General features: G+C 43.1%; 4 protein-coding genes across 4 annotated transcripts; 1 reads left to right on the top strand and 3 right to left on the bottom strand.

Moving 5' to 3' along the window:
• Positions 1 to 8,130: 8,130 nt before the first annotated feature.
• On the bottom strand, positions 8,131 to 11,996 carry LOC308282595 (uncharacterized protein; the record flags this gene model as incomplete). The annotated part of the gene is made up of 2 exons (XM_080722982.1): positions 11,802 to 11,996; positions 8,131 to 9,290 (listed from the first exon to the last, which is right to left on the bottom strand). The coding sequence occupies exons 1-2, from the start codon at positions 11,968 to 11,970 to the stop codon at positions 8,131 to 8,133; spliced, it is 1,329 nt and encodes a 442-aa protein (XP_080579108.1). The 5' UTR covers positions 11,971 to 11,996.
• Positions 11,997 to 14,582: 2,586 nt separating this feature from the next.
• Positions 14,583 to 16,991, bottom strand: LOC308282594 (uncharacterized protein; the record flags this gene model as incomplete). The annotated part of the gene is made up of 2 exons (XM_080722981.1): positions 16,803 to 16,991; positions 14,583 to 15,769 (listed from the first exon to the last, which is right to left on the bottom strand). Exons 1-2 carry the CDS (start codon positions 16,969 to 16,971, stop codon positions 14,583 to 14,585), a joined length of 1,356 nt encoding a protein of 451 aa, XP_080579107.1. The 5' UTR covers positions 16,972 to 16,991.
• A 25,075-nt stretch (positions 16,992 to 42,066) lies between these two features.
• Positions 42,067 to 45,747, bottom strand: LOC308282593 (uncharacterized protein; the record flags this gene model as incomplete). The annotated part of the gene is made up of 2 exons (XM_080722980.1): positions 45,553 to 45,747; positions 42,067 to 43,268 (listed from the first exon to the last, which is right to left on the bottom strand). The coding sequence occupies exons 1-2, from the start codon at positions 45,719 to 45,721 to the stop codon at positions 42,067 to 42,069; spliced, it is 1,371 nt and encodes a 456-aa protein (XP_080579106.1). The 5' UTR covers positions 45,722 to 45,747.
• Positions 45,748 to 62,598: 16,851 nt separating this feature from the next.
• Positions 62,599 to 65,695, top strand: LOC308282591 (uncharacterized protein; the record flags this gene model as incomplete). Its single annotated transcript, XM_080722978.1, has 2 exons — positions 62,599 to 62,946; positions 65,246 to 65,695. Exons 1-2 carry the CDS (start codon positions 62,629 to 62,631, stop codon positions 65,693 to 65,695), a joined length of 768 nt encoding a protein of 255 aa, XP_080579104.1. The 5' UTR covers positions 62,599 to 62,628.
• Positions 65,696 to 72,089: the final 6,394 nt, after the last annotated feature.

Here is a 72,089-nt window from a genome sequence, read left to right as displayed (position 1 = left end):
TAGATAATATCCTGTTTATTCTATTTAATGGAGCCACGCACCCTCTCCTATTTTTAGTTACTATTATTTTTATTTATTTCAAATTAATCACTACATTGTTTGTGCAATTACTTTCTCCCCCTCCAAGAGACAAACATGTCATTTGTCATTTACTAAAGCTTAATTATGTTTGAGCCACTGATGCATTCTTCTTATATGCCAATAGCCTATTATAGTAGTCTAATACTCTGGCAAAGAAATTAACAATTAGGCTACTGCTGTTGCCAAAAATCTAGTAACTCACCTTACCTGCAGTTTGTGTACGTATACAAGTTGTCAGATATGAGGTTATTTAGAAGGCGTTCTCTTCTCTTTCTTCACAGTTGGAAGTGCAGAGCTGCAGCAGTGAACACAGTAACAGTCCAACAACACACAGCACTGCAGAGAGAGGTGTCTGCTTGCTGCTGCTGCTGCATGCTTCATTCTGCACCACGGATCTGAGTGGAGAGGAGAGGAGAGACTGCACAGCAACAACGCAACTCTGTTCACATTATATCCTAGTTTCACTACACTTCGATCAGTAGGATTTGTTCCGGAGGAGCCGTGTAGGTGCGTAAAGTATAGCCGGGATACCCTACCCGTCATGGGCATACCGCCGTGCCCGGCCGTCCCGCATATTCTTTCTAGCCTATCCCAGGCTGCCTTCAGTTCAGTTTGAGAGAAGAACAAGAAGCGTTAACGTCGTCAACCCGACAACACAGAAATAATCAGATTATTTGGGGATCCCGCCGCGCTGCTGCCTGCTACACAGACAAAGCGAAACTGTAATCCAGATTAGAGACTTCAGTATTCAAGCGTGTAGTCTACCTGCGTTCTCTCAACATAGAGTGGGAGACAGAGTGAGTTTGGCAGTGGCGTCAGTTCAGCACAAGCTAGGGTATGGCAAAGATGGGAGTCCTCATGGAAAATAGGCATTACATTTTGGATAGCACGCGGTTCTATTGTGAAAATAGCAGATCTACATGCTCACAACGGGAAAGTCCTGTTCTGGCGAAGCCCGAACTGGCGAAGTGGGGATTTGTCTCCTACCGTAGCGATCTGGCGAATCGATTGTCCACGACACTGCAAGCGGCGCGAAGGCCAGCGGACCTTGGTCCTGCTCTTCGCCCCCGAGCGCCGCAGGCGCGAGTGGCCGCGAAGAGCGGGCCAGGGCCGCGCGGCCGGCGGAGCGCCGCGCGAGTTACGAAGCTGTGGTGAATGCAATCGTTATATTTATGCCCAGGCCGTAAGGCCTGGGCAAGCGCACGATAAACGCCCTGTCCAGAAGACGTTCGCCAGATCGCTACGGTATCGGACATTTCCCCACTTCGCCAGTTCGGGCTTCGCCTAAAAGGTACGTGCCCCTCACAACGCCTCGCAGAAAGATGGGAGTCCTCATGGAAAATAGGCATTACGTTTTGGATAGCACGGTTCTATTGTGAAAATAGCAGATCTATATGCTCACAACGCCTCGCGCTGCGAGGCGTTGTGAGCATGTAGATCTGCTATTTTCACAATGACTGAAAAAAATAATAATAGGCTACTTTTGTCAGTTTTTTTACACAGGGTTCTACGGTTTCTTGGGCTGGATATGGCAGCCTGGAACGGTTGTTCAAGTGCAGCTAAACTTAGCATGTTAGTAAACGTGCCACAATTAACAATAATGCATTGCACCTGTGCAGCTGACCTGCGGAACCTGGGAATATAGACTACCATACCATTCTGTCAAGATGGTGGAGAATACAAGTGTGGAGAATAGGCATTGACCTTGATAAAGTGACCATTATGTTAAACTTTGCATTTGTAGTTATTTTACTGTAATTTAACAACATAATAACCAGAGCAGATAGACAAAGAGACATTCATGGATTTATATTTAAAAGTAACTTTTATTTCCCCCCCTGGACCCAGGGTATGGCAGCTGCATACATGATACCCCTGCCATACCCAATTGACGCCCTTGGAGTTTGGTGATCTCTCCTCTCCCCACTCTGTACTGCAGTCCTAATAGCCCAACTACGCAGATTATATAGGAGCAATAAGCACGGGAGATTTTCTTTTGTTTCTATCTATCCATCTTTTTGTCAAAATCACAATTCTGTAATCCACCTGCCATGGGAATATTAGGTCTGCTTGTTAATAGCCTACATTCTACAACTAGTAGATATCTTTTGAATACATGAAAGGTGGACCTAAATCTTTGCTTCTGGGGGTCCCTGGAACAAAATATTTTGCAATGGGAGTCCACATTTGAGATGGGGGTCCGCGGCCAAATACACATGTTGGGGGTCCTTAACCACTGATAGGCACATTCTACAAATGTCTTCTAAATCCTAACAGTTTTCCTGAAAAAAAACTTATGTTGCTATCGTTGTTTCTCAAACTTTCTCATGTCAAGGACCCCCATAATGATATGTATTTGGGCCACGAACCCCCATCGCAAGATATTTTGTTCCAAGGACCCCCAGAAGCAAAGATCAGATTTTTGTCTATTCTGCATCTAGCTTAAGGCCACAGACCCGTTGGGAATCGAGTTTGGGTCGACTTTGTTTTAGGTCGGCTTTTACCCTTTTGAACTACTGGTGGAATGAATAGTATTAAAGTCACGATGTAGCCAAATCTGTTTTTATTACTAAATCATATTCATCAATATTTAAGCTAGTATTTATTATTTTTACTGACTATAACTCCACTGATCCTGCATTTGACAATTGTGCTGACAAAATATAAATTAAATATTTTGACATTGCCCATGGCATAACCAGTCAACCAGAGGGACTTGTTCATTTGCTATTAACCCCAAACCCCCACTCATGGACATCCAGGGCAGACAGACATGCAGAGAAACAGCTCTCTGTGTGCATCGTCCAGACGAATACAGGAAAGGTCGACCAAAAACAAAGTCGACCCAAACTCGTTTCCCCAACGGGTCTGTGGTCTTAAGCTAGATGCAGAATAGACCAAAATCTAATCTTTGCTTCTGGGGGTCCCTGGAACAAAATATTTTGCGATAGGGGTCCATCCGTGGAACAAAATATTTTATGATGGGGGTCCGCGGCCAAAAGCACATTTTGGGGGTCCTTACTGATAGGCACATTCTAAAAATGTCTTCTAAATCATAACAATTTTCTGAAAAAAACTTATGTTGCCATCAGTGTTTCTCAAACTGTGTCATGTGAAGGACCCCCAGAATGATATGTATTTGGCCACGGACCCCCATCGCAAAATATTTTGTGACTAAATGACTCCCAAAAATCTGCTTTAAGTGGGATGTGAGGGGTCTAACTAGGTGTTTTTAATTATTCTGAATCCATTGCAAGCATTTGTTTTGCACTTAAAACATTCATTAGGCCAAAAAGATCCCAACAAAACGATGGTTTAGTGATGAGTCATCACTTTTCACAGTTGTATGGGTTCCATTTCTAGCCCAGGGAATGTTTTTGTGCAAAACAAATGCTTGCAATGAATGGATTCAGAATAATTAAAAACACCTAGTTAGACCCCTCACATCCCACTTAAAGCAGATTTTTTGGGAGTAATTTTTTCCCTTATAGTACAGTGTATAGTAAGTGAATGAGACCCAAAATTACCCTAGCTGTCAAAGATTCTCCTAGGGATGTTGAATTTCAATCTTTGTTAGATATGTTACTAGACACCTTTACAAACACATTGGTGAAGAAATCGTTTGCCATCAAATTTATTTCCAGCTTTGACAGAGATTCTGAAAATACTCCCTGATTAAAAGTACCTTTACTTGAGTACAGTTATGGCTGGTTATCTGTCCTCTACTTGGGTTTAACTTGACTCTTACTCTGCAACTCTTTGGAGAAATATTTGCCCAGGAATCAAGTAATGGGGTTGTGCATCTTGTCCACCACTGCCACTGTGTGACTAAAGAACAAGAACAAGAAGCAATAGAACACTTAAGTTATAAATGTTTGCAACAGGAGACTCAAGTAAGGCAAGTCAAGTTTTTACTGTTTACGTGAAGCACATTTCAACCATGACAATTCAGAGTGCGTCAAGTCCGTCAACACATTAACATAAAGACAAAGTAAAAAAAAAAAAAAACATTTATATTATAAAAGGGACAATTAAATACAACAACAATAATAATAATAATTACTAAATAGTTTAGGGAAGGAATATAAATAAAAATGGGCTAAAATAGAATAAGACAAGAAACGTTACAGTGCAGTGCAGTTCAAGAAATGAATCAAAAACCTCAACACTTTTCAGCTTCGATTTAAAAATAAATCTAATAGCCGCTTCTCCACATTTCATATTTTAAATAGTCTTTTGGCTATGATGATCTGGGCTTGAGAAATCTTTAAAAAGCATAATCACCCCTGTTTACAGACACTTACCCAATATAAATAGTCGAGCAGCACCATCTAGTGTTTATCTGATGCAATGTCAAGCCACTGCAGCATCAACTGAAGAAATACTAATAAAAAGTACCTGTAGCCTTATGGAAAAGTGTTTTTAACCACACTTTGTGAAAATTCATAAAATAAAAGAACAAAATAAATCTTATGCAAATGTAACAATACATCCAAATGTAATAGGCTAATATATAATTCCAAATTAAATAAAAAAAAGGTAGAACAAGCTACCAGAGTTCACCGCTGAGATATCAGGTCACCGATCATGTGAACAGTTTTACATACTTAAGGACTTTTATTAACCACTCTCAGCCTGGCATTCCTATTTTGATCATGTCAGCTATTTTGGGTTGGGATTTCAACATTGAGGATCTGGAATCGAATGGGTTCCATCTCATTTGGTAGCCTACTCATTTGGAACCGGTTTCATCACTGTCACAGCTGGTGTGTGGACTTCACTTCTGCTATACCAGTGGTTCTCAAAGAAAGGATGTGGTTAATAAGAATGTCCTGCTACACTGGTAATGGAAGACAACTCAAAAAGCATCTTGTGTGTTTTAATTCAATCAAAGGCACCTGGCACAGTTTGACGATTTAGTCCAGTCGCTTGTGTAATTTCATTCACATTTTCCTTGAAAAACATGGAATATTTTGTTTTGGGTGCAAAACAAATGCTTGCAATAGATTCAGAAAAATGAAAAAAGCCTATTTAGACCCCTCATATGATACTATTCTTTTCCTTTATAGTATAGTGTATAGTAAGGGAATGAGACCCAAACTTTCAGCAGCTGTCAAAAATTCCCCTAGGGAATTTGCAAATGGAATCATGAATTCTCTGATTCGTTATACTCTGAAGTTTCCAAAACAATATAGTTTTCATAATCCCCCGGAAATGTGGACGAAACTCCTTGTTTGGAGATCCTGAACTGGACTAATTAAAGGTGTGCATTGTCACTGCCCTCACGATTCAAGTTGATTACAATTCACCAGGAAACGATTCCATTCTACTCTTTGCGATGCATCTCATTTCTCTATATTACTGCATATTAACGTCACATTTTTTCATCAGTCAATAAGCAGTAAGATAAAGATATAGTGAACAATATAGTTTACTTAGAAACTGCTGTGCAAATATCACTCTCCTGTCTCCTTCTCGTAAACGTCTTAACTCATTGAGTGCCTATCCCGAATTAGTTCGGGATATATTATCGCATCCCAGAGTGCCTATCCCGAACTAGTTCGGGATATTAAAAAAAATATATATATATATTTTTTTTTTTTGAAAATTTTTTTTTTGAATTTTTTTTTTTGGACCCCATCAAATCTAGTGAACATGATTTCAATCGCGATTTTGCATGTTCCACCCCCATACAACCCCATCTAACATACAGGGCAGCCATGTTTGTTTACATAACATGTAAAACATAATGGCGATTATCTCAAGAATGCCTGAACGGATTTCCAATCGGATTTTTTTGTTTGAAAGCTGTGAACAAACTGCACAAATCCACTCCAATGCAATACAGGATTGCATTGGATTTTTTAGAGCTCATTCTTCTCTGTTTTTTTCCCATGCATGAGGTGTGCAAGGTTTAATCATGGCTAAGTTGACGAAAATAAGGCTTCTAAAATGCTTGGTAGCCAATAGCTAACTTCAAGCTAACTTCATCCTCTTCCTGTACATGCACAAAGGAAAGTGTTCAGGCAAGTCATGGCTGCAGGGCTTCTGCATATACCAGCATATCTCTATGGGATTTTCTATGGCCACTGGGCACCCTCTAGTGGTGAAAGGGTGGCACTAAATGAGTTAACATTAAATTAAATATATAAATGGTACAGGCTATTGTGGATAAGGCATTTTTCAAACCTCAGAAAATGAGGCAATTGAAACTTCACAACTTTATTGTCCACCCGGCTTGGAATGCTATCAACACAAAACTGAAGGGGAATTTTGTCACGTCTTTTCAGACCATTCAATGGTGCAGTAGCGGAGATACTGAGGTACCAGGAGCAGGCCAGGAGGCCTGGCTCCTCACAATCTGTAATGCTGGGACTCTGCTCAACATTTTGATTTTAAATAAAACTTTTGTCAATCCTTCATCATTGTGGAACATCAATTCTTTCCATCATAATTGGCACCCTGAAGTGTGTCCGCACCCAGCTCAGGGACACGGAGGTGGAGGACCTTGTCCGCCAGTGGGCGGCGGACGCACCCTCGCCGACAGGATCCATGACCTCAAGGGAAACATCAGGTGTGCCATCACATCCGCATCCCCGCCCACAACACGAGGTCACCGACTCTTGACCCCATTCCCTGTTCCACCTGGATGTCCACGGGACCCGCCAACCCCGGCAAAGAGGATCAAACACCACTCTATCTTCCCTGTGCCTGGTGGATGTGACGGGCAGTATCACAGGACTCACTCGTCAAAGCCATCACCACCCCGGTGGACAAGGACCGCAAGCGGGTTCCCTCCAAGAGAACCAAGCTGCTGGGATGCCTGGGAGCTCCAGGGTTCCCACACATTTTTACCGATGAATTTCCAAAACTTTTCCAGAATATTTAAGCCAATTTCCAGGACTATGTAACAATAATTCAGCAAATAACGAGTCACTTACTCCTATGTGCAATGCCCAAAGACAGGCAGTGTAGCAAAAATAAAACGTGCACGCTGCGAACGGGCCGTGGCGTGCATGCGGATCGTGCACGATGGACACGCGTGCCCACGTCAAAAGGTTAGAAAATTGTGGCAGGGAAACCTCAAAGTCAATGTGGCAGTAAAATAAAAAACAATGCATGCATAGTTATTTTTTCCAGGACCTTCCAGGACCCTTGATTAATTCCAAAACTTTTCCAGTACTGGAAAAATATTTTTCTAATTTCAAAATATTTCCAGGAATTTCATGACCGTGGGAACCCTGGAGCTCACGTGAAGGTCAAAATGATGATCATGTTTGTTAATGTCTTCCCCGGAGTGGGACCGCTTTGAGGAGACATTGAGCTGGCTGAGGCTAGCCAGCAAGATGGACTGACTTGGGTCTAGCATTTTGTAGTGGGTCTGCTTACCACGTTTTAGTATGCCTCCGTCATGGTCAATAACTATAGAGCATCGCAGCAGAAGTGGTTTCCTAGTGCCACTTAATATTCCCCATTCATTTTCCTCATAGACTTTTGCAAAAATATTTATAACAATTATGTTGAGCCTCGAACCAAGCCATCCAGGATGGCAGTGAATCATGACCATACAACCTTTGTTTCTATGAAAAGAACATTTTGAAAATCGCTAAAAAGGGTAGTTATTAAATGTAGCATATCAAATAATGCAATATTAAAATATGTTTTCACATAGGATCAAAGGTTGTATGGTCATGATTCACTGCCATCCTGGATGGCTTGGTTCGAGGCTTAACATAATTCTTATAAATATTTTTCTAAAAGTCTATGGCGAAAATGAATGGGGAATATTAAGTGGCACCAGGAAACCACTTCCGCTGCGACGCTCTATAGGCGGGGCTACTGAGCCCGGTCGGTAGGTCATTTATCTCCCAATCAACGGTGTGATTAACCCGTCTGGTAGCTCAGTATTACTGCACCAGTCAATGGTCTGAAAAAACCTGACAAATTCCCAATGCCATTCGGTATGTTGATATTATTCAAATGGGGCGGTAGATCAAAATAACAAAATATCAAAACAACAGATCTACAAGCTTGTAGATCGGCTATTTTTTAGTGATGAGAGGTTTGTTCTTCGTGGGTTTTTAAGTGGGCCTTGAGGCTCGGAGCAAACTTATACCGCAGGCCGCAGACCGCGCAACCGTACAGCCGCTCCCCGCCGTGCGTCGTCCTCTTGTGTCTCGTCATCTGTCCGCTCTGTCTAAACTGTTTCCCGCAGACGTCACAGGCGTACGGTTTCTCGTCCGCATGGTAGCGCATGTGTATCTTGAGCTGACCACTGGTGATGAAGAGTTTGCCGCACGCCAAACACTGGTACGGTTTCTCTCCTGTGTGGCTTCTCCTGTGGATGGTCAGATTCTGGCTCTGGCTGAAAGCCTTACCACAGATGTCACACGAATACGGCTTCTCCCCGGAATGCGTCCTCGCGTGCAGCACCAGGTGCTCCTTTCTGAAAAAGGCCTTCCCGCAGACGTTGCACGCGTGCTCCCGCACGCCCGTGTGCGTCCTGGCGTGCACGGTCAGAAAACGGCGCTTCGAGAAAGTCCTTCCGCAAACGTTGCAGAAAAGTGAATTGCCGTGGGCACCGTTTAAGTGACTTAGCAACTCCTGCGTGGACGCGCAGGTTTTCCCACAAAGGCCGCAATCGCTTGGCGCGTTGTCGTGTGTTTTTATGTGCTTCATTAAAGAGCCTAAGTGTTGAAAAGACTTGCCGCAAAAGTGGCAAGAGGTTTTCGATGTGGAATCCTCCTCACGAGGTGGTGATGTTGTTGTGACTCCTACCTGCTCATTACCATCAATTTGACCATTTGACACATTCAGCTCATTGAGTTTCTGATTCTCAGCATACGAGCGCTGTCTTCCATCGCCTATCACCCACTCCTCATCGGAGGTCAGTGATCGGTACGTAAACTCCATCTCCGCTCCGTCTCGGTCGCAGGGCTCGCTCTTCACGACATCAGGAGAGGGACCGACCCCCATCACGATGCTAAACTGGTCCTGCTCTTCTTTTATTTGCGGTATCTCTGGGTTTGGCTGAGTCATCATCGCGCAGCTGGTCCACACGTCATGTTCAGTCTTCTCCGAAGGCCCCGGTCGGTAGTCTTCTGACTCCTCTTTCTCTGGGGTCCCCGGGGGTCCTTGGCTGTTCCCCCTCAGGATGGGGGGGATGTAGGCGTGGTTCAGCATGGTGCCCACGGTGGCCTGCAGACGATCTACAGTTGCAGGAGAAGACAGGGGGGTAAAGTAAAGCGTCATTCCCAGCGTGCATGTACACAATTACGATAAGTATAAAGATATTCCGGCGTTCACATCCATTATGTCTGCGGTATCGTTGTGGTGTGGATGCTACCATACACTTGAGTTTAGAACGATTGTTAAAACCCATTTAGGCCTAGAATTATTGAATGCTTTAACCTGCAGTGCCGCGCTGTGAGCTTGTATATCTGCTACTTTTGAAAAGGTTGTGAAAATGTGTGCAAATCTTTGAATATATGTGTTTTCAAAGCGAACGTTTGTAACTCAAAGTTTGCTTCTGGGTGGTCCCTGGAACTAAATATTTTGAGATGCGGGTCCGTAGCCAAATAAATATAATTTTGGGGGTCCTTCACATGAAAAGGTTTGAGAACCACTGACATAGTAGTCTCTCAAGAACAGACTAACTGAGCTCCAGTTAAGTGAAAAGGACCTTTTCTTTGACGATGGCTGGCCAGATCTGGTCAAAATTCTAATTTTCACGATTTTTCAAAAATAGCAGATCTAAGGCATTCAATAATTCTAGGCCTAAATGACTTTAAAGCCCTTTTAAAATCTTATTCTTTCATCGTCCCCGGTGGGAATGACGCTTTAGTAATCAAAACAGAAACCAGGGGTGCTGTAAATTTGCCAGGACCAGGTGCATGGCTCAAGCAGACTAATATAACAGAAATAATAGATAGCACTCTCTGGAGTCGCTCTGGTACGTTTTAAATAATTAAGCCAGGCATACGGATACACAGACAGACTGACAAGTTTTGTCTATGTGACATTTAGAACCAGCTGGTACACAGGACGGTTGCGTGTCTTCCCAGTTCCCACGAGCGCTTCCAAACTCCAGCACTTAAAGGAGTAGTTCACCCCCAAAATGACTTTTTTTCTATTGATTACTCATGCCATGGAGAGTAGAGTTCAATAATATTTTTAGTTTTTTGTCGCATTCCTAAGACAAAAATGTGATAACAATAAATTTACCCCCATTCATTTCGGATGGTGACCCGTTTCGAAACGGGTCACCATCCGGAATCAATGGGGGTAAATTTACTAAAATCAATTTTTTCTCTTAGGAATGTGACAAAAACCAAAAAATATTATTGAACTCTACTCTCCATGGCATGAGTAATCAATAGAAAAAAAGTCATTTTGGGGGTGAACTACTCCTTTAATAGAACAAATTATCACCTGAACTGAATTTCTTGACAAAGTAGCTCATTTTTCTGAAACAAACACTTTGCAGATAGAAAGAGCATAATTCAAGCTTTCCATAATTCAAGCTTTCCATGGAGCCGCAATATAATAGTGAGTTTGACGTTGTTTAATACAATCGGATAGCAAAAAAAACAGTTTTGATGCATTGAATCCCTATGGGAGGTATTGCAACCCAAGATTCACCAGATTTTAAAAAGAACATTTGTGTTGATCGATGCATTGAATCCCTATGGGAGGTATTGCAACCCTATAGATTCATCAGCTAGTGTTGCAATGTGTGGCTAGCTGTGCCTTTATTAATTAAAAAAGTACGAGAAGTACTTCAGAGTGCTGGCTATTCTTAGGGTAAAGTTAGTTAACCCAGTATTTCTCAACCTTTTTTTGTGTCATGGATAATCTCTCTCTAGATAGATAGACAGATAGTCACACACAGTTGTACCATTTCATCTCTAATACAGCCTTTTAACCCAGGAAAAACAACACCTCTCACGCCATATCATCATGATATAAATATATATTAAAAAAAAAGAATCTTACACAATACCTACATCTATAGTGGTGTATTTTTTATTTTGTTTGCTTGCTTTTCTATGTCTCAATGAATTTAGTACAAAGGACCCAAATTGAAACAATGCATCATGCTTTCTTGGGTTTAAATGCTCTAGAGCAGGGGTCTTCAACGTTTTCAGGCCGGGGACCCCCAAACTGATGGGGAGATGGAGCAGGGACCCCCTACCACCTCGTAGGGTGGGGGGGTCGGGGCTACGACATATTTTTTATTTTAAACATGTACAAGTTACAGCGAGCAGGGTGGGCCGTACCACAACCATTTCTAAACATACTACTTATTAACTGAGAACAAATGTCAATACTATCAACAATATGTCAATTGCATGGTAATCATGTATTCAAGCTATTCAAAATGGATAGAATCATGATTTATTTTTTAAATAAATGTGGAAAAAGGCAAAAAGGCAAAATAAAAAAAACATTTTTTGAAATCTTTTTTTTTTTTTTTTTTTTGCAATAATTTCGCGGACCCCCTGCAGTACCTCCGCGGACCCCCTAGGGGTCGCGGACCCCCTGTTGAAGACCCCTGCTCTAGAGTCTAGACCTTATTGAACCGTATTGAACTTATTTTTTGATGCAAACGTTAACGGTTCGGGTTAATAAAGTATTCAATCAATCAAGCCAAGTTCTCCTTAACAGCCATTGTTTACATTGTCAGCTATCAAGTTAGCATGGTGCTGCTGACTGCTGACCTGTGTTGTTGTCTCTGAGAAGCTCCAGTTGCTGCCGCAGGAGAATGATCTCCTCCCTGGACCTGGACACTTCCACCTGGTACAAGGACAGGCTCTTCTCCACCTCTCCAAAGATGTCCACGGCTGCGGCGGACAGCCGCTCCGACACGAAGGCTCTGAGGTGGAACATGTCGTCCAGATCTCCACAGAAGTGTGTGATGATGTTGTTGTTGTTGCTTTAGCCACCAAGCTACCAGAGATGAGGCGTTCGCGAACGAATCGAGTCTTTTGAACGGCTCCGTGAAATGAACGATGGGATCCGGTTCGCAGTATAGGCCGTTCCTTTTGTAAATGAAGAGTTGAGAAAAGTACAAACATTCTTTACTTATGTAAGTATCAATACAGTCTGCAACGTGTAAATACTCTGCCACAAGTAGAAGTTTGGAATTAAAATGTACTAGAAAGTACAAAAGTATCGGTATCAAAATGCACTTAAAATAGAAGATTGTTATCATGTAGAATGTCCCATTTCACAGTTTTTCCAATGTAGAAAAATAATTTGAAAATAGCAGATCTACAAGCTCGTAGATTGGCTATTTTCAAATGGCTGAAATGTAGCATATAATATATATATATATATGGTTGAAGTGAATTTGTTATTATAATCAAAATCTACAAAGTAACTAAAATGAGCCTGTCTTTTGAACGGCTCTTTGAAAGGAACGGATCTTAGAGATCCAGCTCACTTCAAAGAACCATAAATCCCATCTTTACAAGCGACTCACTTGTTCTGCTTCTCCAAGTTAATGGAGGACTGAGGCTATACGGAAGCACAATACCGCCACCTACCGTAGCATATAGGGGTGACAGTCATGGTGACAGTGGCTATTTTGACCCAATATGTTAAAGTAAACCATTTGGAAAACGGAGTTAAAGTAATGTAAAGTAGGCTATTGTATACATGATTAGAACAATTAACAAGTCTATGCACTGGAACATGAAACCCCAATACAAGCCAACTCTGTGCTTTTAGGCAGGCTAGGCTACCTCAATAAACATGATATTGTTGTCATCAAACATGAAATTAAAATCATGAAAATCTAAAATCCATATCTCAAAATATTACAATATTACACAAGACCACCATTTATAATACTGTAACGTTTAGCAGACTGAGACTGACAATACTCAGACTGACAATACAGAAATGTCAACCTTCAAAAGCCAAGAGTTCCTTGAAGTCCAGTGTGAATTTGCAGTCAGTGATGATTTTGGGCCCTATTGCATCTGCTACTTTTTTTACAATATTCTTTTTTAATGATCTGTATAGCTGTAGTATAGAATAGGGTTTAAGTGGTTGAACTGGTGTTGGTGCTGATTTTTCCCAGGACCTCCCGGAACCCCATCAAAAAACCCCTGGTGTTCCCCAGACCCTACTTTGAGAACCCAGATGGTTCTCATAGCCTGCTTTTATTACCACCAAAGACAGTAGCTATCACATTCTCAAACCTAGGCAGGCAACTATTATGACAGTGAAGATCAATCTTGCCACGGGAGCGTGTCGCTGTTACTACATGTCATCTTTTCGACACCCGACTCTAACCCTCACCCTCCGTGGAGTGAGTCGCTAACTCTCCGGTCAAAATGATGGTCATTCAAAAGAGCGCGATTTGGCCTCTTGCCACATGCAGACAAGAAAATAAATCCAATACAAATTACCCAGTTGCTCTGGGAAGAGCAATACAACACTTCTTACACAGGGGACATAAAAGAGTTCCTTTCCTTTACTTTAGTTGAGTAGAGTACACATTTAGAGTATGTCCTTTAATTGGGTTTAACGTGACAAATATGTCACATTTTGGAGTAATATCAAGTAATGGGGTCGTGTACTTTGTCCACCACTGCCACTTTGTGACTAAAGAATAAGAAAAAGAAGCAATAGAACACAAGTAATAAATATTTCCCACACTTAAGATTCAAGTAAGGCAAGGCAAGTATTTATATAGCACGTTTCTTCAACCATGACAATTCAAAGTGCTTCAACACATTATTATGAACATGAAAACAAAGTAAAAAAAAAACACACATTATATATATTATTTTAAATGTTTTGGGCTTTTCTGCCTTCATTGATAGCACAGTAGGTGGACTGGAAACGGGGAGAGAGACAGGGAGTGACGCGCTGCATCATGGGTGTGAGTTGTGCGACCTCCTGTTGTTTTCTACAGTTGTATCCCCCGTGGTCAGCACCTCCTCATTGCTGGTGTGCTACTATTCCTTTGTTTAATCAGACACATTGAAACATCTGTGTTGGTCCTCAACGTGGCTGTGTAGGACTACAAATGAAAACCAGGAATACAATTACAATACCAGTGGTTCTAAAACCTTTTCATTTCAAGGAATACCATAACTCTGAGAGTGTAGAAATGGAACCAAAGACCTGTAAGGGCCCATTTGGAACCCTTTATAGGAATGGTTAAAGGGAACCGTTAAGGAATCCGACCATTAAGGGGGAATCTCTAAGGAACCGGAATCATTCAAATCCTAAAGATGTGGTTAACTTAACGCAATAATGTCCTGCTACATCGGTAATGGAAGACAACTCAAAAAGCAGCAGTAAATAAATGTAATAAATGGGTTCAGTTCTTGTCCACGGCACCTGGCACAGTTTGATCATCCTGTGAGTGTGTTTCTCTTCTGTGTCCATCTGTCCAACTTCTCATCAACACATCCAACCACTAGAACACCAGCAATGTCTATTTTTTGAGTTGTGAACTTGTAGATTGGCTATTCTTGGTGATCTTATTCTTTGGTGATGTTCTTTTCGTGGGTTTTTAAGTGGGCCTTCAGGCTCTGAGCATACTTAAAATGCACGCCGCAAACGGTGCAACCGTGCAGCAGCTCTCCGCCGTGTGAGATCCTCTTGTGTCTCGTCACCTGTCCGCACAGTCTAAACTGTTTCCCGCAGACGTCACAGGAGTACGGTTTCTCGTCCGCATGGTAGCGCATGTGTACTTTGAGATGACTGCTGGAGCTGAAGAGTTTGCCGCACGCTAAACACTGGTACGGTTTCTCTCCTGTGTGGCATCTCCTGTGGATAGTCAGATTCTGGCTCTGGCTGAAAGCCTTGCCACAGATGTCACACGCATACGGCTTCTCCCCGGAATGCGTCCTTGAGTGCGACACCAGGTGATCCTTCCTGGAAAACGCCTTACCGCATATGTTGCACACGTGCTCTCGCACGCCCATGTGCGTTTTGGCGTGAGCGATCAGATAACGGGAATTTGAGAACGTTCTTCCGCAAACGTCGCATTTATTGCTGTGGGCGTCATATAAGTGACTTAGCAACTCCTCCGTGGACGCGCAGGTTTTCCCACAAAGGCTGCAATTGCTCTCCATGTTCTCATGCGTTTTTATGTGTTTGATTAAAGAGCTCATGTATGGAAAAGATCTGCCGCAGCAAGACATCCTCGACGTGGAATCCTCCTCACAAGGTGATGTTGTTGTCACTCCTGCCTGCTCATTACCATCACTCAGACCTTTAGACACATTCAGCTCATCGAGTTTCTGATTCTCAGAATACAAACGCTGTCTTTCATCGTCCATCACCCAATCCTCATCGCTGCCATCGGAGGTCAGTGATCGGTACGTAAACTCCATCTCGGCTGCATCTCGGTCGCAGGGCTCGCTCTTCATGACATCAGGAGAGGGACAGACTCCCATCACGATGCTAAACTGGTCCTGCTCTTCTTTTATATGCGGTATCTCTGGGTTTGGCTCAGTCACCGTGCAGCTGGTCCTCACATCATGTTCAGTCTTCTCCGAAGGCCCTGGAAGGAACTCACGGCCCACACGGTAGTCTTCTGTCTCCTCTTTCTCATCAACTGGGACCTCCGGGGTCCCCGGGGGTCCTTTCTCGTCATTCTCCTGCAGGATGGGGGGGGTGTAGGTGTGGTCCAGCATGGTGCCCCCGGTGGCCTGCAGATGATCTACAGTTGCAGGAGAAGACAGGGGGGAAGTTAGCAATCAAAGCAGAAACAAAACTAAAAATGCAGTGGTGGAAAAAGTACAACAATGTTTTACTGAAGTAAAAGTGAAAACACTGCCATGTAGAAATACTATGTTAAGAGTAAATGTCAGGAATTCCAAATGTACTTGGGTAAAAGTAGAAAGGTATTGTTGGTATCAAAAGTAGAAAGTAGACAATATGCAGAATGTCCCATTTCACAAGTTATCAAGCAGATCTACAAACTCACAAGTAAGCTTGTAGTTCGTCTATGGCCAAAATGAATGGAAATGATGCTGAAAATGTAACGTAAGCAAATTCCACAAAGTAACTATTGTTTGAAGACATATGATGAAGACATATGATGACAAATAATTTCATAGGCCTACTATTTTCAAATGTTTTTATTGGCCATTGTATGACTTTCTATAGCGCATTTTCCACTGGCCCAACTCCACACCACTCCACACCACACCACACCACCCACTTGTGTCAGGTTTTCCACTACAAGGACCTGGGTAGAGTGGAGTGAAAGTGGTACTAAACAGGGTACTAAAAAGTATCCACTCTAGAGTAGGTCTGAGCTCGGCCAAACAGGGCCAAACACTTCATAATGACTGATCACTCACTGACTTTTGATTTAGACCACCAGGATATAGTTGTAATACATGATAATAGATTATATTGTGTTATAACCACTATTATAATCTATTAAAGTGTATTATAATTATCATAGTAGCCTAATACATATACTATATTGTGTGTTATAATCACAGATTATCCATTAGTGTAGTATAATTTAGGATAGTTGTAATTGTAATACAAATTTATATTGTATTATAATCACCGTTAAAAGGGTCAATTTGTTTCTTACCAATAGGGGTACTTTTGTGTAATGGAAAATGTAGATATTTTTATGTGGTGTAGTGCTAAAGCTGCAGTCGAAAAGGGGCTTTAGCTGAGTCTGAAATCAGGCTATAATAAATCAGCTATCAAGTTAGCATGGTGCTGCTGACCTGTGCTGTTGTCTCTGAGAAGCTCCAGTTGCTGCCGCAGGAGAATGATCTCCTCCCTGGACCTGGACACTTCCACCTGGTACAAGGACAGGCTCTTCTCCACCTCTCCAAAGATGTCCACGGCTGCGGCGGACAGCCGCTCCGACACGAAGGCTCTGAGGTGGAACATGTCGTCCAGATCTCCACAGAAGTGTGTGATGTTGTTGTTGTTGTTGTTGCTTTAGCCACCAAGCTACTCACTTGTTCTGCTTCTCCAAGTTAATGGAGGACTGAGGCTATGCGGAAGCACAATACCGCCACCTACCGTATCACAAGACTAAATGTAGTGGCCACCAAGTAAACATGGCTATTTTGGTACAAAATGAAACATATTTGGAAAACGGTCTTAAGTAATGTACGGTAATGTATATTACATGATTAAAACAGTGAACATTTGACATGTAGTCTAAGTCCATTCTTACCTAACGCTTTTCCACTGTAAATGTCATTTTTCTTTTCTTTTTCTTTGACTTTTTTTCTCATTTTGCTATTGATTTCATCCTTTCTGCATAGTACTGTGTTCTATCCGTCTGTCATTCAATGTTGTATGAGATACATAAAGGTTTCATGTGTAAAAACAAGTTGAATAGCTTACTGGGATCTCTTTTTAGTTGACCTTGTACCAGTGATTTGTACCGTCATGAAACTGTACCTTTCCTATGCAAACTTCTAATAAAGTCTTCAATCAATCAGAGGTCAATGCACTGGGATAGAAAACCCCAATACAAGCAGCTTACATAGAGCTTTTAGACAGGCTACCCCAATAAAATGATATTGTCATCAATGAAATAAAAACAAGATAAGGAGGAAAAAAAGACAAAAATAAAATAATCCTAAAAGGCCGGAGTCGGACTCACACATATGCGTGAAACATCTTCTCCGTATCGTCTGAGAATGAGGGGGGCTCCGTATTTCTTTTGTCGTTGCTGTGTCTCTAGCTCAACCACAGGCTGTCTTTTGGCGGCAACGACAAAAAACCAAACAACCTTGCATTGACAATGCATTGGATCCGCCCCTCCCCCTCAATCTCCCCGCAATCTCAGACTACACGGACACGATAGCTGTCGCAACTGTGTGTGTAGCGCAGAACAGGTCCCATGAGTGGCTCGGTTACACCCTGCCATTCCGAAACACCGCCATTCCGAACATTGACTTCCATTGTTAGGAACCCTAACAACCCTAACCCTAACTAACCCTAACCCTAACCCTAACTCTAACCCTGTTTCGGAATGGAGGTGTTTCGGAATGGCGGTCTGACACCGAGATGTGATGCATATCATGAGCTTTCCTTCTCCATAACCTTGGATCATCTCACCTGAGAAACACGGGACACAGCGTCATCAGAAAGTAAACGCTATTTATCTTTACAGTACAATACAAGGTCTGCTTTGCAGGTAAACACAAGTTGTATTCTATGTTGACGATTGATATTGATAATCCAATACCAGCCAGGTTTAGGCTACAATAAGTAGAAGGAAGGCACTGGAGAAAACTGACATGTTGAGGCGTTTTTATTTACAAGGTGCCAGCAAATAGTGACGTTTTAATGTCAGTACATCTTTTTCAGGTCATTATGAGAAAGTCTTTCAGGTACTTTTTAAATAGTTAAGGCACAGGCATATGTTTCTACATCTGCTGCTTTTTTTTTTCCTTTTTTACTATTGCTGTAGTATCCACACGTTTCCAACATCCCATCGTGCATTGCGCAGAAATTGGATGGAGCTTCCGGCGCCACAGCCGAGTGTGATCTACAAGCTCACAACGGCTGCATCTGCGACGCGAGCTTGTATGTCTGCTGTTAACCGGAAGTGTGGTGCAGTGTGGTGCAAAACATTCTCCAGTAAATTCCCGCGGAAAGAGGTGGATACAGTAGGGTTTAAGTGGTTGAATTGATGTTGATGCTATTCCTTTTGGGGACGTCCTGGAACCCCGTCAAGGACCCGCTGGGGTTCCCCAGGCCCTTAAGAAAGTATCGTTACCCGAGTACAGTACATCGAAACACTAGTGGACATTTTAGAAAAAAATACCTTTACCTGAGTACAGTGCATCTTTCGAGTATATGTCCTTTACTTTGGGTAAAACATTACTTTTAATCAACTTTATGGAGCAATGGGGTTGTGTATGTTGTCCACCACTGCCACTTTGTGACTAAATAACAAGAAAAGAAACAATAGCATAAGTTATAAATGTTCACCACATAAGACTCAACTAAGGCAAGGAAAGTTTTTATGTGAGCTCATTTCAACCATGGCAATTCAAAGTGCCTCAACACATCATTATTAACATGAAAACTAATTGAAAAACACACATTATAACAAGGATAATTAAACACAATACTACTAATAATAATAACTAAAAGGTTTAGGTAGGGAATATAACATGGGCTTGAAAAATCATAATCACCCTGGCCTGTAGACCAATACCCAATAAAGGTAGTCAAACAGTACAACCTAGTGTTTATTCTGGACATGTTTCCCAAATTTCACAAATCTCATAACATGGCGCCCGCAATGTGGCACATTGAAATTGTACACCGGCTATTTATTCTATTTTCTTTTTACATAGGGTTGGGATCCGGAACTGGATTTCAACATTGGTACCGTTTCTGGAACCAGTTTCATCACTCTGTCACAGCTGGTGTGTGGACTTCACGTCTGATATACAATTACACTACCAGTGGTTCTAAAACCTTTTCATTACAAGGACCACCATAACTCTGAGAGTGTATAAATGGAACCAAATGGACCTGTAAGGGTTACAGACCTGTAAGGGCCCATTTGGAACCCCTTATAGGAATGGTTAATGGGAACAGTTAAGGGTAAAAGCTAAGGAACCGGAATCGTTAAAATCCTAAAGAGGTGGTTAATTTAATGCAAGAATGTCCTGCTACACCGGTAATGGAAGACAACTCAAAAAGCAACTGTGTGATAAATAATGGCTCCAGTTATTGTCCACGACACCTGGCACAGTTTGATCTTCCAGTGAGTGTGTTTGTCTCCTGTGTCCATCTGTCCAACTGCTCATCAACGAATCCAACCACTAAAACACCAGCATCGTCTATTTTTTGCGTTGTGAACTTCTAGATCGGCTCTTCTTGGTGATTGTTTTATATTTTTTCATGGGTTTTTAAGTGGGCCTTCAGGGTCGGAGCAAACTTAAACCGTGCGCCGCAAACTGTGCAACCGTACGGCAGCTCTCCGTCGTGTGTGATCCTCTTGTGCAACGTCAGCTGTCCGCAGAGTCTAAACTGTTTCCCGCAGACGTCACAGGTGTACGGTTTCTCGTCCGCATGGTAGCGCATGTGTACTTTGAGATTACTGCTGCAGCTGAATTGTTTGTCACATGCTAAACACTGGTATGGTTTCTCTCCTGTGTGGCTTCTCCTGTGGATAGTCAGATGCTGGCTCTGGCTGAAAGCCTTGCCACAGAATTCACACGCAAACGGCTTCTCCCCGGAATGCATCCTTGAGTGCGACACCAGGTGATCCTTCCTGGAAAACGCCTTACTGCATATGTTGCACACGTGCTCTCGCACGCCCGTGTGTGTTTTGGCGTGAGCGATCAGATAACGGGAATGTGAGAACGTTCTTCCACAAACGTTGCATTCATTGCTGTGGGCGTCATATAAGTGACTTAGCAACTCCTCCGTGGACACGCAGGTTTTCCCACAAAGGCTGCAACTGCTCTCCATGTTCTTATGCGTTTTTATGTGTTTGATTAAAGAGCTCATGTATGGAAAAGACCTGCCGCAGCAAGACATCCTCGACGTGGAATCCTCCTCACAAGGTGATGTTGTTGTCACTCCTACCTGCTCATTACCATCACTCAGACCTTTAGACACATTCAGCTCATCGAGTTTCTGATTCTCAGCACACAAACGCTGTCTTTCATCGTCCATCACCCACTCCTCATCGCTGCCATCGGAGGTCAGTGATCGGTACGTAAACTCCATCTCGGCTCCATCTTGGTCCTCCGGCTCGCTCTTCACGACATCAGGAGTGGGACAGACTTCCACCTCGATGCTAAACTGGTCCTGCTCTTTTTTTATTTGCGGTATCTCTGGGTTTGGCTCAGTCACCGACACCGTGCAGCTGGTCCTCACGTCATGTTCAGTCTTCTCCAAAGGCCCTGGAAGGAACTCTGTGACACGGTAGTCTTCTGTCTCCTCTTTCTCATCAACTGGGACCTCCGGGGTCCCTGGGGGTCCTTGGCTGTTCTCCTGCAGGACGGGGGGGATGTAGGTGTGGTCCAGCATGGTGCCCCCGGTGGCCTTCAGAGGATCTACAGTAGCAGGAGAAGGTGGTGAGGAAAGTTAGCAATCAAAGCAGAAACAAAACAAAAAATGCAGTGGTGGAAAAAGTACAACGTTTTACTGAAGTAAAAGTGAAAACACTGCCATGTAGAAATACTATGTTAAGAGTAAATGTCAGGAATTAAAAATGTACTTGGGGTAAAAGTAGAAAGGTATTGGTATCAAAAGTAGAAAGATCTACAAACTCACAAGTAAGCTTGAAGTTTGTCTATGGCCAAAATGTATGGAAATGATGCAGAAAATGTAAGCAAATTCCACAAAGTATTTAACTAATTAACTAAAGTTACCACAAAATGTGGTGAAAACAGAGCTACACTTTGTAACAACCTGCCCACTATACCAAGACATCAGACACACATTCTTCCCACACACACACACACACACACACACACACACACACACACACACACACACACACACACACACACACACACACACACACACACACACACAGTGTGTTTGATGACAAATAATTTCATAGGCCAACTATTTTAAAATGTTTTTATTGGCCATTGTTTGACTTTCCTTCTGTGACATAGTTCTGTTTAGACAATGCTGGCCTGTACCCCTCCAACTTTTCCAATTGTTTTTTTTTTATATATATTTTGACATTTGCTTTGACAATGGAAATGTTTTCTCATGATAATAAAGACCCCGAAATTGAACTCTACTTTCCTTGCTGCCCCACATCCCTTTGTTGCCAAAAATGCTAATAAAGTAATTGATTGATTGATTGATTGATTGAAGACTTTATTAGAAGTTTGCATAGGAAAAGGTACAGTTTCATGACGGTACAGTTCACTGGTACAAGGTCTACTAAAAGGAGATCCATGAAAAGACTAAGCTTATTTCCACAGGAAACCATTAAGTATCTCATATAACATTGAATGACAGACGGATAGAACACAGTACTATGCAGTAGATATGTAAAGAAAAGAAAAATGAGAGAACAAAAAAAGAGTCTCAACAGTAAGTAAAGTAAGTAAGTATATATATACAAAGAAGGGGCAGGGGAGGGTAGGGTTGGGCTAGCTCTGGTCCATCGCTTTCACCTCCCGCATTGGAGGTGAAAGCGATGGACCAGAGCTAGGGTTGGGCTAGGTTCGTTTTTTTACCAGTTGCGAACGGCTGCTGCCTGTAAGTGTTTTTTCAGGGGAATTTTAAAGGATGCTAGTGATCCACACTCCTTTATGGCCTTCGGTAAGGCTTTCCACATTTTGGTGGTATAGCAGAAAAAAAGAGTTTGACCCTTTGTTGGTTTTGACTCTGGGTTGAAAGTAATCTGTGGCACTGCCTAAATCTAGCCTGGTTCCAGTCCATAGAACCCGCCCAGAGTGGACTCTTTGCTGAGTCTGAAATCAGGCTATAAACTATAGCCTATAATAAATCAGCTATCAAGTTAGCCAGGTGCTGCTGACCTGTGCTGTTGTCTCTGAGAAGCTCCAGTTGCTGCCGCAGGAGAATGATCTCCTCCCTGGACCTGGACACTTCCACCTGGTACAAGGACAGGCTCTTCTCCACCTCTCCAAAGATGTCCACGGCTGCCGCGGACAGCCGCTCCGACACGAAGGCTCTGAGGTGGAACATGTCGTCCAGATCTCCAGAGAAGTGTGTGATGATGATGTTGTTGCATAGAGTTATAATAAGAAGTGTTGTTGTTGCTTTAGCCACCAAGCTACTCACTTGTTCTGCTTCTCCAAGTTAATGGAGGACTGAGGCTATACGGAAGCACAACACCGCCACCTACCGTAGCATAGGGGTAACACACAAGACTCAATGGTATTTTGGTACAAAATAAGAAACATATTTGGAAAACTGTCTCAAGTAATGTAATGTATATTACATGATTAAAACAGTGAACATTTGAAATGTAGTCTAAGCCCATTCTTACCTAGTCTCGCGTGGCCAGACTGTTGCCTCCGCGATTTGTCAAATGCTCCCGGCATTAGACAGGTTACCCCAATAAAATGATATTGTTGTCATCAATTAAATAAAAACAAGATAAGGAGGGAAAAAAATAAAATGATCCTAACATAGGTCCCATGAGTGGCCGAGATGTGATGCATATCATGACCTTTCCTTCTCCATAACCTTGGATAATCTCACATGAGAAACACTGGACACAGCGTCATCAGAAAGTAAACGCTATTTATCTTTACAGTACAATACAAGGTCTGCTTTGAAGGTAAACACAAGTTGTATTCTATGTTGACAATATATATTTTGATAATCCAATACCAGCCAGGTTTAGGCTAGAATAAGTAGAAGGAAGGCACTGGAGCAAACTGACATGTTGAGGATTTTTTATTTACAAGGTGCCAGCAAATTGTGACGTTTCAATGTCAGTACATCTTCGTCAGGTCATTATGAGAAAGTCTTTCTGGTACTTTTTAAATATTTAAAGGAGTGGCGACACCGGCCGAAATTTAACATTATGATACAGTAGGTCACATGGTGTTCCTTCAAACAGTCTGAAAAGGAGGCGGGGCCGACATGCCCAGGAGGATTCACTACTAACTGACCGCCTGGGCATGGGCATGTCGGCTGCCTGGGCATGGGGATGTCGGCGTGAAAACTGGCTCCAGTGATTGGCTACTTTCAGTACAGCAACTACAATACATTAATTTGATAGGGTCATTTAACATGGGGGTACATGACATCATTAAAAAAATTGGCTAATTTGATAGCCATAATTAGCTGTTTTGGCCGTGTCACGCCCCCTTTAAGGCACAGGGATATGTTTCTACATCTGCTGCTTTTTTTATTCTTTTACTATTGCTGTAGTATCCACACGTTTCCAACATCCCATCGTGCATTGCGCAGAAATTGGACGGAGCTTCCGGCGCCGCAGCCGAGTGTGATCTACAAGCTCACAACGGCTGCATCTGCGACGCGACGTGAGCTTGTATGTCTGCTGTTAACCGGAAGTGTGGTGCAGTGTGGTGCAAAACATTCTCCAGTAAATTCCCGCGGAAAGAGGTGGATACAGTAGTGGTTGAATTGATGTTGATGCCATTCTTTTTGGGGATGTCCTCGAACCCCGTCAAGGACCCTTAAGAAAGTATCTTTACTTGAGTACAGTACATAGAAACACTGGTGGAGATTAACTAAATACCTTTACCTGAGTGCAGTGCATCTTTCGAGTATCTGTCCTTTACTTAAAGGGTAAAACATTACTTTTAATCAACTTTATGGAGTAATGGGGTTGTGTATTTTGTCCACCACTGCCACTTTGACTTTGACTTTGACTAAAGAACAAGAAAAGACACAATAGAAGAACAAGAAAAGACAATAGAATAGGATGAGTTATAAATGTTTGCCACATAAGACTCAAGTAAGGCAAGGAAGGTTTTTATGTGAGCTCATTTCAACCATGGCAATTCAATGTGCCTCAACACATCATTATTAACATGAAAACTAATTGAAAAACACACATTATAACAAGGATAATTAAACACAATACTAATAATAATAATAACTAAAAGGTTTAGGTAGGGAATATAAAATGGGCTTGAAAGAAGTACATCATCATAATCACCCTGGCCTGTTGACCAATACCAAAGGTAGTCGAGCAGCACAACTTTGTGTTTATTCTGGACAAATTTCACAAATCTCATAACATGGTGCCTGGCACATTGAAATTGAAATCTTCTATTTTCTTTTTACATAGGGTTGGGATCCGGAACTGGATTTCAACATTGAGCATCCGGAATCGGTTCCATCACTCCTATGGGAACTCAAAAAGCAGCTGTGTGATAAATAATGGGTCCAGTTATTGTCCACGACACCTGGCACAGTTTGATCTTCCAGTGAGTGTGTTTGTCTCCTGTGTCCATCTGTCCAACTGCTCATCAACGAATCCAACCACTAAAACACCAGCATCGTCTATGTTTTGCGTTGTGACCTTCTAGATCGGCTATTCTTGGTGATTGTTTTATATTTTTTCATGGGTTTTTAAGTGGGCCTTCAGGGTCGGAGCAAACTTAAACCGCACGCCGCAAACTGTGCAACCGTACGGCAGCTCTCCGTCGTGCGTGATCCTCTTGTGCAACGTCAGCTGTCCGCAGAGTCTAAACTGTTTCCCGCAGACGTCACAGGTGTACGGTTTCTCATCCAAATGGTAGCGCATGTGTACTTTGAGATTACTGCTGCAGCTGAAGAGTTTGTCACATGTTAAACACTGGTACGGTTTCTCTCCTGTGTGGCACCTCCTGTGGATAGTCAGATACTGGCTCTGGCTGAAAGCCTTACCACAGAATTCACACGCAAACGGCTTCTCCCCGGAATGCGTCCTCGAGTGCAACACCAGGTGAGCCTTCCTGTTAAATACCTTTCCGCATATGTTGCACACGTGCTCTGGTACGCCCGTGTGCGTTTTGGCGTGAGCGATCAGAAAACGGGAATTTGAGAACGTTCTTCCGCAAACGTCGCATTTATTGCTGTGGGCGTCATATAAGTGACTTAGCAACTCCTCCGTGGACGTGCAGGTTTTCCCACAAAGGCTGCAATTGCTCTCCATGTTCTTATGCGTTTTTATGTGTTTGATTAAAGAGCTCATGTATGGAAAAGACCTGCCACAGCAAGACATCCTCGACGTGGAATCCTCCTCACAAGGTGATGTTGTTGTGACTCCTACCTGCTCATTACCATCACTCAGACCTTTAGACACATTCAGCTCATCGAGTTTCTGATTCTCAGAACACAAACGCTGTCTTTCATCGTCCATCACCCACTCCTCATCGCCGTCATCGGAGGTCAGTGATCGGTACGTAAACTCCATTGTGCAGCTGGTCCTCACGTCATGTTCAGTCTTCTCTGAAGGCCCTGGAAGGAACTCTGTGACACGGTAGTCCTCTGGGACCTCCGGGGTCCCCGGGGGTCCTTGGCTGTTCTCCTGCAGGACGGGGGGGATGTAGGCGTGGTCCAGCATGGTGCCCCCGGTGGCCTGCAGAGGATCTACAGTTGCAGGAGAAGGTGGTCAGGAAAGATAGCAATCAAAGCAGAAAATAAATAAATAATAATACATTAAAAAAAAAAATTCTACATGTTATTGCCTGAGCTTATGATTTATACTTTTGTTTTTGTTGTTCCAGTTTGTTTGTCTCTTTCATTTTCTTGTATAGTGTTGTTATTGTCTAATTAATGTATGTCTAAAAATGTAATAAACATATTATTCAAAAAAATAATAACCAATAAATAATAACCAATATAAAAAAAAAAAAAAAAGAAAAAAAAAAAAAAAAAAAGAATGTCCGGAATTCAAAATGTGATTGGGTAAAAGTAGAAAGGTATTGGTATCAAAATGACTCATCTTTTCAGGGTCGATTCACACTCTAATAAGGAGCCTAACTTATTTCGGTTCGGCACTGTCCAGACACAAATATGGGTCGTCGTCCCCGGTTCGTGGAGCCGACTAAACTCGGCTCTACGGTGCTGCCGAAATGTTGTGACCTCCCGACTTAATTTCGATACTCAGCGGTGTCTTCTCATTCATTCAGCCCGGCTTCAAGTTCATATTCTCGGCTGTGAATCCAAGGAAACAGCGGTCGTTTGGGAGGGAGACACGCCGACTTCCAAATGCTTGTGTGGCCGTGTATTGATCGTCGCAGAGCGGATACATTGTCAGCTGGTTCTCGCTCTGGCTGGAGACGAGAGTGATGGACTGGGAGGCGCGCGACCCACACACACACACAGCAAAGCTGCGTGTCTCGCTAGTCGCCGACCGCTTTAAAGAGAAAAGAAGAGCTCAAACACAACTTTGCTAGTGTTCCGTGTTGATAGGTTTTCCACGACGAGTTGTGACTGTGTGATGACATGCATGCAGCAAGAGAGGCGGCAGGTCTATAATGTGAGCTTGTAAATTAAATGTTTTGGCAGTGCTCGAGCGTTTGTGAGAGAGAGAGAAGAGACCACTGGTGCTGCTGCTCACTGGACCTCCAGTCATTCAGCGTGCAGCACGAGGGCCAGTCAGATATGTACCCTGCAACGCTCATCTATCGGCCACAAACGTTGTCATGCCATGGACCTCCAATATGTACAAGCGACTTCGGCACTAGCCGTTAAGAAAGTATGAACTTAAATAATTTTGGGTCGGGGAGCTCTCCCGAACCGAAATTAGTTAGGCTCCTCATTAGAGTGTGAATCGACCCTAAGAGTACCAAAAGTAGAAAGTAAACAATATGAAGAATGTCCCATTTCAGTTGTCAATTCTATAAAATGGATAAGCATCCCTTGAAAATAGTAGATCTACAAACTCACAAGTAAGCTTGTAGTTTGTCTATGGCCAAAATGACAAAAAAAAAGAAAAAAGAAAAAAAAAATCTCATAGGCCTACCTACTGTGAGAAATACAACTAGTAGACACCACTAGAGCAATAGGCCTATGTGTGAATTGTTGCCCTAAAAGAAGGCTAGTGAATGGAATACAACCACTCTAAGGCCACGTTCACACTAAAGCGTGATATATCGTCTTCGTCGTTTGAGAATGAGGGGGGAGGGTGGGTCCAATTCATTCTCTGTGGAAGTCACATGGTTTCATGTCTCCCCCAAGCCTCTTGGCTTGAATCTTCTTGTCTCTTTGAGGCTTGGAAGAGACCAGGGGCATAGTTCTGCCGATTTAAAATGACTCCAATACGGAAGTAAAACTTCCTATGATTGGCCGCTAGTTGCGCTGTTTCCCCCCCCGGCCGATCGCAAAAAGAATTGTTCTCCATTTTCCCCTTTCGTTTTCTAACCTTAATTAACATTTTCATGGATACTGTATGGTTCCTATCGCTAGTTAGAAATTGCCTTTCAATCACCATCATATTCGGGGGGGGGGGCGTGGCCAACTAAACTGATACCAGCCGGCTGTGTTCTTCTTCGTGTGCTTTATTTTGGCAGCCAATATCATCTCTGATGCCTTTACAATTCTATGATGGCGACACCCATTCCAAGGGGTAGAAAAGGGCCATACGCTGCATAGAAACCAATGGCTTCGCATCGTCCATATTTTTCTACAGTCTATGGAAGAGACATGAAACCAAGTGACTTCCATAGAGAATGAATTCCCCCCTCCCTCATTCTCAAACGACACAGGTCGGTCGGAGACTATATATCACTCTTTAGTGTGAATGTGGCGGACTCAGGGCTACAAAACATTGACTGACCTCTAGACCTACTGCACATACAAACAGAGCAGCTACCTTTAAATGCATTTTAAATCGGAGGCTTTTTTTCGTATCGTATTTAAAGTCGTTTTGAGAGAGAGGAAATGCTATTTGTCCCTAAGCAATCTGGCTAGCCATCGTCAAGGAAAAGGTCGATCCTTTGGAGCTCAGTTTTAACTCGAGTTCAGTTCGGCTGTTCTTGAGAGACTAGTCCCTAAAGTGACTGCAAAAGATTCCTGCTTTGTTTCAAAGGTTGTAGGCCTATATCCTGTTGTATATACAGTACTACTTTGATCATCCAATGAGTGTGTTTGTCTCCTGTGTCCATCTGTCCAACTGCTCATCAACGAATCCAACCACTAGAACACCAGCATCGTCTACTTTTTGCGTTGTGACCTTCCAGATCGGCTATTCTCGGTGATCTTTGATGTTTTTTCGTGGGTTTTTAAGTGGGCCTTCAGGGTCGGAGCATACTTAAACCGCACGCCGCAAATGTTGCAACCGTGCAGCCGCTGTCCGCCGTGTATAATCCTCTTGTGTCTCGTCATATGTCCGCATAGTCTAAACTGTTTCCCGCAGACGTCACAGGTATACGGTTTCTCGTCCGTATGGTAGCGCATGTGTATATTGAGATGACCGCTGGAGCTGAAGAGTTTGTCACATGCTAAACACTGGTACGGTTTCTCTCCTGTGTGGATCCTCCTGTGGATAGTCAGATACTGGCTCTGGCTGAAAGCCTTGCCACAGATGTCACACGTATACGGCTTCTCCCCCGAATGCGTCCTCGCGTGCGACACCAGGTTATCCTTCCTGGAAAAAGCCTTTCCACATATGTTACACACGTGCTCCTGCACGCCTGTGTGTGTTTTGGCGTGTGCGATCAGAAAACAGGGCATCGGGAATGTTTTTCCGCAAACGTCACATTTATTGCTGTGGGCGTCATTTAAGTGACTTAGCAACTCCTCCTTGGAAGCGCAGGTTTTCCCACAAACGCCGCAATCGCTCTCCATGTTCTTATGCGTTTTTATGTGCTTGATTAAAGAGCCTCTGTATTGAAAAGACTTGCCGCAAAAGTGGCAAGAGGTTTTCGATGTGGAATCCTTCTCACGAGGTGATGTTGTTGTGACTCCTACCTGCTCATTACCATCACTTAGACCTTTAGACACATTCAGTTCATAGAATTTCTGATCCTCAGCACAAAAACGCTGTCTTTCCTCACCCATCGCTGTCTCCTCATCGCCGTCATCGGAGGTCAGTGATCGGTACGTAAACTCCATCTCTGCTCCGTCTCGGTCGTCCGGCTCGCTCTTCACGGCATCGGGAGAGGGACAGACTCCCATCACGATGCTAAACTGGTCCTGCTCTTCTTTTATTTGCGGTATCTCTGGGTTTGGCTCAGTCACCGTGCAGCTGGTCCTCACGTCATGTTCAGTCTTCTCCGAAGGCCCTGGAAGGAACTCTGTGACACGGTAGTCTTCTGTCTCCTCTTTCTCATCAACTGGGGCCTCCGGGGTCCCCGGGGGTCCTTGGCTGTTCTCCTGCAGGACGGGGGGGATGTATTTGTGGTCCTGCAGAGGATCTACAGTTGAAGGAGAAGACAAGTGGGGAAAGTTAGCAATCAAAGCAGACACAAAATTAACATTGGTGGAAAAAGTACTATAAATGTGTCACTTAAGTAAAAGTGATAACACTGCAATCTAGAAATACTATGTTAAGAGTAAATGTCTGGAATTCTAACTTGGGTAAAAGTAGAAAAGTATTGGCATCCAAAAGTACAAAAAAGTATAAAGTACTCAATATGCAGAATGTTCCATTTCACAAGTTGTCAACTGTATAAAATGGATAATCTATTGAACATAGCAGATTTGCAAGCTCACAAGTGAGCTTGGAGATTGTCAATTTTCAAATGGCCGAAATGTATGGAGATGATGTGCATAATGTATGTTTTGTAATTAAATCAAATTCCACAACATAACTAGTAATTTAAGTTACCACAAAATGTGCTTGAAACAGAGCTACACTTTCTAACCACCTGCTCACTATACCAAGACATCAGAGACACATACTAAGTTCCCACAAATTACACACACCCCAAGTGTGTTTGAAAACATGACCAACTAGAAGCAGTGCTCCTCCGAGCACAGGTCTCCACCAGGCCAGGCGTCCTGGTGGTGCTATAATAGGCCAATGTAAAAAGGGTGGCATTTGTTCTTCACCAATCTTAGACCTTTCATGGCGCCACCATGAGGCTGATTTGAACATTTTGTAGAGTAATTTCTTCCTTGACCTTTTGCGAATGTGCGTGCACAATTTCATGCTGTGTTTGATTTGAGGCATTTTGTTCGAAACAGATCAATCCTGCAAAGTTTGGAGGCCAATCTTAGCCAATCAGGATGGAATATTTAATATGGGATAGATCCGTCTTGATCATATGACTGTAGAGATACTGTGTACTGATTTGTGTGTTAATTTTGGGTCAAATCTGAAGGAGTAATATCCAAAAATGTGTCTTACATAAGTTGGCCTCCTGGTGGCGCTATAAAAGGCTGATGTGAAAAATGCAAGGAAAGGGTTTTTCCTTAGCCTATAGGGAGTGCGCTTACAAAGTTTGAAACTGATCGGTGGAGTTATAAGTAAAACCACGAATTGGCCTGTTATAGCGCCACCATGAGGCTGATTTCAAAAATTTGAAGTGGCATTTCTTCCTCAGCCTAGTGGGAACGTGTTTGTGCGATTTCATGTTAATTGCAATCTGAGTTTGTGATTTGAGGCATTTTGTCCAAAACGGACGAATCTTACAAACTTTGAAAGCCAATCAGGATGGAATATGGACAATCAGACAGATCCGTGTCGATCACATGACTGTAGAGATACTGTCTACCGATTTGTGTGATTTTTGGACAAAATCTGTAGGAGTAGTGTACAGAAATGTGTTTTGCAAACATCGGCCTCATGGTGGCGCTAGAACAGGGCCATTTGAAAAATGTGGGACAGAGGTTCTGAATTGGCATCCAGGGAGTGTGTGTGCTCATTTTGGCAGCGACCGGGCCAACGGCGCCGGATATTAGCTGGTAAAAAACTCGGAGGACGGACGCACGGACGGGCGGACAGGGGCGAAAACATACTCTCCCCCTGCCTTCGCTGGTGGAGACAACAACAAATTCTGATACCACCTACTGTTGCATTGTGTGAACTCTGTTCACTCTGTTTTGTAGCACTCTGTTCACACAATGCTGTACCCCTCCAACTGTATAAGGTTTCCCCCTTTCAACTGTTTTTATTATATTTTGACGCTTGCTTTCTCAATGTAAAAGTATGTTTTCTCAAGCCAATACAATTAATTTGCAAAATTGAACGGTACTTTCCTGTGATTTTTCTTTTCAGACTGCTAATTAAAAGGTATTGAATCAATCAAACCAGAGCTGCCCTGCACTATTCTTAGCTCTGGTCCATAACGTTCTCCGTCTGTCTTTCAATGTTATATGAGATACTTAAAGTGTGGTTCCTGTGGAAATAAGCCTCGGCTTTCTAGGATCTCCTTTTAGTTGACCTTGTACCAGTGATTTGTACTGTCATGAAACTGTACTTTTCTCTATTGCAAACTTCTAATAAATTCTTCAATCAATCAATCAATCAATCCAAGGAGTTCTCCTTAACGGTTGTCTGCTTCGTTCTAACGCTATGGAGCAGAGCTGGTTCTAGTTGTCAGCTATCGAGTTAGCATGGTGCTGCTGCTGACCTGTGTTGTTGTCTCTGAGAAGCTCCAGTTGCTGCCGCAGGAGAATGATCTCCTCCCTGGACCTGGACACTTCCACCTGGTACAAGGACAGGCTCTTCTCCACCTCTCCAAAGATGTCCACGGCTGCGGCGGACAGCCGCTCCGACACGAAGGCTCTGAGGTGGAACATGTCGTCCAGATCTCCAGAGAAGTGTGTGATGATTTATTATATGAGATACTTCAATGGTTTCCTGTGGAAATAAGCTTAGTCTTTTCTAGGATCTCCCTTTAGTAGACCTTGCACCAGTGAACTGTACCGTCATGAAACTGTACTTTTTCCTATGCAAACTTCTAATAAAGTCTTCAATCAATCAATCAATCAATACATCAATCAATCAATGTTGTTGTTGTTGCTTTAGCCACCAAGCTACTCTAAGTTAATGGAGGAATGAGGCTATGCGGAAGCACATACCGCCACCTACCGTATAACATGGGTAACAGTAACACACAGGGAGGCTCTAACCTAGGTTTCCGAGGCTAGTGGGGACCTATTAAAACATGGCTATTTTGGTAGGAAATAAGAAAGATATTTGGAAACAAAACGGTCTTAAGTAACGTAATGTATACATGATTAAAACAGTGAACATTTGAAATATAGACTAAGCTCATTCGTACCTCCCCTTTTCCACTGTAAATATCGTTTTTCTTTTCTTCTTTCTCGTTTTGCTATGATTTTATCCTCTCTGCATAGTACTGTGTTCTATCCGTCTCTAATTCAATGTTGTATGAGATACATAAAGGTTTCCTGTGTAAAAAAAAAAGTTGAAGAGCTTACTAGGATCTCTTTTTAGTTGACCTTGTACCAGTGAACTGTACTGTCATGAAACTGTACCTTTCCTATGCAAACTTCTAATAAAGTCTTCAACCAATCACAGGTCTATGCACTGGGATAGAGAACCCAAATACAAGCAGCTTACTCGCTTTTAGACAGGCTACCCCAATACAATGATAGGCCTATTGTCATCATCAATTAAATAAAAACAAGATAAGGAGAAAAAAAGAAAGACAAAAATAAAATGATCCTAACATAGGTCCCATGAGTGGCTGAGATGTGATCATGCATATCATGACCTTTCCTTGTCCATAACTTTGGATCATCTCACATGAGAAACACTGGACACAGCGTCATCAGAAAGTAAATGCTATTTATCTTTACAGTACAATACAAGGTCTGCTTTGCAGGTAAACACAAGTTGTATTCTATGTTGACAATTGATATTGATAATCCAATACCAGCCAGGTTTAGGCTACAATAAGTAGAAGGAAGGCACTGGAGCCAACTGACATGTTGAGGCTTTTTTATTTACAAGGTGCCAGCAAATAGTGACGTTTCAATGTCAGTACATCTTCTTCAGGTCATTATGACAAAGTCTTTTAGGTACTTTTTAAATATTTAAGGCACAGGCATGTTTCTACATCTGCAGCTGCTGCTTTTTTATATATATATATATATATATATATATATATATATATTGCTGTAGTATACAGTAGGCTTTAAGTGGTTGAATATATGTTGATGCTATTTTTTCTGGGGACGTCCTCGAACCCTGTCAAGGACCCGCTGGGGTTGCCCAGACCCTTACGAAAGTAGTGTTACTTGAGTACAGTACATAGAAACACTGGTGGACATTAACCAAGTACCTTTACCCGAGTACGGTGCATCTTTCGAGTACATGTCCTTCACTTATATAACATTACTTTTAATTAACTTTATGGAGTAATGGGGTTGTGTATGTTGTCCACCACTGCCACTTTGTGACTAAATAACAAGAGAAGAAACAATAGCATAAGTTATAAATGTTCACCACATAAGACTCAACTAAGGCAAGGAAAGTTTGTATGTGAGCTCATTTCAACCATGGCAATTCAAAGTGCATCAACACATCATTATTAACATGAAAACTAATTGGAAAAACACACATTATAACAAGGATAATTAAACACAATACTAATAATAATAATAATAACTAAAATGGGCTTGAATGAAATACAAAATCGTAATCAGCCTGGCCTGTGGACCAATACCCAATAAGGGGAAATCCCGTTTTTCCGACGTAGCGATAAGCCGAAGTGTACTAACGGGCAAATGCAGTGCATGTTATTATTTTTATTATTTAATAATCAACGTAGCCTACAATTGAAACACTTTCACAAGCCACAGTGTGGCTTAATATTCACATTCAGGGTAACAAGCAGGCACGCTGCATGCACTGCACATTATTAGAACAAGTTTGCTAGTGAGTGTAAATCAGTGGCTTCCTCAAAGAAAAAGAAACGAGGTGAAAAAGCGTTGGAAACATAAGGTGCGCCTCGGCTATACCAGAAACCCTGTTAGTACACTTGTATTTCGCCTTATCGCTACATCGCCTTAACGCTACGTCGCCAAAACGGAACGTGCCCACCCAATAAAGGTAGTCGAGCAGTACCACCTAGTGTTTATTTTGGACATGTTTTCCAAATTTCCCAAATCTCATAACATGGCGCCTGCAATGTGGCACATTGAAATTGTACACCGCCTATTTTTCTATTTTCTTTTTACATAGGGTTGGGATCCGGAACTGGATTTCAAAATTGATCATCCGGAATCGGTTCCATCACATTTGGAACCATTTCTGGAACCGGTTTCACAGCTGGTGTGTGGACTTCACGACACGTCTGCTATACAATTACAATACCAGTGGTTCTAAAACCTTTTCATTTCAAGGACCACCACCATCACTCTGAGAGCGTACAAATGGAACCAAATGGACCTGTAAGGGTTACAGACCTGTAAGGGCCCATTTGGAACCCCTTATAGGAATGGTTAATGGGAACTGTTAAGGGTAAAAGCTAAGGAACCGAAATCGTTAAAATCCTAAAGATGTGGTTAATTTAATGCAACAATGTCCTGCTACACCAGTAATGGAAGACAACTCAAAAAGCAACTGTGTGATAAATAATGGGTCCAGTTATTGTCCACAACACCTGGCACAGTTTGATCATCCAGTGAGTGTGTTTGTCTCCTGTGTCTTGTGTGTCCTTCGGTCCAACTGCTCATCAACGAATCCAACCACTACTAAAACACCAGCATCGTCTATTTTTTGCGTTATGACCTTCTAGATCGGCTATTCTTGGTGATTTTTTATGTTTTTTGGTGGGTTTTTAAGTGGGCCTTCAGGGTCGGTTTATACTTAAACCGCACGCCGCAAACCGTGCAACTGTACGGCAGCTCTCCGTCATGCATGATCCTCTTGTGTCTCGTCAGCTGTCTACAGATTTTAAACTGTTTCCCGCAGACGTCACAGATGTACGGTTTCTCGTCCGTATGGAAGCGCATGTGTCCTTTGAGATTACTCTTGCAGCTGAAGCGTTTGTCACATGTTAAACACTGGTACGGTTTCTCTCCTGTGTGGCTCCTCCTGTGGATAGTCAGACTCTGGCTCCCGCTGAAAGCCTTGCCACAGAATTCACACACAAACGGCTTCTCCCCGGAATGCGTCCTTGAGTGTGACACCAGCTGATCCTTCCTGTTGAATACCTTTCCGCATATGTTGCACACGCGCTCTGGTACACCCGTGTGCGTTTTGGCGTGGTCCAGCATGGTGCCCCCGGTGGCCTGCAGAGGATCTACAGTTGCAGGAGAAGGTGGTCAGGAAAGTTAGCAATCAAAGCAGGAAAAAAAAAAGAAACAAACAATGTTTTCAACAATGTTTTCCTGAAGTAAAAGAAAAACTGCCATGTAGAAATACTATGTTAAGAATGTCCGGAATTCAAAATGTACTTGGGTAAAAGTAGAAAGGTATTGGTATTTGGTATCAAAATGTACTCTAAAGGGCTTTCCATACTTTGAACGAAACCGAAGATTTCGGTCAAAAGGTCCTTTTCTTCCATAAAATGATATCCCTCGGGACGTCTGAAAAGCATTGGACCGAACGAGTAAGTGACTGCAAACGATTCCTGCTTTGTTTTAAAAGTTGTAGGCCTATATCCTGTTGTATATACAGTATAACATGTAACAATGCTCCAACTGTATATATGCCCCCCTTTTCCAATTGTTTTTATTATATTGTGAATATTTTTGCTTGCTTTATTTTGACAATTTGGCCAATCTTTGACTTTTCATTTCTTTCTGTGACATAGTTCTGTTTACACAGTGCTGTACCCCTCCAACTGTATATACGCCGGTATACAACACTTTCATTTCATGCAATCATAGTTATGACGGGCTGCATTCCGACAGACAACACAATAGCCCAAATTACCAACCCGACACCAGTGATGTTGTCATGTTAGCTGGCTAAATAAACAAAATAAAATATATTTACAGTGCTCTCCTACTGCGCTAGGGATCTTAGGAAGATGGCGACTGCGTTCTCGGTTCAGCATGGTTCTCAAAGATTTGTACTCCCTGATGATTTCGCCTTCACCAACAAGAGCATTGGACACAGCATATGTATAGACTCGATTGAGGGAGATCAATGGGTTAGTCGCAACCGCAGTCAAAACTCTATGTGTGAATGCTGATCTTTGCACTAGCTCTGTTTCTCCTGCGTGGCGATGTTGTGGTTCTTTTGAGAGGATCCTGATCTCCTGGGGCTCGTCTGAGTCCACGGTGAAGACGTTGGTGAGCAGATTCGTCCGGCACTCTCCTTTTCTTGCACATCGCCAGTAAATTCTATCAGTAGCTGTTTTGCCTCTTATATATCTGTAGTTGTTATAGATCAGAACTTTCCCTCCACGGTTGCCATTGGTTATGTAAGCCATCGTGACCTCCTGAGGACTTCTGATCTCCGCTGCATCTTGGTCGTCCGGCTTGCTCTTTACACCATCGGGAGTGGGACAGACTTCCATCTCGATGCTAAACTGGTCCGGCTCTTTATTTATTTGCGGCATCTCTGGGTTTGGCTCAGTCACCGTGCAGCTGGTCCTCACGTCATGTTCAGTCTTCTCCGAAGGCCCTGGAAGGAACTCTGTGACACGGCAGTCTTCTGTCTCCTCTTCCTCATCAACTGGGACCTCCGGGGTCCCTGGGGGTCCTTGGCTGTTCTCCTGCAGGACAGGGGAGATGTATTTGTGGTCCTGCAGAGGTTCTACAGTTGAAGGAGAAGACAAGTGGGGAAAGTTAGCAATCAAAGCAGACACAAAATAAATTAAATAATCAACATTGGTGGAAAAAGTACTATAAATGCTTCACTTAAGTAAAAGTGATAACACTGCAATCTAGAAATACTATGTTAAGACTAAATGTCTGGAATTCTATCTTGGGTAAAAGTAGAAAAGTATTGGCATCAAAATGTACTTAAAGTACAAAAAAGTATAAAGTACTCAATATGCAGAATGTTCCATTTCACAAGTTGTCAACTGTATAAAATGGATAATCTATTGAAAATATCAGATTTGCAAGCTCACAAGTGAGCTTGGAGATTGTCGATTTTCAAATGGCCGAAATGTATAAAGATGATGTGGATAATGTATGTTTTGTAATTAAATCAAATTCCACAACATAACTACCGGTAGTAATAGTAATTTAAGTCCAAAACGGACGAATCTTACAAACTTTGAAAGCCAATCTCAGCCAATCAGGATGGAATATGGACAATCAGACAGATCCATGTCGATCACATGACTGTAGAGATACTGTCTACCGATTTGCGTGATTTTTGGACAAAATCTGTAGGAGTACTGACCAAAAGGTAGTTTCGCACAAATTGGCCTCCTGGTGGCGCTAGAACAGGCCCATGTGAAAAATGTGGGGCAGAGGTTATGAATTGGCATCCAGGGAGTGCACTTACAAAGTTTGAAACTGATCGGTGGAGTTTTAGGTAAAACCATGAATCGGCCTGTTATAGCGCCACCATGAGGCTGATTTAAAAAATTTGAAGTGGCATTTCTTCCTCGGCCTAGTGGAAACATGTGTGTGCGATTTCATGTTAATTGCAATCTGCGTTTGTGATTTGAGGCATTTTGTCCAAAATGGACCAATCTTACAAACTTAGAAAGCCAATCAGGATGGAATATGGACAATCAGACAGATCCATGTCGATCGCATGACTATAGAGATACTGTCTACCGATTTGTATGATTTTTGGACAAAATCTGTAGGAGTAGTGTACAGAAATGTGTTTTGCAAACATCAGCCTCATGGTGGCGCTAGAACAGGCCAACAGGGCCATTTGAAAAATGTGGGGCAGAGGTTCTGAATTGGCATCCAGGGAGTGTGTGTGCTCATTTTGGCAGCGACCGAGCCAACGGCACCGGAGATTAGCTGGTAAAAAACTCGGAGGACGGACGCACGGACAGACGGGCGAAAACATACTCTCCCCCTGCCGACGACAACAACAAATTCCCATACCACCTACTGTTGCATTGTGTGAACTCTGTTCACTCTGTTTTGTAGCACTCTGTTCACACAATGCTGTACCCCTCCAACTGTATATAGGCTATTAGGTAATAGGTTTCCCCCTTTCAACTGTTTTTATTACGCTTGCTTTCTCAATGTAAAAGTATGTCTTCTCAAGCCAATACAAGTAATTTGCATTTAAATTGAAAGGTACTTTCCTGTGATTTTTATTTTCAGACTGCTAATAAAAAGGTATTGAATCAATCAAACCAGGGCAACCCTGCACTATCCTTACCTCTGGTCCATAGCGTTCCAAGGAGTTCTCCTTAACGGTTGAACTGCTTCGTTCTAACGCTATGGAGCAGAGCTGGTTCTCTGTAGCAGCCTAGCTCCTTTCGGAACCCCTCACTCCACTGCTACGCAGCTCCGAGATGGGGTTCCTACTGGTCGGCTGCCGAAATCTTGTTGTTGGATCCACGATCCTCCGTTAGCGATCACTTCTTACCTTTGATAAACACTCTTTCCAAAAAGTGATGGGCCTCTGTGAAAGTATAATCGTTTTACTTCTTTAGCGTGGAACAATCTCGAAGCACTGGGGTGAAATGAAGACTTTATATCGCTCAGAAGGTCAGCCGGTTCTGTGTTTTCCCCGTTGTGTAACTTGTGTATATACCACGTGACCAGGGGAGGCAGTAATGTTTTCCTATGCGGCCGCAACTTCCGGAATGTCTAAAAACACAGAACCGGCTGATCTTTTGAGCGATATAAAGTCTTCATTTCACCCCAGTGCTTCGAGATTGTTCCACGCTAAAGAAGTAAAACGATTATACTTTCACAGAGGCCCGTCACTTTTTGGATAGAGTGTTCATCAAAGGTAAGAAGTGATCGCTAACGGCGGATCGTGGATCCAACAACAAGATTTCGGCAGCCGACCAGTAGGAAGTCTAGGAACCCCATCTCGGAGCTGCGTAGCAGTGGAGTGAGGGGTTCCGAAAGGCAGCCGTTGGAGCCATTGTTTACATTGTTAGCTATCAAGTTAGCATGGTGCTGCTGACCTGTGTTGTTGTCTCTGAGAAGCTCCAGTTGCTGCCGCAGGAGAATGATCTCCTCCCTGGACCTGGACACTTCCACCTGGTACAAGGACAGGCTCTTCTCCACCTCTCCAAAGATGTCCACGGCTGCGGCGGACAGCCGCTCCGACACGAAGGCTCTGAGGTGGAACATGTCGTCCAGATCTCCACAGAAGTGTGTGATGATTGTTATATTTCAATGGTTTCCTATGGAAATAAGTTTAGTCTTTTCTAGGATCTCCCTTTGGTAGACCTTGTACCAGTGCCGTCATGAAACTGTACTTTTTTCCTATGCAAACTTTCAATAAAGTCTTCAATCAATCAATGATGTTGTTGCTTTATAGTGATGTGTCGTTCATGAGTGATTCGTTCATAAGATTCGAATCATTAGCATGACTCGTGAACGATTCGTTCAAATCCCTGAAATGGGTCGTTCACACTTTCGTTCACACCCCCGCACCTCCCCCTAAAAGCCCCGGCCAGCAGACAGGACGCGACGTAATAAAAACGCTCCCGCGATTGTGTTTTTCACGGGACGATCGCACTACGAACGAATCTTTTGAACGAATCTTTTGAACGGATCATTACCATGAACGTGAACGAAATGATCCGACCATGCTTTAGCCACCAAGCTACTGCACTTGTTCTGCTTCTCCAAGCTAATGTAGGACTGCGGCGGAAGCACTTACTGCCACCTACCGTAGCATAGGGGTAATACACAGGGAGGCTCAAACCTAGGTTTCCGAGGCTAGTGGGAACCTAGTAGACATGGCTATGTTGGTACAAAATAAGAAAGATATTTGGAAAACGGTCTTAAGTAATATAATGTATATTACATGATTAAAACAGTGAACATTTGAAATATAACTGAGCCCACCTCCCCTTTTCCTCTGTTATCGTTTTTCTTTTCTTCTTTCTCATTTTGCTATTGATTTTATCCTCTGCATAATACTGTGTTCTATCCGTCTGTCATTCAATGTTGTATGAGATACATAAAGGTTTCCTGTGTAAAAAAAAGTTGAATGGCTTACTAGGATCTCTTTTTTAATAGTTGACCTTGTACCAGTGATTTGTACTGTCATCATGAAACTGTATTTGTAAGTTATTGCTGTATTATACAGCAGGGTTTAGCAGTGGTTGAATTGATGTTGATGCTAATGTTTCTGGGGACCTCCTGGAACCCCGTCAAGGACCCCCTGGGGTTCAGACCCTTAAGGCCGGACACACACATATGCGTGAAACATCTTCTCCGTAACGTCTGAGAATGAAGGGGGAAGGGGAAGGTCCAATACATTGTCAATCAAAGGTTGTTTGGTTTTTTGTCGTTGCCGTGTCTCTGGCTGTCTATTGGCCAAGAGACACGGCAACAACAAAAAAACAAACAACCTTCCATTGACAATGCATTGGATCCGCCCCTTTCCCCCCTGAATCTCAGACTACACAGACACGATAACTGTCGCAACTGTGTAGGGCGCCTTAGAAACTATCTTTACTTGTCTTGAGTACAGTACATCGAAACACTGGTGGACATTAACTAAGTAACTTTACCTGAGTGCAGTGCATCTTTCGAGTATTATGTCCTTCACTTTGGTATAACATTACTACTACAACATAATGGGGTTGTGCATTTTGTCCACTTTGTGACTAAAGAACAAGAAAAGAAACAATAGGATAAGTTATAAATGTTGTCCACATAAGACTCAAGTAAGGCAAGGAAGGTTTTTATGCGAGCTCATTTCAACCATGGCAATTCAAAGTGCATCAACACATCATTATTAACATGAAAACAAATTGAAAAACACACATTATAACAAGGATAATTAAACGTAATAACTTAAAAGTTTAGGTAGGGAATATAAAATGTGCTTACAAAAAGCACAATCACTCTGGCCTGTACCCAATATAGGTAGTTGACTAGCCCCACCTAGTGTTATTTGGATGCAACGACAAGCCACTGCAGCATTTACATTAGCCAGCTACAGACTCTGTCTCGAGAGAGAATGCATTGCATTAGATATCAGGCCACCAATTATGTGACCAGGTTTATGTGCATAAGGCTTTTACTAACCACTTTCAGCTTGGCTCATAACATGCCGCAATGTAGATCGGCTATTTGGGCTATTTTCTTTTTACATATGGTTGGGATCCGGAACTGGATTTCAACATTGAGGATCTGGAACCGGTTTCATCACTCTGTCACAACTGGTGTGTGGACTTCACGTCTGCTATGCAATTACAATACCAGTGGTTCTAAAACCTTTTCATTACAAGGACCACCATAACTCTGAGAGTGTACAAATGGAGCCAAATGAAGACGTAAGGGTTACAGACCTGTAAGGGCCCATTTGGAACCCTTTATAGGAATGGTTAATGGGAACCGTTAAGGAATTGGACCATTAAGGGTGAATCTCTAAAGGATGTGGTTAACCTAACCCAGGAATGGAAGACAACTCAAAAAGCAACTGTGTGATAAATAATGGCTCCAGTTCTTGTCCACGACACCTGGCATAGTTTGATCATCCAGTGAATGTGTTTGTCTCCAGTGTCCTTCTGTCCAACTGCTCATCAACGAATCCAACCACTGGAATACAAGCATTGTCTATTTTTTGCGTTGTGAGCTTCTAGATCGGCTATTCTTGGTGATCTTTGATGTTTTCTCGTGGGTTTTTAAGTGGGCCTTCAGGCTCGGAGCATACTTAAACCGCATGCCGCAAACTTTGCAAACGTGCAGCCGCTCCCCGCCGTGTATAATCCTCTTGTGTCTCGTCAGCTGTCCGCATAGTCTAAACTGTTTCCCGCAGACGTCACAGGTGTACGGTTTCTCGTCCGCATGGTAGCGCATGTGTACTTTGAGATGACTGCTGGTGCTGAAGAGTTTGTCGCATGTTGAACACTGGTACGGTTTCTCTCCCGTGTGGATTCTCCTATGCATAGTCACATGCTGGCTCTTGCTGAAAGCCTTGCCACAGATGTCACACACAAACGGCTTCTCCCCGGAATGCGTCCTCGCGTGCGACACCAGGTTATCCTTCCTGGAAAATGCCTTTCCGCATATGTTGCACACGTGCTCCCGTACGCCGGTGTGTGTTTTGGCGTGCGCGATCAGAAAACAGGGCATCGAGAACGTTCTTCCACAAACGTCACATTTATTGCTGTGGGCGTCATATAAGTGACCTAGCAACTCCTCCGTGGACGCGCAGGTTTTCCCACAAAGGCTGCACTTGCTCACCGTGTTCCCATGCGTTTGTATGTGTTTCATTAAAGAGCCTATGTATCGAAAAGACTTGCCGCAAAAGTGGCAAGAGGGTTTCGAAGTGGAATCCTCCTCACGAGGTGATGTTGTTTTTACTCCTACCTGCTCATTACCATCACTTAGAACTTTTGCGGCATTCAGCTCATTGAGTTTCTGATTCTCAGCACACAAACGCTGTCTTTCATCGCTCATCGCTGTCTCCTCATCGCCGTCATCGGAGGTCAGTGATCTGTACGTCAACTCCATCTCCGCTCCGTCTCGGTCGTCCGGCTCGCTCTTTACAACATCGGGAGAGGGACAGACTTCCACCTCGATGCTAAACTGGTCCTGCTCTTCTTTTATTTGCGGTATCTCTGGGTTTGGCTCAGTCACCGTGCAGCTGGTCCCCACGTCATGTTCAGTTTTCTCCGAAGGCCCTGGAAGGAACTCTGTGACGCGGTAGTCTTCTGTCTCCTCTTTCTCATCAACTGGGACCTCCGGGGTCCCCGGGGGTCCTTGGCTGTTCTCCTGCAGGATGGGGGGGATGTATTTGTGGTCCTGCAGAGGATCTACAGTTGAAGGAGAAGACAGGTGGGGAAAGTTAGCAATCAAAGCAGTCACAAAATAATTAACATTGGTGGAAAAGGTACTATACTGTAAATGTTTCACTTAAAGGACCAGGTCACCTCTGGGACAACCAGATCTTATTTTATTGTTGTGTGGGACACGATTAACACAATCCTGAGTTGTTTTTTGTGTTCAATCTGTGTTTTTAGATATTTTAGTATTTCAGCCGATTTCAGCATGCTACAACTGGTCATATGATGCAAAATGCATCATATGCTGCTCTAAATACTAAGTTCCCACAGATTACACACACACACCCAAAGTGTGTTTGAAAACATGACCAACAACAACAAATTCCCATACCACCTACTGTTGCGATGAAAGCCTGTCCGCTAGTGAATGGAATACAACCACCCTAAGGACTACAAAACATTGAGTGACCTCTAGCCACAAATTGCAACACTAGATTTTATTTTAATCGGATGAATCTAGGGTTGCAATATCCCATAGGCAGCCAATGCATCAAAACAGTTGTTTTGCTATCTGATTGCTAACTTCAAATTCACCTATATTGGGGCTCTATGGAAATCTCAGAGTATCCTCTTTCATAAAACTCCACCGTAGACATGTTATGAGCTACTTTCTGTCAAGAAATCCGAGCAGACATGGTTTATTTTTTAAGTGTTGAACTTCGGAAGCGCTCGTCTTCTATAACGCCATGTCCCGCTACCTCCTGCATTGCTATTAGGCTATGTGACATTTAGAACCAGCTGGCACACAGGACCGCTGAGTGACTTCCCACGAGTGCTTCCAAACTCCAGCACTTAGAAAAAAGAATCACCTGAAGCTAATTTCTTGATAGAAAGTAGCTCCAAAACATGTCTACGGTGGATTTTTATGAAACAAACACTTTGCAGATAGAAAGAGGGTCCTTCAAGCTTTCCATAGAGCCCCAATATTGGTGAGTTTGACGCTGTTTAATACAATCACATAGTAAAAAAACTATTTTGATGCATTGGCTGCCTATGGGAGGTATTGCAACCCTATTCATCCGATTTATAAAAAAAATCTAGTGTTGCAATTTGCGGCTAAGTGACCTCTCTGACCTACTTCACATAGCTTTGAATGCATTTTAAATCCGAGGCTTTTTTTAAAATGCTATTTAAAATCGTTTTGGGAAAACACTTATTGGTCCCAAAGTGACAGCAGAAGATTGGTGCCATTTGTTTTAAAACGCGTTGCCCTGTATAACAAGTATATAACGACACAATAGCCCCTTTTCGACTGCAGTTTTAGCACCACATAACGACACAATAGCCCCTTTTCGACTGCAGTTTTAGCACCACACCACACTACACTACACTACACTACACTACACTACACCACACTACACCACACCACACCACATAAATTTCCATTACACAAAAGTACCCCAATCGGTAAGAAACAAATTTACCCTTTTAACTGTGATCATAATACATAATACATTTGTATTACAACTATCCTAAATTATAATACACTATAATGGATTATAACTGTGATTATAATACATTATAACGTATTCATGTATTACTATGATAATGATAATACACTATAATAGATTCTAATAGTGGTTATAACACAATAGAATCTATTATCATGTATTACAACTATATCCTGGTGGTCTAAATGAAAAGTCAGTGAGAGACCATTCATTATGAAGTGTTTGGCCCTGTTTGGCCTAGCTCATACCTACTCTAGATTGGATACTTTTAGTACCACTTTCACACCACTCTGACTCTACCCAGGTCCTTGTAGTGGAAAACCTGGCACAAGTGGGCGGTGTGGAGTGGAGTGGAGTGGTGTGGAATGTGACTAGCTCTGTTCAATGCTGTACCCCTCCAACTGTTACAGGCTATAGGCTATGTTCCCACTTTTCAACCGTTGCTTGCTTTCTCTATATAAAAGTAGGCTATGTTTTCTCAAGACAATAAATGTAATTTTAATTTAAATTGAACTGTACTTTCCTGTGATTTTTCTTTTCAAACTGCTAATAAAGGGTAGGGTATTGAATCCATCAAAGCAGAGTTTCTCCCAAACGGCTAATAAAGTACTGAATCAATCAAACCAGAGCTACCCTGCACTATCCTTAGCTCTGGTCCATAGCGTTCCAAGGAGTTCTCCTTAATTAACAGTTGAACTGCTTCGTTCTAACCATAGAGTTATAATAAGAAGGTTCTAACGCTATGGAGCAGAGCTGGTTCTAGTTGTCAGCTATCGAGTTAGCATGGTGCTGCTGCTGCTGACCTGTGTTGTTGTCTCTGAGAAGCTCCAGTTGCTGCCGCAGGAGAATGATCTCCTCCCTGGACCTGGACACTTCCACCTGGTACAAGGACAGGCTCTTCTCCACCTCTCCAAAGATGTCCACGGCTGCGGCGGACAGCCGCTCCGACACGAAGGCTCTGAGGTGGAACATGTCGTCCAGATCTCCACAGAAGTGTGTGATGATGTTGTTTATTTTAGCCAACCACCAAGCTAAGCTACTACCTTATGCTGTAGTACATAAGCCCGGCCAACAGGTGGCACTGTGAAGCCACACACAAACCACCAAGAAGAGAGAATGCGCATGCGCGTACGAGGGCGACTTCCTTCCCTTTTATGTTTTATTGAGATGGGATTTATGGCTCTTTGAAGGGAGCTGGATCTCTGGGATCCGTTCCTTTCAAAGAGCCGTTCAATAGATTTTGATTGATTGATTGAAGGCTTTATTAGAAGTTTGCATAGGAAAATGTACAGATTCATGACGGTACAGTTCACTGGTACAAGGTCTACTAAAAGGAGATCCATGAAAAGACTAAGCTTATTTCAACAGGAAACCATTAAAGTATCTCATATAACATTGAATGACAGACAAATAGAACACAGTACTATGCAGTAGATATGTAAAGAAAAAAAGAAAACAGTAGGTCTATACAATCAGTAAGTACAGTATATACAATATATACAAGGAAGGGGCAGGTAACAGTAAGTCTAAACAATCAGTATGTACAGTATATACAAGGAAGGGGCAGGGAGGGTAGGGTTGGGCTAGGTTTTTACCAGTTGTGAACGGCTGCTGCCTGTAAGTGGTTTTTTAGGGCAATTTTAAAGGATGCTAGTGATCCACACTCCTTTATGGCCTTCGGTAAGGCATTCCACATTTTTGTGGTGTAGCAGAAGAACGAGTTCGACCCTTTCTTTGAGTTGACTCTGGGTTGAACGTGATCTGTGGCACTGCCTCTGGTGTTGTAATTATGGACATCCTTAACGTTTTTAAAGTATTTTGACAGGTACTTGGGTATCATAGTGGTGTAGTGTATCTTGTACACCAGGCCCATTGCAAGTTGCTGTACTCTGTCATCTACTCTGAGCCACCCCACTCTTAACTGGTGAGTAGCGGTGAGGTGAGTCTGATTGGGAAGGTTAAGCAGGACCCTAATTAGTTTATTTTGGGCTGTTTGGAGTTTAGTTTTTAGGGCTTGTGGGGCGTCACGATACCATACGTGGACTCCATAGTCAAAGAGGGGCTGGATTATTGCACCAGCTATGGTCTTCAGTGTGTTGAAGTTGACCATTGGGGCGATCCTCTGTAGGAAACGAGTTCGTTGGTTGATTTTTTGTATTACTTTTGAAGTCATCTTTTCGCTGGAAAGATTAGCTTCAAGGATACATCCTAAGTAGGAGATTTCGTTTTTTCGTGTTATGACCTTGTCACCCACTTTGATTGTGAAGTTCTCTACCTTTTTGAGGTTATGATTTGATCCAAAGAGGATGGACTCGGTTTTGCCCAGGTGAATTGATAATTTGTTGTCGTTAAGCCATGTGCAGATCTTACTCAGTTCAGAGTTAAGTGTCTTTTCAACCTGCAAGTGGTCCTTGCCCGAGACTAGGAGAGCCGAGTCATCCGCGAACAGGAACAGGTTGCAGTCGCAAGCAGATGCCATGTCGTTCACGTATATTAGGAACAACAGAGGTCCCAGTATGCTACCTTGGGGAACTCCACAGCTTACTGGGAGGGGGGGGGGCAGGGTACCGTTAATCTCCACCACCTGTTCCCTCCCCACCAGGTAAGATTGCATCCAGCTCACTGCTGCGCTGTCAAGACCGATGGCTTTTAGTTTCTCAATCAGAATAGCATGATCCACGGTGTCAAATGCCTTCTGGAGGTCCATCATGACCATGCCACTATACTTGCCCTGATCCGCTTCGCGTTTGATTTGGTCAGTCAAATAGAGAAGGCATGTGTCAGTGGAATGGGATTTTCTGAATCCAGATTGGAACTCGTAAATCAGATTATTCTCATCGAGATATCTTGCAATCTGTTCGTAGACTATTTTCTCCATGACTTTGGATATGGAGCTAAGAATGGAAACGGGGCGGTAGTTTCCAGGGTCTAGTTTGCTACCTTTTTTATGCAGGGGGGTTACTTTTGCTAGTTTGAAGTCCTGGGGGACATGACCCTGTTCGATGGAAAGGTTAATTATGTGGGTAATGATTGGAGCAATGGTGGCGGCTGAATCTCTGAGAAATCTAGCTGGGATTTTATCAAGGCCAGTGGCCTTGTGTTGAGGTAGGGCGCTCAATTTTTTAAACACTTCATCAGTTGTCACTGTGGAAAGTTTAAAGCTGTCTTTACTGACGCCCAGTTTTTTGTAGAATGTATTAACAAATTCTTCACCATACCGCCCAGATGGGGCGACCAGTCTTTTGACCAGTGAACGGGCTGTGGTGGTAAAGGTTTTGTTAAAATGGGTAGCCACTTCACCTTTGTCAGAAATGAGAGCGGCGTCCGTTTTGATGTTTATGTTGTGGCATATGGTTTTTGATTTTAAGCCTAATTGGTTGTTAAGCAACTTCCATAGGTCTCGTGGGTTGTTTTTGTATTCATCGATTTTGTCGTCGATGTAGTTTTTTTTGGCGGATCTAACTAGGGCGGTTGTCTGGTTTCTAAGTCTCTTGCATTGAGCAGTAAGATGCTCAATGTGTTTTTTGAGGTCATGGTTGAATTTTTTCTTGAGCTTTTTGCAGCACTTTCGTTTTTCATCGTATTTTTTGTCTCTGAGTCTAGCTGATTCTGCAATATCTGAGTTATACCATGGCTCTTGGCGGGCTTTAACCCTGGTGGTATTCAAGGGGGCCACGTCGTCTAGAGCATCGGTCAATTTGGTTTTAAAACCGCACCATGCTTCCTCGACATCTGTACACTGCAGCTCTGGGGAAAAGTCTACACCCGCTAGTTTGAGATTAAAAGCCTCACTGGAGTAGTTCTTCAGGCTTCTAGCAACGACAGTTCTGTGGCCACTAGCTTTGGGTTTGTGTATTTTTCGGGTAGAGTAGATCATATAATGATCACTAAGACCGCATACAATAGCCCCGCTAGCGGTGACTTTGGACTTGTCAGTGGTTACGACGAGATCTATGAGGGTTTGAGAGTGCTCTGTCACCCTGGTGGGTACTGTGACAAGCTGAGTGAGGCTGTATTGCTTGCATAACCCATCAAAGGACTTGAACATGGGTGCGTCTTTACGCAAAATGTCCACATTCCAGTCGCCCAAAATGTGACACTCGGTACCGTCCACCTTTGCTAAGCTCTCATCAAACAGCTCAAAGAAATCATTCTGATCAGGTGGTCTATAGACAGCGCATATTAGTATGTTTTTGGCATGTTCAAAGATTACCTCAATCCATACAGTTTCAAGTGAACTGTGGTGTAAGTCTGGACGGGGGACAAAATTGACATCATTGTGTACATACATGCAAACTCCGCCTCCATACCGGTTTCTATCATTCCTGATTACAGTATAGTTGGCAATTTCAATGCTAGCATCCGTAAACGAGTCATCAAGTTTAGTTTCAGAGAAGGATAAAATCTTTGCCTTACCGTCATGAAACATTCCCTTAATTAACTCCAGTTTTTTGGGATTCAAGCTATTGATGTTCAAATGGACATGATGAAGTCCTGGTTTGGCAAAAACAACAGAGTACATGTTCTCTGTAGTAATCGAGCCATCGTCGTAGCTGGGGGGCTCTTTGTCTACAACCGAGACAGGAAAGTTTGTCGTGGGGGGGAGGTGGTCATCATAGTCCGGTTGTAGTTGAGGCTGAAGTGGGGGAGCGGGGGTGGGGGTGGGGAGCTCAGGTTCCTGTGTCGACTGTGAGCTCAAACAGGAGGAGATCCATGCCTTTTCGACCGCACGGGGGGTCGGTGTAGCGGCGCCGACAGCTTCAAAGCCAAGATATTGCGCCAGCCACGACTGATCACGATCCCTGGGGGGTGGCGGGACCAGCGGGGGGGCATCCGGCTCGACGGACATCTCCGGCGATCCAGCGGCTGCGAGCTGGGCACCAGCATCCTCGGTGACGAGGGGGGGCGGCAGGGGGACATCCTCGGTGACGAGGGGGGGCGGCAGGGGGACATCCAGGGGGACATCCAGGTCCACGTCGGCGCTGTTGTTATCGGGCGGCGGCTCGAAAACCACGGCCGCGAGCTGGTCACAAGTAGCCTCAATGTTGGGGCTTTGCTGTAGAGAGCCGCGTGGGCAGCCATAGCACTCGTAACCAGTAGAACCCGTATCGATGTTACCACCGCTGGGGTTCTTTGTCTCCGAAAGCAGTTGTTGTTCCCTCGTGAGACGGGCGGCTTGCCGAGTGACTACGGGCCCTGGATGAACCTCAATATCACCAGAAAGAAGCAGAATAAAGTAAATGATGGACCGCCTGTCCATTCTGCCCATCTGGGGTTTGTTCTTAGTCAGCAGCAGCGACCCAAGGACCGTCAGTTTACCGAAGCCGAGATGTTTTGGCTCCGATCCAACGTGAAGGAAAAAAAACACTGCGTGATTCCTCTCCATTCCGCACGTTGGCTCCGATCCAACGTGGAGGAAAAAAAACACTGCGTGATTCCTCTCCATTCCGCACATAATTCTCCGTATATACAATTATGAGCGTTCCACGAGTCGGCAAACCATACAAGGAACAATAGGAAAAAAAGAAGAAAAAGTATCCCTCCTTTTCATTGTCCCTGGACGTTGCGAAAATGCGACTGCTCTGGCCGACTGCCAGCTTCTTTTTTAATTTAATCTTCTTCTAAATTAATCTTCTTTTTTAATTTAATCTTACTAGTTACTTGGGAGATTTTGATTAGATTTACAAATCAATTGAACCCTATATACATTTCTACCATTTGAAAATAGCTATATTTTCAAATGATCTGTTTACATTAAAAAACCTGTGAAAATGGGACATTCTGCATAATGAGCACTTTCTGCTACTTTAAGTACATTTTGATACCAATGCTTTTGTACTTCCAGACTTTTAACAGAGTATTTCTACATTGCAGTATTGATAAAAAAAAAGAGAGAGAATAAAATAATAATAAATAAATGAAATCAAAAAAAGAAAGAAAGAAAGAGAAAAAAAGAGAGGAACGGTTACTGCCAACCGCATCCCATCGTTCAATTCAAAGAGCCGCTCAAAAGACTCGATTCTTTCGCGAACGTCCCATCTCCTGTCCTCTTGCTTCACTCTCCATCCATTCACGATTCACACTCACAACGTAAACAAACAACACGAGCAGCGATGGCGCAGCGAACACGACGAGCGCCTCCTCCGGCACCGGCAGGAAAACACCAACGTTTTCGTGGAGCAACGACGAGGCAGAGCTTCTCCTTCGGGTCACACTGGACTTTAAAACAAAGAAACTGCAGGAGGAGAAGAACGTTGCCTGGGAGTGGGACTGCCTGTCCACACACAACATGTCCCAGATAACGGAGAACTTCGTGAAGGAGTATCTTCTGCAGCAGCAGCAGCAGCAGCCAGCGGCAGACAGAGACACGTTTCCCCGTGATGTGAGCGCCATAACGGAGGGTCGGCTCACCGCCGAGCTGGAGGGCATTCGTTGGGAATACTGGGCCGCGGTGGACGGGGGGGACGCGGGGAAGAGGAGCGGACGAGGGTTCGAGCTGTGCGCCGAGATCTGGCCTGCCCCGGGCCCCTTTAGCTCCGGGTTCGACAGCGCCGACCTTCTTGAAGAGTCGCCTACTACTACTACTACTACTACTACTAATCGCAGGGATTTGCTCCAGTAGGTTCATTCATGATTGAGGTTTACTTTAGACATGCTTGCTATTATGCTCTCACTGTTGTAATAACAGTGATTCATTTGTAAAAGAGGGACATTTTGACCTAAATACTGTGTAGTGTATAGGCTAGCTGTCCAGGGACCGTACCTATGTTCCCCTGTCCCCAGGTTCTATGTTCCCCACTTAACCCCCACAAAAAAGGTTCTGCATCCAAAAATGCAGGAAACATTATTTTCTAAGTATTAATACAACTCTAAACATACAATAATGGGGAGACATTAGGAATACTAGTGGGACAGGGGGCACTAGTGACATCTGGACGAGTGGGCACCTGGACATCTGGGCACTAGGGACATGTGGGCATTTGGACAAGTGGGCACCTAGACGAGTGGGCACTTAGGGGTGGAGACATCTGGGCACTATAGGGACATGAGGGCACCTGGGCACCTAAATTGCCCACATGTTCTTAGTGTCCAGATGTCCCACCATTTCCTGCCTTTGAGTTGGGAACATACAGTAGATCCTTTTTTTTGGGAGTGGGGGAACAAATTCATGAATCTATCAATGAAATCAATGAAAATATTTATGAAGACCCCTGCTATAGCTGTTCAAATGTATTCTCTATACAACACTAGCTGTCTGCGTGGAATACACATTGTGCTCTCAGGTGTGTGTCCCGGTTGCACATCTCCATTCAGAAACATTGCCATTCAGAAGATTGACTTTCATTATTCTAAATGAAGGTGTCACCTAAACCCTAACCTCAGTGGGGGTGTTTCTGAATGGAGGTCTGCCCCCGTGTGTCCCCCCACCCCCAGGTTTAAACAAAAGCAGTCCCCGTCAAGGTGTTATCCGTGATTATAATTTGCATTGTTTCATAATACAATCGCAAGACAGCACAGACAGGAAGGAGACAAGACAGTCGTCTTCCTTTTTTCTCTCGCTAAATCAAAGAACATGATGAACAACAATGTATTTGATCATTGGTTCTAAGTAATAACATGATTTTTCGACGCTTTTTTTCTAGTCATCGCTGACAGGCCACAGAACCAACAGGCTGAAGAGAAGACTCACAGCTGAACACTTCATGGCCGAAGATCTCAAAATTACACAGAGGATGTTGGAGGTCATGGAGGCATCAGCCAGACGCAGAGAGGAAGCAGCAGCCAGGCACAGCCAGGAATCGTCCAGACGCCATGCAGAAAGCTTGGACCGCATAGCGGGCAGTATTCAGGAAATGTTTTCCCTGATGCGGCAGTTAATTGACCCACCTCGCACTGTACACCCCCATGGTGGCAGCAGTGGATATGGACAACTCCAGTTCATGCCTGGCCCGTACCCCTCTACACCCCACGGGCACCCTGGCCCGTACCCCTCTACACCCCACAGGCACCCGTCAGCATTCATGACCGCCAGCGACCCACATCCCTCCAGATCCCGTACACCCTCACCAACAGCCTTCATGACGGCCCCCCATCCACCAGAACCAGCCCAATTCACCCCACAGCGACAAACCAACCTCCACCTCCTCCCCATCAGTTTCTTACACCCAAGCAATTGAAGTCGAATGAAGCACCGAGCTTCGCTTCACTCCACAACGTACCTCACTACTTTTGCACAGGATTTTAGAACATTATACAGACTTTTTTTTAAGAGTGTTCTCTCATGCATGATAAACAATGTCCTTACGCCTGTTGCTATGCTCAGACACCTTATACAGTATATTTTACTGGTTTCTTTCTTTTTGTCAAAGACGGTTCAAGTGGTAGTGCGTTTTTTTGCACACTTGTTATTTGTTGTGCCTTATTTTCGAGATGTGCAATAGTGGTTGAATCCACATGTTTACCTCAGGACTCACAACTTTGAAAATGTATGTTTTTGTCAAGACCTCAAGATTGGAACCCAATTTGGGTTATTATGCTATGTGTAGTATATAGCGACATATCTTTTGGTAATTCACTTCATTACCTCTTGCTTTTGTTGTATTGTCCACTTGAACTCTGGTCAGTTTTTTTTAAGTGTGCTAAATAAAGTTTGATTTGATAACTACCAGCTTGTAGATCTGCCATTTTCAAATATTTTTTTCATGTATTTAAACTAATAACTGATGTATATTAAGTAGTACATTTTACTCAAGTGAAGCAATGCAGATGTTTTACCAATAATGTAACTATTTAGAGCGTAAATGGATCCGTAAGCGTCCATTTGGTTTCATTTTACACTACGACTACAACTAAATAAAGATGCTTTTTCGGTCAAAAGCAGCACTAACCACAAGGTTAGTGCTTAGACAGCATTAGTCATCTTGAGTACTGATTATGAATATATTATTCGTTCATGAATCATTGGTAGTTCTCAAAGTGGATTTCAGGGACTCTTGTGTTCCTTTAGGGCAGGGGTTGGGCAACTTTAATGATGGAGAGGACCACTGTATTTCTACACTCACTCCAGAGGACCACATTGCATATGCTATCGGGCAGTTATCTTGGGTTTGAGCTTTTTTCGTAAATGAATGCTCTACTCTGTGATTCTGTCACACAAAAGTAGCAAAAATAGCCGAATGCATTGCGATGCGATTTGAGCTTGTAGTTCTGCTGTTTGCCATTTTTGAATGGTGAACCTGAAGTTACATTTTCATTTCACTTTAAATGCATTTAGATATACGTATGTTACATTCAACATAAAAAAAGACATGTAACGTTTTAATACTTGTCATTAAGCTACTAATACAGAAGCAATTAAAGTGGGTCAAGTTTGCACATATGGAATTGGAACAGCTGAAATCAATACCATTTCAGTATTAACCTGCGGGACGCAATAAGTGAATGTGGTTCCCTGGGCCGCCAGTTGCCAACGTGTATGCTTTAAGGGGTTCTAATTTGACCCTTACAAGTTTAACTGACAGTGTACAAATGGAGCCAAATGGAAATACTTTTCATCTTAAAAAAAACTTTTGTGTTACATTTTTATATTGTGTTATTGCTGCCTTAAAAATATCTGTACTTTTCCCAACACTGCAATCTAGCCATCTGAGTGCATTCTATGCAGTTGCTTATGTCTCACCTTTACAACATTGGACCACAAAACCTTTGTCTGCCAGGGAAATGGCCAAGTACAAAGTTGTTAAACATTCAAATGCGTTTTATACAAGGCTCAAGGTGGTACTTTATTTTCACGTCTTGTACAGATACATAAAAGGGTTCCCGCATGTTTTTAAGAAATACTTTTTGCAGCTTTTCCAAAAGTATTTTAACCCCTTTCATGGACCTTAACTCCATTGACCATTATACTACTACTACAGTGTCAAAGTATAGAAAATGGAAAATCTACAAGCTTGAAATGCAGCCTCAAGTGACACATTGAGCTTGTAGACAGATCAAATCAGAGATAATATTCAGATTTTATTTAATTTAATTTAAGTGAAGGGATTAAAAAAAATAAGTCTCAGGGCATCATCAAAGGTACATGTACATACAATCCTGGTATATTACAAAAGAAGATCAGCTTGTCTTTAGTCTTTTTGATTTAGGCCTAGAATTATTGAATGCTTTAACCAGTGAAAAATAGCAGATATACGTGAGCTTGTATATCGTCTGTTTTTCAATAGTTAAAGCATAAAATAATGATACACTATAATGTGTACCCGTTCTAAATGGGTTAAGGGTCAACCCTCCTCACTCTCTTGCCCTCAGCCTCATTGGTATCAGTGGTATATATCTGTTACACTCCGTTTAAGGCTGTGTGTTCCGTTCTTCCATGGTTGCCAACATAGAGAACTTTCTCATCCGCAGCCTCCTTGTTGGCCACACAACAATTGTGGAGGACAAAGCAGGAGTAAATGACATAGGGCAGGTGATCCGTGTTCATGTCCATCATTTTCACTCCCAACACCTTATATTTATGGCATATTATGTTGTGAGGAAAACAAGAAATTAGCCATTTTTGTTTAGAACCGACTGAAAATAACATACTTCAAGTTTAAAATGATAAAATATATATTTTCTAAGTGTCCAATTTCACGGCACCCCAGGGTGCCCTGTCACCCACTTTGAAAACCCCTGCCCTATAGGAATGGTTAAAGGGAACGGAATTGGATCATTAAGGATGAATCTCTAAGGAACCAGAATCGTTAAAAGCCTAAAGGATGTGGTTAGCTTAACGCAAGAATGTCCTGCTACACCGTTAATGGAAGACAACTCAAAAAGCAGTTATAATGAAAAGCTCTCCACCCGGCTGTCCGTCTGTCTGTCCGTAAGTCACCTCTCATTTCTCACATAGCCCTCTTCTAGCGCCACCATGAGGCCGATTTTTGCAAAACACATTTTTGGACACTGCTCCTACAGATTTTGGCCTAAAATCACGCACAGCTGTACACAGTATCTCTAAAGTCATGTCATCAACATGGATCTGTCCCATTTCCCATATTCCCTCCTGATTGGCAACGATTGCCTTCTAAAGTTTGTGTATGCGACCTGACGGTCACTTATCTCCCGATTAGGGAGTCTTACTGGTAAATAATGGGTTCAGTTCTTGTCCACAGCACCTGGCACAGTTTGATCAACCAGTGAGTGTGTTTGTCTCCTGTGTCCATCTGTCCAACTGCTCATCAACGAATCCAACCACTAGAACACCAGCATTGGTGATGTTTTTACGTTGCGAGCTTGTAGATCGGCTATTCTGGGCGATCTTTAGTCATGTTTTTTTTCGTGGGTTTTTAAGTGGGCCTTCAGGCTCGGACCATACTTATACCGCAGGCCGCAAACTTTGCAAACGTGCAGCCGCTCTCCACCGTGCGTGATCCTCTTGTGTCTCGTCAGCTGTCCGCATTGTCTATATTGTTTACCGCAGACGTCACAGGTGTAAGGTTTATCATCCGCATGGTAGCTCATGTGTGTCTTGAGCTGACTGTGGGTGCTGAAGAGTTTGTCACACGCTAAACACTCGTACGGTTTCTCTCCTGTGTGGCTTCTCCTATGGATAGTCAGATTCTGGCTCTGGCTGTAAGCCTTGCCACAGACGTCACACGAATACGGCTTCTCCCCGGAATGCGTCCTCGCGTGTGCCACCAGGTGATCCTTCCTGTAAAACGCCTTTCCGCAGATGTTACACGGGTGCTCCCGCACGCCCGTGTGCGTAGTGAAGTGCGCGATCAGTAAACTGCGCTTTGAGAACGTCCTTCCGCAAACGTCGCATTTATTGCTGTGGGCGTCATTTAAGTGACTTTGCAACTCATCCTTGGATGCGCAAGTTTCCCCACAAACTCCGCAATTGCTCTCCATGTTGTGGTGTGTTTTTATGTGCTTCAATAAAGCGCCCATGTATAGAAAAGACTTGCTGCAAAAGTGGCAAGAGGTTTTCGACGTGGAATCCTCCTCACAAGGTGATGTTGTTGTGACTCCTGCCTGCTCATTACCATCAGATAGACCTTTTGCCACATTCAGCTCATTGAATTTCTGATACTCAACAACACACAAACGCTGTCTTTCATCATCGTCCATCACCCACTGCTCATCGCCGTCATGGGAGGTCAGTGATCGGTACGTCAACTCCATCTCGGCTCCGTCTTGGTCGTCCGGCTCGCTCTTCACGACATCGGGAGTGGGACAGACTTCCACCTCGATGGTAAACTGGTCCTGCTCTTCTTTTATTTGCGGTATCTCTGGGTTTGGCTGAGTCATCGTGCAGCTGGTCCTCACGTCATGTTCAGTCTTCACCGAAGGTCCTGGAAGGAACTCTGTGACGCGGTAGTCTTCTGTCTCCTCTTTCTCTTCAACCGGAGCCTCCGGGGTCCCCGGGGGTCCTTGGCTGTTCTCCTGCAGGACGGGGGGGATGTATTTGTGGTCCTGCAGAGGATCTACAGTTGAAGGAGAAGACAGGTGGGGAAAGTTAGCAATCAAAGCAGACACAAAATAATTAACATTGGTGGAAAAAGTACTATACTGTAAATGTTTCACTTAAAGGACCAGGTCACCTCTGGGACAACCAGATCTTATTTTATTGTTGTGTGGGACACGATTAACACAATCCTGAGTTGTTTTTTGTGTTCAATCTGTGTTTTTAGATATTTTAGTATTTCAGCCTGGTCATATGATGCAAAATGCATCATATGACCAGTTGTAGCATGCTGAAACGTTGCTGAAATACTAAAATATCTAAAAACACAGATTGAACACAAAAACATTATTCAGGATTGTGTTGATCGTGTCCCACACAACAATAAAATAAGATCTGGTTGTCCCAGAGGTGACCTGGTCCTTTAAGTAAAAGTGATAACACTGCAATCTAGAAATACTATGTTAAGAGTGAATGTCAGGAATTCTAACTTGGGTAAAAGTAGAAAAGTATTGGCATTAAAATGTACTTAAAGTACAAAAAAGTATTAAAGTACTCAATATGCAGAATGTTCCATTTCACAAGTTGTTAACTGTATAACACTAGAGGTTCGCGGGCCTACGGCCCGCTCACATCTAGAGTCCACGCCCGCTTCTTTACTAAAAAAAAGTAAAAAAAAAATAGTTCCGCCACAATAGTTCCCCCCCCCCCCAATTCTTTTATTTATTTATTATTACTTTTTTTATTACTTTTTTTTTTTTTTCCTTTTAAAAAAAAAAATATTTTCTTTTTTTTGTAACTTTTTTTTTTTCAAAACACTTTTTTTTTGTTGAAAAAACCAGTTTTTTAGTTAAGAAGCGGGCGTGGACTCTAGATGCGAACCTCTAGTAATGAATAATTGAGGACTGCTGTGCTGCCTTTCTCCATGCCGTTGTAAAGTTTCACTTTCGGTTTAGAGCCACGGGGACCGTAAGCCTCTCTCTCTCTCTCTCTCTCTCTCTCTCTCTCTCTCTCTCTCTCTCTCTCTCTCTCTCTCTCTCTCTCTCTCTCTCTCTCTCTCTCTCTCTCTCGTTGTAAAGTTTCACTTTCTGTTTAGACCCACGGACTGTAAAGCCTCTCCCTCTCTCTCTCTCTCTCTCTCTCTCTCTCTGTCTCTCTGTGTTGACTTTTGTGTGGCGCTGGTGTGACGTGAGGACGTGTGCGTGAGGACGTCGGCACGTTTGCCACGTGATCTTCCTAGCCAATTGGAGTGCTGCATTTGGTCGTGTCTGACACACAAACTGACAAAAACCGCTGGCTGCAGTTCTAAAATGTAGGTATAGATGGATAATAATCCCTTGAAAATAGCAGATTTGCAATGAGCTTGGAGATTGTCGAAATGTATGGAGATGATGTGGATAATGTATGTTTTGTAATTAAATCAAATTCCACAACATAACTAGTAATTTAAGTTACCACAAAATGTGCTGGAAACCCTAACCCTAACCCAGCTACACTTTCTAACCACCTGCTCACTATACCAAGACATCAGAGACACATACTAAATTCCCACAGATTACACACACACCCAAAGTGTGTTTGAAAACATGACCAACAACAACAAATTCCCATACCACCTACTGTTGCGATGAAAGCCTGTCCGCTAGTGAATGGAATACAACCACCCTAAGGACTACAAAACATTGAGTGACCTCTAGCCACAAATTGCAACACTAGATTTTATTTTAATCGGATGAATTTAGGGTTGCAATATCCCATAGGCAGCCAATGCATCAAAACAGTTTTTTTGCTATCTGATTGTATTAAACAACTTCAAATTCACCTATATTGGGGCTCTATGGAAGGCTCAGAGTATCCTATTTCTATCTGCAAAGAGTGTCATAAAACTCCACCGTAGACATGTTACGAGCTACTTTCTGACAAGAAATCCGAGCAGACATGGTTTATTTTTTAAGTGTTGAACTTCGGAAGCGCTCGTCTTAATAACGTCATGTCCCACTACCTCCTGCATTGCTATTAGGCTATGTGACATTTAGAACCAGCTGGTACACAGGACCGCTGAGTGACTTCCCACGAGCGCTTCCAAACTCCAGCACTTAGAAAAAAGAATCACCCGAAGCCAATTTCTTGATAGAAAGTAGCTCCTAAACATGTCTACGGTGGATTTTTATGAAACAAACACTTTGCAGATAGAAAGAGGTTCCTTCAAGCTTTCCATAGAGCCCCAATATTGGTGAGTTTGACGCTGTTTAATACAATCAGATAGTAAAAAAATATGTTGATGCATTGGCTGCCTATGGGAGGTATTGCAACCCTAGATTCATCCGATTATAAAAAAAATCTAGTGTTGCAATTTGCGGCTAAGTGACCTCTCTGACCTACTTCACATACCTTTGAATGCATTTTAAATCCGAGGCTTTTTTTTAAATGCTATTTTAAATCGTTTTGGGAAAACACTTATTGGTCCCAAAGTGACAGCAGAAGATTGGTGCCATTTGTTTTAAAACGCGTTATGCCCTGTATAACAAGTATATAACGACACAATAGCCCCTTTTCGACTGCAGTTTTAGCACCACACCACACCAAACTACACCACACCACACCGCACCACATAAAAATATCTACATTTTCCATTACACAAAAGTACCCCTATCGGTAAGAAACAAATTTACCCTTTTAACTGTGATTATAATACATAATACATTTGTATTACAACAATCCTAAATTATAATACACTATAATGGATTATAACTGTGATTATAATACATTATAAAGTATTAATGTATTACTATGATAATGATAATACACTATAATAGATTATAATAGTGGTTATAACACAATAGAATCTATTATCATGTATTACAACTATATCCTGGTGGTCTAAATGAAAAGTCAGTGAGAGACCATTCATTATGAAGTGTTTGGCCCTGTTTGGCCTAGCTCAGACCTACTCTAGATTGGATACAAAGCCCATTTTCCACAGGCCCAACTCCACACCACACCACCCACTTGTGTCAGGTTTTCCACTACAAGGACATGGGTAGAGTGGAGTGAAAGTGGTACTAAACAGGGTACTAAAAAGTATCCACTCTAGAGTAGGTCTGAGCTAGGCCAAACAGGGCCAAACACTTCATAATGACTGATCACTCACTGACTTTTCATTTAGACCACCAGGATATAGTTGTAATACATGATAATAGATTATATTGTGTTATAACCACTATTATAATCTATTAAAGTGTATTATAATAATTATCATAGTAATACATTAATACTTTATAGGGTATTATAATCACAGATTATAATCCATTATAGTGTAGATTATTATAATTAGGATAGTTGATACAAATTTATATTGTATTATAATCACAGTTAAAAGGGTCAATTTGTTTCTTACCGATAGGGATAGTTTTTTGTAATGGAAAATGTAGAAAGTTTTATGTGGTGCGGTGTGGTGTGGTGTGGTGTAGTGTGGTGTGGTGTGGTGTGGTGCTAAAACTGCAGTCGAAAAGGGGCTTTTTAGTACCACGTTTAGTACCACTTTCACACCACTCTGACTCTACCCAGGTCCTTGTAGTGGAAAACCTGGCACAAGTGGGCGGTGTGGAGTGGAGTGGTGTGGAATGTGACTAGCTCTGTTCACACAATGCTGTACCCCTACCAACTGTAGGCTATAGGCTATGTTCCCACTTTTCAACTGTTGCTTGCTTTCTCTATATAAAAGTAGGCTATGTTTTCTCAAGACAATAAATGTAATTTTAATTTAAATTGAACTGTACTTTCCTGTGATTTTTCTTTTCAAACTGCTAATAAAGGGTATGGTATAGGGGCGGCATAGCTCAGGGGTAGAGAAACTGGTATTAGAGCACGAAGGGTATAAATCCCGAAGGGTTCCCAGTTCGAATCCGGGCTCCCCCTGAGTTAATGTCGAAGGGTCCTTGGGCAAGACTCTGAACCCCTAATTGCCTCCGGTGAGTAGGTTGGTGCCTTGCATGGCTTCCTCCGCCACCGGTGTATGAATGTGTGTGTGAATGGGTGAATGTAATGCACAATCTATGTAAAGCGCTTTGGATTAAAAGCGCTATATAAATGCACCATTTACCATTTATTGAATCCATCAAAGCAGAGTTTCTCCCAAACGGCTAATAAAGTACTGAATCAATCAAACCAGAGCTGCCCTGCACTGTCCTTAGCTCTGGTCCATAGCGTTCCAAGGAGTTCTCCTTAATTAACAGTTGAACTGCTTCGTTCTAACCATAGAGTTATAATAAGAAGGTTCTAACGCTATGGAGCAGAGCTGGTTCTAGTTGTCAGCTATCGAGATAGCATGGTGCTGCTGCTGACCTGTGTTGTTGTCTCTGAGAAGCTCCAGTTGCTGCCGCAGGAGAATGATCTCCTCCCTGGACCTGGACACTTCCACCTGGTACAAGGACAGGCTCTTCTCCACCTCTCCAAAGATGTCCACGGCTGCGGCGGACAGCCGCTCCGACACGAAGGCTCTGAGGTGGAACATGTCGTCCAGATCTCCACAGAAGTGTGTGATGATGTTGTTTATTTTAGCCAACCACCAAGCTAAGCTACTACCTTATGCTGTAGTACATAAGCCCGGCCAACAGGTGCCACTGTGAAGCCACACACAAACCACCAAGAAGAGAGAATGCGCATGCGCGTACGAGGGCGACTTCCTTCCCTTTTATGTTTTATTGAGATGGGATTTATGGCTCTTTGAAGGGAGCTGGATCTCTGGGATCCGTTCCTTTCAAAGAGCCGTTCAATAGACTAATCTTACTAGTTACTTGGGAGATTTTGATTAGATTTACAAATCAATTGAACCCCATATACATTTCTACCATTTGAAAATAGCTATATTTTCAAATGATCCGTTTACATTTTATTCATTGGAAAACCTGTGAAAATGGGACATTCTGCATAATGAGCACTTTCTGCTACTTTAAGTACATTTTGATACCAATGCTTTTGTACTTCCAGACTTTTAACAGAGTATTTCTACATTGCAGTATTGATAAAAAAAAGAGAGAGAATGAAATAATAATAAATAAATAAAATCAAAAAAAAGAAAGAAAGAAAGAGAAAAAAAGAGAGGAACGGTTACTGCCAACCGCATCCCATCGTTCAATTCAAAGAGCCGCTCAAAAGACTCGATTCTTTCGCGAACGTCCCATCTCCACTGTCTTCTTGCTTCACTCTCCATCCATTCACATTCACATTCACAACAACATAAACAAACAACACGAGCAGCGATGGCGCAGCGAACACGACGAACGCCTCCTCCGGCAGAAAAACACCAACGTTTTCGTGGAGCAACGACGAGGCAGAGCTTCTCCTTCGGGTCACACTGGACTTTAAAACAAAGAAACTGCAGGAGGAGAAGAACGTTGCCTGGGAGTGGGACTGCCTGTCCACACACAACATGTCCCAGATAACGGAGAACTTCGTGAAGGAGTATCTTCTGCTGCAGCAGCAGCCAGCGGCAGACAGAGACACGTTTCCCCGTGATGTGAGCGCCATAACGGAGGGTCGGCTCACCGCCGAGCTGGAGGGCATTCGTTGGGAATACTGGGCCGCGGTGGACGCGGGGGAGAGGAGCGGACCAGGGTTCGAGCTGTGCGCCGAGATCTGGCCTGCCCCGGGCCCCTTTAGCTCCGGGTTCGACAGCGCCGACCTTCTTGAAGAGTCGCCTACTACTACTACTACTACTACTACTACTAATCGCAGGGATTTGCTCCAGGTAGGTTCATTCATGATTGAGGTTTACTTTAGACATGCTTGCTATTATGCTCTCACTGTTGTAATAACAGTGATTCATTTGTAAAAGAGGGACATTTTGACCTAAATACTGTGTAGTGTATATAGCTGTACACAGAGAAATTCAAATAGGCTGCACAGGGACCCTACCGCGTACCTAGCCGCAAATTGCAACACTAGATTGTTTTATACTCGGATGAATCTAGGGTTGCAATACCTCCCATAGGGATCCAATGCATGAAAACAGTTTTTTGCTATCTGATTGTATTAAACGACTTCAAACTCACCAATATTGTGGCTCTATGGAAAGCTTGGAATTTACTCTTGCTATCTGCAAAGTGTTTGTTTCTGAAAAATCCACCGTGGAATTGTTATGATTTTATTTTCTGTCAAGAAATTCAGTTCGGGTGATTATTTTTTCTAAGTGCTGGAGTTTGGAAGCGCTCGTGGGAAGTCACTCAGCAGTCCTGTGTACCAGCTGGTTCTCTCACATAGCCTAATGCAGGAGGCAGCGGGACGTGGTGTTATAGAAGACGAGCGCTTCCTAAGTTCAAGACTTAGAAAAAAAACATGGCTGCTCGGATTTTATTGACAGAAAATAAAATCATAACAATTCCACGTTGGATTTTTCAGAAACAAACACTTTGCAGATAGCAAGAGTAAATTCCAAGCTTTCCATAGAGCCACAATATTGGTGAGTTTGAAGTCGTTTAATACAATCAGATAGCAACAAACTGTTTTCATGCATTGGATCCCTAGCCGCAAATTGCAACACTAGATTTTTTTATAATGGGATGAATCTAGGGTTGCAATACCACCCATAGGGATTCAATGCATGAAAACAGTTTTTTGCTAACTGATTGTATTAAATGACTTCAAACTCACCAATATTGTGGCTCTATGGAAAGCTTGGAATTTACTCTTGCTAACTGCAAAGTGTTTGTTTCTGAAAAATCCACCGAAGAATTGTTATGATTTATTTTCTGTTAATAAAATCCGAGCAGCCATGTTTTTTTTCAACGTCATGAATTTAGGAAGCACTCGTCTATAACACCACGTCCCGCTGCCTCCTGCATTAGGCTATGTGACAGAACCAGCTGGTACACAGGACTGCTGAGTGACTTCCCACGAGCGCTTCCAAACTCCAGCACTTAGAAAAAATAATCACCCGAACTGAATTTCTTGACAGAAAATAAAATCATAACAATTCCACGGTGGATTTTTCAGAAACAAACACTTTGCAGTTAGCAAGAGTAAATTCCAAGCTTTCCATAGAGCCACAATATTGGTGAGTTTGAAGTCATTTAATACAATCAGTTAGCAAAAAACTGTTTTCATGCATTGAATCCCTATGGGAGGTATTGCAACCCTAGATTCATCCCATTATAAAAAAATCTAGTGTTGCAATTTGCGGCTAATTGGATCCCTATGGGAGGTATTGCAACCCTAGATTCATCCGAGTATAAAAAAATCTAGTGTTGCAATTTGCGGCTACCGCGTACCTATGTTCCCCAGGTTCTATGTTCCCCACGTATCCCCACAAAAAAGGTGCCATGTTCCCTCCATCCAAAAATGCAGGAAACATTCATTTCTAATTATTAATAAAACTCTATACACACAATAATGGGGAAATTACGAATACTAGTGGGACAGGGGGCACTAGTGACATCTGGGCACCATACTTTTGTTATGACTGGGCATCTGGGCACTAGGGACATGTTGTAGTTGGTATATAGCTCAGTGGTCTTCAGCAAGGGGTCCTCAGAGTTATTACAGGGGGGCCGCCAAATCTTTGTGTGATAGGATAATTCTTTTAAAATGGTGAAAAACACACATTAACACACATCTAACCGACTGATGACAGTGCTGTGAAACAAGTTTGTGAATCTATCAATGAAATCAATGAAAATGTTTGTGAAGACCCCCTGCTATAGCTGTTCAAATGTATTCTCTATACAACACTAGCTGTCTGCGTGGAATACACATTGCGTTCTCAGGTGTGTGTCCCGGTTGCACATCTCCATTCAGAAACATTTCCATTCAGAAGATTGACTTCCATTATTTTAAATGGAGGTGTCACCTAAACCCTAACCTCAGGGCCTAACCTAACCCCCCCCCCCCCCCCCCGTTTCATAATACAATCGCAAGACAGCACAGACAGGAAGGAGACAAGACAGTCGTCTTCCTTTTTTCTCTCGCTAAATCAAAGAACATGATGAACAACAATGTATTTGATCATTGGTTCTAAGTAATAACATGATTTTTCGACGCTTTTTTTCTAGTCATCGCTGACAGGCCACAGAACCAACAGGCTGAAGAGAAGACTCACAGCTGAACACTTCATGGCCGAAGATCTCAAAATTACACAGAGGATGTTGGAGGTCATGGAGGCATCAGCCAGACGCAGAGAGGAAGCAGCAGCCAGACGCATGGAGGAATCAGCCAGGCGCATGGAGGAATCGTCCAGACGCATGGAGGAATCGTCCAGACGCCATGCAGAAAGCTTGGACCGCATGACGAGCAGTTTTCAGGAAATGTTATCCCTGATGAGGCAGTTAATTGACCCACCTCGCACTGTACACCCCCACGGTGGCAGCAGTGGATATTATGGACAACTCCAGTTCATGCCTGGCCCGTACCCCTCTACACCCCACAGGCACCCTGGCCCGTACCCCACTACACCCCACAGGCACCCTGGCCCGTACCCCACAGGCACCCGTCAGCATTCATGACCGCCAGCGACCCACATCCCTCCAGATCCCGTACACCCTCACCAACAGCCTTCATGACGACCCCCCATCCACCAGAACCAGCCTTCATGACGACCCCCCATCCACCAGAACCAGCCTTCATGACGACCCCCCATCCACCAGAACCAGCCTTCATGACGACCCCCCATCCACCAGAACCAGCCTTCATGACGACCCCCAGTCCACCAGAACCAGCCTTCATGACGACCCCCCCATCCACCAGAACCAGCCTTCATGACGACCCCCCATCCACCAGAACCAGCCTTCATGACGACCCCCAGTCCACCAGAACCAGCCTTCATGACGACCCCCCATCCACCAGAACCAGCCTTCATGACGACCCCCAGTCCACCAGAACCAGCCTTCATGACGACCCCCCATCCACCAGAACCAGCCTTCATGACGACCCCCAGTCCACCAGAACCAGCCTTCATGACGACCCCCAGTCCACCAGAACCAGCCTTCATGACGACCCCCCATCCACCAGAACCAGCCTTCATGACGACCCCCAGTCCACCAGAACCAGCCTTCATGACGACCCCCCATCCACCAGAACCAGCCTTCATGACGACCCCCAGTCCACCAGAACCAGCCTTCATGACGACCCCCCATCCACCAGAACCAGCCTTCATGACGACCCCCCATCCACCAGAACCAGCCTTCATGACGGCCCCCCATCCACCAGAACCAGCCCAATTCACCCCACAACGACAAACCAACCTCCTCCCCATCAGTTTCTTACACCCAAGCAATTGAAGTCGAATGAAGCACCGAGCTTCACTTCACTCCACAACGTACCTCACTACTTTTGCACAGGATTTTAGAACATTATACAGACTTTTTTTATAGAGTGTTCTCTCATGCATGATAAACAATGTCCTTACGCCCGTTGCTATGCTCAGACACCTTATACAGTATATTTTACTGGTTTCTGTCTTTTTGTCAAAGACGGTTCAAGTGGTAGACTAGTGCGTTTTTTTTGCACACTTGTTATTTGTTGTGCCTTATTTTCGAGATGTGCAATAGTGGTTGAATCCACATGTTTACCTCAGGACTCACAACTTTAATCTTTTTTTTTGTCAAGACCTCTTAAGATTGGAACCCAGTTTGGGTTATTATGCTATGTGTAGTATATAGCAACATATCCTTTTGTATATTTTTTGGGTAATTAACTTGATTACCTCTGGCTTTTGTTGTATTGTCCACTTGAACTCTGGTCAGTTTTTTTAAGTGTGCTAAATAAAGTTTGAATTGATAACTACCAGCTTGTAGATCTGCCACTTTCAAATATATTTTTTATGTATTTAAACTAATAACTGATGTATATTAAGTAGTACATTTTACTCAAGTGAAGCAATGCAGATGTTTACCAATAATGTAACTATTTAGAGCGTAAATGGATCTGTAAGCGTCCATTTCACTTTAAAAAAAACATTTGTGTTACTTAGTAACATTTTTATATTGTGTTATTGCTGCCTTTAAAATATCTGTACTTTTCTCAACACTGCAATCTAGCCATCTGAGTGCATTCTATGCAGTTGCTTATGTCTCACCTCTACAACATTGGAACACAAAACCTTTGTCTGCCAGGGAAATGGCCAAGTACAAAGTTGTTAAACATTCAAATACGTTTTATACAAGGTGGTACTTTATTTTCAAGAAATACTTTTTGCAGCTTTTCCAAAAGTATTTTAACCCCTTTCATGGACATTAACTCCATTGACCATTATACTACTACTACAGTGTCAAAGTATAGAAAATGGAAAATCTACAAGCTTGAAATGCAGCCTCAAGTGACACATTGAGCTTGTAGACAGATCAAATCAGAGATAATATTCAGATTTTATTTAATTTTTAAGTGAAGGGATTAAAAAAAATAAGTCTCGGGGCATCATCAAAGGTACATGTACATACAATCCTGGTATATTACAAAAGAAGATCAGCTTGTCTTTAGTCTTTTTGATTTAGGCCTAGAATTATTGAATGCTTTAACCAGTGAAAAATAGTAGATATACGTGAGCTTGTATATCGGCTGTTTTTTCAATAGTTAAAGCATAAAATAATGATACACAATAATGTGTACCCGTTCTAAATGGGTTAAGGGTAAACCCTCCTCACTCTCTTGCCCTCAGCCTCATTGGTATCAGTGGTATATATCTGTTACACTCTGTTTAAGGCTGTGTGTTCCGTTCTTCCATGGTTGCCAACATAGAGAACTTTCTCATCCGCAGCCTCCTTGCTGGCCACACAACAATTGTGGAGGACAAAGCAGGAGTAAACAAGCCTTCGGCTGGTGGAGACAATGACATAGGGCAGGGCAGGTGATCCGTGTTTATGTCCCAAGGGCCTTTTATTTGCCCTTGAGCTGACCAAAAGCACACTCAATGGCCACACGACGTGCCCGACACAAAGACAGCCCTTCGTGCATATTCGTTCATCAGGTAACATCTGCTATACAATTACAATACCAGTGGTTCTAAAACCTTTGAATTTCAAGGACCACCATAACTCTGAGAGTGTACAAATGGAGCCATAAGGGTTACAGACCTGTAAGGGACCATTTGGAACCCCCTATAGCAGGGGTTCCCAAACCTTTTTGGCTCGGGCACCCCTATATATATTTTTCATCCGAGGCACCCCTACATTATATTCATAATTATCACTCCCAACACCTTATATTTATAGCATATTATTTTGCGAGGAAAACAAGATAATAGCCATTTATGTTTAGAACTGACTGAAAATTACATAATTCAAGTTTAAAATTATACAAAATATATATTTTAAGAGTCCGATTTCATCAAATTATCTCGCGGCACCCCTGGACTGCCGTTGCGGCACCCCAGGGTGCCCCGTCACCCACTTTGAAACCCCTGCCCTATAGGAATGGTTAAAAGGGAACGGAATTGGATCATTAAGGATGAATCTCTAAGGAACCGGAATCGTTAAAAGTTAAAACCCAAATGGATGTGGTTAACTTAACGCAAGAATGTCCTGCTACACCGGTAATGGAAGACAACTCAAAAAGCAGCTGTGTGATTGTGAGCGCCAGGTCGCAAGTTATAATGAAAAGCTTCACCAGGCTGTCTGTCTGTCCGTCCCTCTGTCACCAACTCATTTCTCACATAGCCCTCTTCTAGCGCCACCATGAGGCCGATTTTTGCTAAACTCATTTTTGGACACTGCTCCTACAGATGTTGGCCTAAAATCACGCACAGCTGTACACAGTATCTCTAAAGTCATGTCATCAACATGGATCTGTCCCATTTCCCATATTCCCTCCTGATTGCAACGATTGCCTTCTAAAGTTTGTATAGAGCATCGCAGTTTAAGCCCCCCCGCCCTCACTCCGGTGTCGGAAGCGTTTTCCCCATGCATTTCATCCATAGACATTTCATAAAGTAAAAGTATTTATATACGATTAATTAGAAAGCTGAAAAAAGATGAGGGTACAAGTTGTACCCTCGTCTTTTTTTCAGCTTGTAATTAATCATTGCATGCAAAAAAATAGTGTTTATTGTCATGATTCCTCACCAGCCGGGATGGCTTTGTCAGAGGCTTAAAAGATGTTTAAATAAATACTTTATGAAATGTCTATGGATGAAATGCATGGGGAAAACACTTCCGACACCGGAGTGAGGGCGGGCGGGCCTTAAACGGCGATGCTCTCATATGCGACCTGGCGGTCGCTTATCTCCCGATTAGAGAGTCTTACTGGTAAATAATGGGTTCAGTTCTTGTCCACAGCACCTGGCACATAACAGTTTGATCAAACAGTGAGTGTGTTTCTCTCCTGTGTCCATCTGTCCAACTGGCTCATCAACAAATCCAACCACTTCGAACCCCACCATCGGTTATGTTTTTATGTTGCGAGCTTGTAGTTCGGCTATTCTGGGCGATCTTTAGTCATGTTTTTTTTCGTGGGTTTTTAAGTGGGCCTTCAGGCTCGGAGCATACTTATACCGCAGGCCGCAAACTTTGCAACTGAGTAGGCGCTCTCCGCCGTGCGTAATCCTCTTGTGTCTTGTCAGCTGTCCGCATTGTCTATATTGTTTACCGCAGATGTCACAGGTGTAAGGTTTATCGTCCGCATGGTAGCTCATGTGTGTCTTGAGCTGACTGTGGGTGCTGAAGAGTTTGTCACACGCTAGACACTCGTACGGTTTCTCTCCTGTGTGGCTTCTCCTGTGGATAGTCAGATTCTGGCTCTGGCTGTAAGCCTTGCCACAGACGTCACACGAATACGGCTTCTCCCCGGAATGCGTCCTCGAGTGCGCCACCAGGTGGTCCTTCCTGTAAAACGCCTTTCCGCAGATGTTACACGGGTGCTCCCGCACGCCCGTGTGCGTAGTGAAGTGCGCGATCAGTAAACTGCGCTTTGAGAACGTTCTACCGCAAACGTCGCATTTATTGCTGTGGGCGTCATTTAAGTGACTTTGCAACTCATCCTTGGATGCGCAAGTTTCCCCACAAACTCCGCAATTGCTCTCCATGTTGTGGTGTGTTTTGATGTGCTTCAATAAAGCGCCCATGTATAGAAAAGACTTGCTGCAAAAGTGGCAAGAGGTTTTTGACGTGGACTCCTCCTCACAAGGTGATGTTGTTGTGACTCCTGCCTGCTCATTACCATCACTTAGACCTTTTGCCACATTCAGCTCATTGAATTTCTGATACTCAACACACAAACGCTGTCTTTCATCATCGTCCATCACCCACTGCTCATCGCCGTCATCGGACGTCAGTGATCGGTACGTAAACTCCATCTCGGCTCCGTCTTGGTCGTCCAGCTTGCTCTTCACGACATCAGGAGAGGGACAGACTTCCACCTCGATGCTAAACTGGTCCTGCTCTTCTTTTATTTGCGGTATCTCTGGGTTTGGCTGAGTCATCGTGCAGCTGGTCCTCACGTCATGTTCAGTCTTCACCGAAGGCCCTGGAAGGAACTCACGGCCCTCACTGTAGTCTTCTGACTCCTCTTCCTCGTCAACCGGGGTCCCCGGGGGTCCTTGGCCGTTCTCCTGCAGGACGGGGGGATGTAGGCGCGGTCCAGGATGGTGTCCCCTGTGGCCTGCAGAGGATCTACAGTTGCAGGAGAAGACGGGGGAAAGTTAGCAATCAAAGCAGGAAGAAATAAAAGAAATGAAAATAGCACACTCAATCTTTGTCAGTACGGGAGCAAGTACTAGTTTTACTTGAGAAAAAGTTATTGGTATAAAAAATTACTTGTCCCATTTCACAAGTAAAATAAAAGTAAATGAATAGCAGATCTAAAAGCTCACAACGCATCGGCTATTTTCAAATGGCCTAAATGTATACAGAGCTGTGGGGAGTGAGTAATGTATGTTTTCTAATAATAATCAAAATCTACTAAATAAATGGTAACTAAAGCTATCAAATAATTGTAGAGGAGTAATAGTAGCCTACACTATTTGCCTGAGATGTAGTGGAGTAGAAGTACAAGCATTAAACATTGGAAATACTCAAGTTAAAAATAGTACAGTACTCGAGCAAATGTATAGTTAATTTACAGCTCTGAACACAACTTGCTGCCGGTGCACGAGCTCAAGCAGACTCAGAATAGCCAGCACAATTCATTAAGCCTGGCAAGGTTATACATACAGATACACAGAACAGTTTCAGTGCCAAGCCTTCCTCCGATGCCAAAACGAATATCTACTCTCTATCCGTCTGTCATTCAATGTTGTATGAGATACTGGTTTCCTGGCTTTACCAGCGAAGTGTACCATCATGAAACTGTACCTTTTCCTATGCTACCTTATAATAAAGTCTTCAATCAATCAGAGTGCTGGCTATTCTTCCTATTCTATTAACCCAGTGATTCTCAACCTTTTTCATTATGATGTCATGGACCCCCATTTGACAATTCTTTTGGGAAAAACAAAAAACAAAGACTGGTTATTATATAATAATAACTAAGTGAATAAAGGCAAATGTTAGAACAGCTACAACAGTCACAATGTTCGTTTTACGTGATGCAGCTTTTAAATCTAGGAAAGTCACATGGCATATCATCAAGCTATATCAAAACCTTTACACAATATCTAGTCTTGCATTACTTTGTACTGTACCCTTATTAGCTTATCCCTTTTAGTGTATTATTATTACTTTCTGAAGAAGCCAGACAAATATTGATTTACTCATGCGCATGCAACAAATATGATATTGATTGAAGACTTTATTAGAAGTTTGCATAGGAAAGGGGTTAGGTTCACTGGTACAAGGTCTACTAAAAGGAGATCCTAGAAAAGACTAAGCTTATTTCCATAGGAAACCATTGAAGTAGGCCTATCTCTAGCCCCATATAGAACCTCACCCGTCGCTGCGTCCTGTTGTGCTCCGAGATGAGGTCCTAGAA

This window comes from Nannobrachium achirus, assembly GCF_963921795.1.
Source record: "Nannobrachium achirus genome assembly, chromosome: 4".
Lineage (NCBI taxonomy): Eukaryota > Metazoa > Chordata > Actinopteri > Myctophiformes > Myctophidae > Nannobrachium > Nannobrachium achirus.
This window is presented reverse-complemented; position numbering and strand designations above follow the sequence as displayed.